Below are 72089 nucleotides of genomic sequence, written 5' to 3'. Positions count from 1 at the left end.
CCTCAAAATGGTCTTATGTAGGAAAATGTGAAGTTGTGTTTTTTACATTGAATAAAAGTAGAGACTCGGAGCTACAAAATGGTATATCATACACTACAGTTGAGGAACAGTGGGAAAGTAATTCTGCTTTGAAAGTTGATCAACTTCTAAACTCAATGGCCTTTGAATATTTTGGTACTACTACTACTGGAGAGCCCTTCTTTGTCTAGACCCATTCAGCATCATTCACACCTTCTTAATCTTTAGCCCCACCCATCTCTTTAATCGTTGATCCGAGCATACTGTACTAACAACAGCAGCCCAGCCCCCAAGCTAACTTGTTAGTTACTTCCAGACACAAATGAGAGAAGAGCTCACTGAACAGCTCACTGAAAATAACAGGCCGTTATTTTATCCAGAGCGTTAGTGACTGCAACTATGCTGTCAGATTCTCCGTTCGTAAATTCAGAGCGTTTTGCGTTCAAAGCGCACACTGGACACTCTCACAATGGCAGTCAAGCACCCAAGCTAACTGGCTAACATTGGCTAGCTTGCTCATGGATCAGTTATTTTGCATTCTGGCACACTCAGACGAGAGTTTTCTGAAATTGGAGTAGATGGCCAGACTGAAGTTACGAACGGACCCAAAATAGTTACTTGCATAGTGGAGTCTTTTGTTAAGACATGTAGATAGCTAGCTAGGTAAACAATGAACCATAATCCCAACTCATGACGTTACTACCCTGCATGAATCTGCAGGTAACTAACCAACCAGGTTCAATGTTAGCTAGCTAACATTAGGCTATAGCTAGCCAAGCAAATGGCTCTGAGATACGAATAATAACATCTTACACGTAATGTTAGCTAGCGAGCCATCTTGCTAATGGTAGCTAGCTAGCTAGGTAAACAATGAACCATAATCCCAACTCATGATGTTACTACCCTGCATGAATCTGCAGGTAGCTAATCAACAAGGTTCAATGTTAGCTAGCTAACATTAGGCTATAGCTAACCAAGCAAATGGCTCTGAACTATGAATAATAAGATCATACACATATTGTTAGCTAGCAATCCAGCCAGATAGTGTTAGCTAGCTAGCTAACAGTACACTTTAACTTGAAATGAAACCACTTTCTGTCAAAATTAGAAACGTGTAATATGTGAAAATGTAACTAGCTAGACTATCTTACCTGTATACATTATTTGTGGATAGACGTGTCTCCTGTCGGATGCCATGGTTGACCTTAGTTTGAAGATGTAATCCGGAGACAGGTGTTTTCTCCATCTCCTTAGCTATCATACTCGAAAACTCGGTCCTCCAGAAAGTGGAGAACAACACTTATTCAGTTTTACTACATGATACATAAAAAGAAAGCTGCATTAGACAGTATAACCTAGACATAATGAACAGCTCATACAGACAGAAACGTGCTATATGGCAGACCAATCCAAACTCATCGCTTGGCATTTCCAGCCCACTCATTATCTCAGCCAATCTAGGCTACCGGGAAGATTGTTCGCTTTTTCTGTGGCTAAACCAACTAGGCTCGTAATTTAACCATTTGATTTGTATTTACAAATGGCTTACAAGTTTGTTATTAAGGCACATTAAAGTTCAGATGTTTGTGAGGCATTTCTGCCCCCCAAAAAACGTATTTTGAGTACAAAAGTCTCTCCTGTGACGTAGTGAACTGCGACATACGTCTAGTTTCCTCAAACAGGTCACATTTGTGGAATTTCTTTCCTTCTTAATGGACTTGGTCTTTCACCAAAAAGGGCTGTCTTCTGTATACCACCCCTACCTTGTCACAACACAACTGATTGTCTCAAACTCATTAAGAAGGAAAGAAATTCCACATATCCATTTATAACAAGGCACACCTGTTAATTGAAATGCATTTCAGGTGACTACCTCATGAAGCTGGTTGAGAGAATGCCAGGAGTGTGCAAAGCTGTCATCAAGGCAAAGGTTGGCTACTTTGAAGAATCTCAAATCTCAAATATTTTGATTTGTGAAATACTTTTTTGGTTACTTCATAGTTTTGCCGTCTTCACTATTATTCTACAATGTAGAAAATAGTAAAAATAAAGAAAAACCCTTGAATGAGTAGGTGTGTCCAAACTTTTGACTGGTAATGTATATAGAGTTCCTTTCATAAATTATTCAGACCCCTTGACTTTTTTCACATTTTATTACGTTCCCGCCTTCTACAATTGATTAAATTCAATTTCTTTCCTCAAAATACACACACACACAATACCCTATCATGACAAATCGAAACAGAGTTTTAGACATTTTAGCAAATATTTTAAAATGTATTCATACCTTTTGCAATGAGACTCGAAATTGAGCTCAGGGCCATCCTGTTTCCATTGATTATCCTTGAGATGTTTCTACAAGTTGATTGGAGTCCATCTGTGGTAAATTCAGTTCATTGGACATGATTTGGAAAGGCACACACCTGTCTATATAAGGTTCCACAGTTGATAGTGGATGTCAGATCAAAAACCAAACCATGAAGTCGAATGAATTGTCCGTATAGCTCTGAGACATGATTGTGTCAAGGCACAGATCTGGGGAAGGGTAACAAAACATTTCTGCAGCATTGAAGGTCCCCAAAAACAAAGTGGCCTCCATTATCCATAAATGGAAGATGTCAGGAACAACCAAGACTCTTCCTAGAGCTGGAGGGTCTGGGAGCAGTCCCTCCAGCAGGGACTGGGAGACTAGTCAGGATCAAGGGAAAGGTGAACGGAGCAAAGTACAGAGAGATCCTTGATGAAAACCTGTTCCAAAGCTATCAGGACCTCAGACTGGGGCGAACGTACACCTTCCAATTGGAAAATGACCGTAAGCACACAGCCCCGACAACGCAGGAGTGGCTTCGGGGCAAGTCTCTGAATGTGCTTGATTGGCCCAGCCCAATCGAACATCTCAGGAGAGACCTGAAAATAACTGTGCAGCGATGCTCCCCATCCAACCTGTGAAATGTCAGAATAATAGTAGAGAGAATGATTTACTTCAGCTTTTATTTCTTTCATCACATTCCCAGTGGGTCAGAAGTTCACATACAGTCAATTAGTATTTGGTAGCATTGCCTTTAAATTGTTTAACTTGGGTCAAACGTTTCGGGTAGCTTTCCACAAGCTTCCCACAATAAGTTGGGTGAATTTTGGCCCATTCCTCCTGACACAGCTTGTGTAACTGAGTCAGGTATGTAGGATCCTTGTTCAAACACGCTTTTTCAGTTCTGCCCACACATTTTCTACAGGCTTGAGGTCAGGGCTTTGTGATGGCCACTCCAATACCTTGACTTTGTTGTCCTTAAGCCATTTTGCCACAACTTTGGAAGTATGCTTGGGGTCATTGTCCATTTGGAAGACCCATTTACGACCAAGCTTTAACTTCCTGACTGATGTCTTGAGATGTTGCTTCAATATATCCACATCATTTTCCTTCCTCATGACGCAATTTATTTTGTGAAGTGCACCAGTCCCTCCTGCAGCAAAGCACCCCCACAACATGATGCTGCCACTCTCGTTCTTCACGGTTGGGATGGTGTTCCTCGGCTTGCAAGCCTCCCCCTTTTTCCTCCAAACATAACGGTGGTCATTATGGCTAATCAGTTCTTTTTTTTGTTTCTTCAGACCAGAGGACATTTCTCCAAAAAGTACGATCTCACCTTCTCCCTCAACCGTATTCTGGCTTTTTTTATGGTGGTTGTGGAGCAGTGGCTCTTCCTTGCTGAGCGGCCTTTCAGGTTATATCGATATAGGACTCGTTTTACTGTGGATATAGATACTTTTGTACCTGTTTCCTCCAGCATCTTCACATGGTCCTTTGCTGTTGTTCTGGGATTGATTTGCACTTTTCGCACCAAAGTACGTTCATCTCTAGGAGACAGAACGCGTCTCCTTCCTGAGCGGTATGACGCCTGCGTGTCCCATGGTGTTTATACTTGCATACTATTGTTTGTACAGATGAACGTGGTACCTTCAGGCAATTGCTCCCAAGGATGAACCAGACTTGTGGAGGTCTACCATTTTTTTCTGAGGTGTTGGCTGATTTCTTTGGATTTTCCCATGATGTTAAGCAAAGAGGCACTGAGTTTGAAGGTAGGCCTTGAAATACATCCACAGGTACACCTCCAATTAACTCAAATGATTTCAATTAGCCTATCAGAAGCTTATAAATCCATGATATCATTTTCTAGAATTTTCCAAGCTGTTTATAGGCACAATCAACTTAGTGTATGTAACTTCTGACCCACTGGAATTGTGATACAGTGAATGATAAGTGAAATAATCTGTCTGTAAGCAATTGTTGGAAAAATTACTTGTGTCATGCACAAAGTAGATGTCTTAACCGACTTGCCAAAACTATAGTTTGTTAACAACTAAAGCCTTGCACAAAGTAAATCACCTCACACACTGGAAATCTACAATGGATTCACAAAAGTCTACTGAGAATGCATAAATGTGTGGAAAATCACAGGACATTGTCACAAAGGCCAAACTCAATACAGTTGTCACTGACTTGTTGGATATTCGTTTCCAAATTTACAACTAAAGCCTTGCACAAAGTAAATCACCTCACACACTGGAAATCTACAATGGATTCACAAAAGTCTGCTGAGAATGCGTAAATGTCCAAACGGTAAATGAACACAAACTCAGACTTTTCAAGAGTGAGTTGAGAATTCTACCATGAACAGAGATTGCTGTTAGCCTGGCAATCGAACACAGATTTCTTCCTCAGGGGTTTGCATACTTGTCAAAATGGCTTGTTCAAAAATTCCTGCATTGGCTGGGAATCGAACCCAGGCCTCCCACATGGCAGGTGAGAATTCTACCACTGAACAACCAATGCCTTGCAATGCTGAACTAACAAGAAATTTGTGGAGTGGTTGAAAAACGAGTTGTTATGTCACCAACCTAAGTGTATGTAACCTTCCGACTTCAACTGTACATAGGACATTAGCCTCTAAGGTGCAGGGTTGAGTAACCGGGTGGTAGCTGGCTAGAGATATTGACTAAGTTCAGGGCAGGGTTCTGGGTGGAATCTGGCTTGTGATGGCTATTAACAGTCTGATGGCCTTGAGATAGGTGTTTTTCATTTTCATTGGCCCAGATTTGATGCGCCTGCACTGACCTCGCCTTCTGGATGATAGTGGGGGGAACAGGCCATGGCTCGGGTGGTTGATGTCCTTGATGTTCTTTTTGGCCTTCCCGTGACTTCGGGTGCTGTACGTGTCCTGGAGGGCAGGCATTGTGCCCCCGGTGTAACGCGTTGGGCAGAACGCAACACCCTCTGGAGAGCCCTGCAGTTGTGGGTGGTGCAGTTGCCGTACCAGATGGTGATACAGCCTGACAGTTTGCTCACAATCGTACATCTGTAAAAGTTTGTGAGGGTCTTAGGGGCCAAGCCAAACATTTTTAAGCCTCCTGAGGTTGAAGAGGCGCTGTTTTTCTTTCTTCACCACACTGTCTTTATGGCTCGACCCTTTCAGATTGTCAGTGATGTGCACGCCAAGGAACTTGAAGCTTTTCACCTTCTCCACTGTGGCCACATCAATGTGAATGTGGGTGTGCTCCCTTTGCTTTCTCCTGAAGTCCATGATCAGATCCTTCATTTTGTTGACATTGAGGGAGAGGTTATCTTCCTGGCACCACTCCACCAGGGCTCTCACCTTCTCCCTCATCATTGTTGGTAATCAGGCCTATTGTTGTGTATCGTTTGCAAAGTTGACGATTGAAATGTGTGGCCACGTAGTCATGGGTAAACAGGGAGTACAGGAGGGTGCTGAGCACGCACCCTTGTGGGGCACCTGTGTGTAGAATCAGTGTAGTGGAGGTATTGTTTCCTACCTGGGGGCGGCGCATCAGGAATTCCAGTGGCCAGTTGCACAGGGCTGGGTTCAGACCCAGGACCCCAGAGCTTAATGATGAGCTTGGAGGGTACTATGGTGTTGAAGGCTGATCTGTAGTCAATGAACAGCATTCTTACATAGGTATTCCTCTTGGGATAGGGCAGTGTGCAGTGTGATGGCGATTGCATTGTCTGTTGATCTATTGTGGCGGTATGCAAATTGAGGTGGGTCTAGGGTGTCAGGTAAGGTGGAGGTGATATGATCCTTAACTGGCCTCACAAAGCACTTCATGGTGACAGAAGTGAGTGCTATGGGGCGATAGTCATTTAGTTTAGTTACCTTTTCTGTATTGGGTACAGGAACAATGGTGGACGTCTTGAAGCAAGTGGGGACATCAGACTGGGATAGGGAGATTGAATATGTCCATAAACTCTCCAGTCAGCTGATCTGCACATGCTCTGAGGATGCGGCTAGGGATGTTGTCTGGGCTGGCAGCCTTGCGAGGGTTAACACTCTTAAATGCCTTACTCACATGGGCCACGGAGAATGAGAGCCCACAGTCCTCGGGAGCGGCCCGCGTCGGTGTCACTGTGTTATCCTCAAAGTGTGCGAAGAAGGTGTTTAGCTTGTCCAGGAGTAAGACGTCCATGTCCGAGATGTGGCTGGTTTTCTCTTTGTAATCAGTAATTGTCTGGAGTCCCTGCCACATTTGTCTCGTGTCTGAGCTGTTGAATTGTGACTCCACTTTGTCTCTGTACTGACATTTTACCTGTTTATTTGCCTTAGAGGGCATAACTGCACTGTTTGTATTCAACCATATTCTGAGTCACCTTGCCGTGTTTAAATGCAGTGGTTCGCACTTTCAGTTTTGCAGGAATGCTGCCATCTATCCATGTCTTTTGGGTTTGGGTAAGTTTTAATAGTCGTGGTGGGAGCAACATCTCCTATACACTTCCTGATGAACTCAGTCACCGTGTCAGTGTATACGTCAATGTTATTCTCAGAGGCAACCCGGAACATATCCCAGACAGAGTGTTTAAAACAATCTTGACGCATGGATTCCGATTGGTCAGACCAGCGTTGAATGGACCTTAGCACAGGTACTTTCTGTTTGAGTTTCTGCCAATAGGAAGGGAGGAGCAGAATGAAGATGTGATCGGATTTTCCAAAGGGACGGACTTTTAAAACGGAAGTGCGTGTAACAATGGTTTAGAGTTTTTAAAGTGCGAGTACTACAGGCAAAGTGTTGAGAAAATGTTGGTAGCCTTTCTCACATTTGCTTTGTTAAAGTCTCCAGCTACAATAAATGCGGCCTCAGGATATGTGGTTTCTAGTTTGCACAAAGTCCAGTGTAGTTCTTTGAGGGCCGTCGTGAGGGGGAATATACACGGCTGTGACTATAACCGAAGAGAATTCTCTTGGTAGGTAATACGGTCGGCATTTGATTGTGACATATTCTAGGTCGGGTGAACGAAAGGACTTGAGTTCCTGTACATTATCACAATCGCACCATGAGTAGTTAATCATGAAACATACACCACCGCCTTTCTTCTTCCCGAAGAGTTCTTTATTCTTGTCTTCGCAATGTACTGAGAACCCAGCTGGCTGTATGGATGGGGACAGTATATCCGGAGAGAGCCATGATTCCGTAAAACAGAGTATGCCACAGTCGCTGATGTCTCTCTGGAAGAAGATCCTCACCCTGAGCTTGTCTACTTTTTTGTCCAGGGACTGAACATTAGCAAGTAATGTACTCAGAAGTGGTAGATGGTGTGCACACCTGAGTTCAACTAGAAGTCCACTCCGAATACCTCTTCTCCGCCAATGGCGTCTTGGGGCAGCGTCTGGGGTCAGTTCAATTGCCTTGGGGGGTACGAACAAAGGATCCAATTTGGGAAAGTCATATTCCTGGTCAGAATGCTGGTGAGTTACCGCCGCTCTGATATCCAAAAGTTTTTTCTGGCTGTATGTAATATCACAGAAAACTTTCTGGTCTAATAATGTAAGAAATAACAAAAATGTATATATATATATATATATATATATATATATATATATATATATATATATATATATATATATACATATATACTGCAAAGATGTTTGGTAGCTAGAGGCAGAGCAATCATGTCTGTCGGTGCCATCTTACTACATTGCAGCATGCGTTTTCAGTGTAAACATGACATTTTATGTTGGTAGTGAAATTCATCCTCCACTGTGGCTTTTTTTTAAAATAATGTGTGCTATATGGACAGCTGGGCTATAGAATTGCAGTAACTAGCGTCGACCTAGCTAATAATACTGCCGATATCTAGCTAATATAGGAAAGCAAAGCAAATCTAGCTCCGTCTGTTTGATAACCTGATTTGGATCTAATGTGAGCGTAAAGACATCATTCAACATCACTTATTTAGCTATACTCTTTCTTACATCTAGCTACAGTTGGGCTGTGGACCTTACCTCTCTTTCCACTAGCTTGCTACCGCATTTCACGCTCACTCCCTGTGTTGAACAGAGTTGCTTGTTGCTGGGTTGACTGCCGGTCTGTGTTTCCAATACTGTATCCTGAAAAGTTGAATATGGAGCATACTGCATCTGGTTTCAGGTTATGGGTCTTCACCTCAATTAGCATCCCAGAGGCATTTCACTTTTTTTATTCACAATCTGAATCTTTGAAGTGGGCACTGCAAACTATGAATTTGTGAGTAACAGGTGGGCTTTGGCGCTTCATAGCCACAAGCAATTGTTGCAACACTGATTGTTGCTTGAGTGGTAGGGCATGGTAGTGGACACCTTCTGTTCTGTAAAATTCATTATTACAGCCTGGGGCTATAGAGTAAGAACACCTTTACGCCTCTTTTGAGATGGTTCTGTTGAAGCTATTTTGAGATAGCTGCCATCTAGAGAAGCTATCAGTGCCACACACTGCCATTGCTAGCTGTCAGTGAGAAGTGACCGTTCAGATGACATCACCGACAGTCAGTGAGAAAGTTTACAGAGGTTTTATTTACATATGAACGTTTTTGCAATTTTAGGGGTTGGGACATGCTTGGTGATCATATGAGGTTATTAAAAGGACCCTTGATAAATAATTTATGTTCCACTAATTAAGTACAAAATGCATTAGCTAGATAGACTTTATAAACTCAGGCCTTCACTACCTGGCTGCATCTTCTTTGTGTTTGTTCAACGTAGGCTAAAGCCAGTGTTGTTGGAGGGACATTACTATGGAAGACAAGTTTGATGACAAGCTGGTATAGATAATATTAGCCTAAATGTTTCACCTGAATATTTCACCAGCCATGGTATTTTTCAACCCTGTATTCCACAAAACAAGTTAGCTAAATAATAAGTTCATGTTAATTCATTCAGTGAGGGAGAGAGATAAGAGACACAGCAGTTTGAAGAGGAAGAGAGCCCCTTTGTGGTTTTTTTTATGTTTGTATTTTTCATTTGGGTCTCCATGACAATTAACTTTATTGTGTACCCAAATAAGTAAGAGTGATAAAGAACTGAAACATGTTTTTGTTTTTCCTCAGGGTAAGATGCTGACGGAAATTGGCAGGCTCATGGATCTGGTGGCCAGATGTTGGCAAACTGAATTTAAATTATAATTATTTTTGCCATCTTTCATGCCATCCAGTGTTGTATATAGTAAAATCAAACAGATTTTTCTTTAATGTTTGACTTAAGGATTTGTTGTTGACAGATCATAATCACACTGAAATGTGTTAAATTATTTTGTCTCAAATTCAAATATATGTATCTATTATTCTACAGTATAATTATTTGTTCTAGCAATGATTATATAAATGAATAAAAACAATACCAGCAGTTGCTGTTTTAAAAGTAATACAATAGTGACACGTTTGAAACACTCAAGCTCAGTGTTGGGGTTTATCTCTCATGCATCTAAATGGAATTAGAAAAAAACATGATGGAATCTCTGATTGCTGTTTTCTACTGTTTTTACTTTTTAGCTGAAGTCAACTTTAAAAAGCTCATAACTCGGGTTCTGATAAAATATTTCAGTTATTTAAAAATAGTGTAGTTTTCAAGGAATATAAAAAAAAATCTAAAAGTCCAAATCTGAAGACGTGAAGGGTTTCCCTAGGCCTCCACACACATTAGAGTTAACTGCACCTCAGATTGCAGCCCAAATAAATACTTCACAGAGTTCAAGTAACAGACACATCTCAACATCAACTATTCAGAAGAGACCGCATGAATTATTTTTTTTCCCACCTTTATTTAACCAGGTAGGCTAGTTGAGAACAAGTTGTCATTTGCAACTGCGACCTGGCCAAGATAAAGAATAGCAATTCGACACATACAACAACACAGAGTTACACATGGAATAAACAAAAGATACAGTCAATAATACAGTAGAACAAAAGAAAACAAAAAGTATATATACAGTGAGTGCAAATGAGGTAAGTTAAGGCAATAAATAGGCCATGGTGGCGAAGTAATTACAGTATAGCAATTAAACACTGGAATGGTAGATTTGCAGAAGATGAATGTGCAAGTAGAGATACTAGGGTGCAAAGGAGCAAGATAAATAAATAAATACAGTATGGGGATGAGGTAGGTAGATAGATGGGCTGTTTACAGATGGGCTATGTACAGGTGCAGTGATCTGTGAGCTGCTCTGACAGCTGGTGCTTAAAGCTAGTGAGGGAGATATGAGTCTCCAGCTTCAGAGATTTTTGAGGTTTGTTCCAGTTACGAGTAGGTGCTGCTATGGTGACCAGTGAGCTTAGATAAGGCGGGGCTTTACCTAGCAGACTTGTAGATAACCTGTAGCCAGTGGGTTTGGCGACGAGTATGAAGCGAGGCCCAACCAACGAGAGCGTACAGGTCACAATGGTGGGTAGTGTATGGGGCTTTGGTGACAAAACGGATGGCACTGTGATAGACTGCATCCAGTTTGTTGAGTAAAGTGTTGGAGGCTATTTTATAGATGACATCACTGAAGTTGAGGATCGGTAGGATGGTCAGTTTAACGAGGGTATGTTTGGCAGCATGAGTGAAGGATGCTTTGTTGCGATATAGGAAGCCGATTCTAGATTTAATTTTGGATTGGAGATGCTTAATGTGAGTCTGGAAGGAGAGTTTACAGTCTAACCAGACACCCAGGTATTTGTAGTTGTCCACGTATTCTAAGTCAGAGCCGTCCAGAGTATTGGTGCTGGACGGGCGAGCAGGTGCGGGCAGTGATCGACTCAATAGCATGTATTTAGTTTTACCCGCGTTTAAGAGCAGTTGGAGGCCACGGAAGGAGAGTTGTATGGCATTGAAGCTCGTCTGAAGGTTAGTTAACACAGTGTCCGAAGAGGGGCCAGAAGTATACAGAATGGTGTTGTCTGCGTAGAGGTGGATCAGAGAATCACCAGCAGCAAGAGCAACATCATTGATGTATACAGAGAAGAGAGTCGGCCCGAGAATTGAACCCTGTGGCACACCCATAGAGACTGCCAGAGGTCCGGACAACAGGCCCTCCGATTTGACACACTGAACAATATCAGAGAAGTAGGCATTCACTACTGTAAGTCGCTCTGGATAAGAGCATCTGCTAAATGACTAAAATGTAAATGTAAAATGTAGTTGGTAAACCAGGTGAGGCAATCATTTGAGAAACCAAGGCTGTCGAGTCTGCCAATAAGAATGTGGTGATTGACAGAGTCGAAAGCCTTGGCCAGGTCGATGAATACGGCTGCACATTACTGTGAATACGGCTGCACAGTAATGTCTCTTATCGATGGCGGTTATGATGACTTTTAGGACCTTGAGCGTGGCTGTGGTGCACCCATGACCAGCTCTGAAACCAGATTGCATAGCGGAGAAGGTACGGTGGGATTTGAAATGGTCAGTAATCTGTTTGTTAAGTTGGCTTTCAAAGACCTTAGAAAGACAGGGTAGGATAGATATAGGTCTGTAGCAGTTTGGGTCTAGAGTGTCACCCCCTTTGAAGAGGGGGATGACCGCGGCAGCTTTCCAATCTTTGGGAATCTCAGACGATACGAAAGACAGTTTGAACAGGCTAGTAATAGGGGTTGCAACAATTTCGGCAGATAATTTTAGAAAGAGAGGGTCCAGATTGTCTAGCCAGGCTGATTTGAATGGGTCCATATTTTGCAGCTCTTTCAAAACATCAGCTATCTGGATTTGGGTGAAGGAGAAATGGTGGGGGCTTTGGCGGGTTGCTGTGGAGGGTGCCGGGCAGTTGACCGGGCTAGGGGTAGCCACGTGGAAAGCATGGCCAGCCGTAGAGAAATGCTTATTGAAATTCTCAATTATAATGGATTTATCTGTGGTAACAGTGTTTCCTAGCCTCAGAGCAGTGGGCAACTGGGAGGAGGCGCTCTTATTCTCCATGGACTTTACAGTGTCCCAGAACTTTTTTCAGTTAGTACTACAGGATGCAAATTTCTGTTTGAAAAAGCTAGCCTTAGCTTTTCTGACTACCTGTGTATATTTGTTCCTAACTTCCCTGAAAGTTGCATATCACGGGGCTATTTGATGCTAATGCAGAATGCCACAGGATGTTTTTGTGCTGGTCAAGGGCAGACAGGTCTGGAGTGAAGCAAGGACTATATCTATTCCTAGTTCAACATTTGTGGGGCATGCTTATTTAAGATGGTGAGGAAGGCACTTTTAAAGAATAGCCAGGCATCATCTACTGACGGGATGAGGTCAATGTCATTCCAGGATACCCCGGCCAGGTCGATTAGAAAGGCCTGCTCGCAGAAGTATTTTAGGGAGCGTTTTACAGTGATGAGGGGTGGTCTTTTGGTCGCAGACCCATTACGGACGCAGGCAATGAGGCAGTGATTACTGAGATCTTGATTAAAAACAGCAGAGGTGTATTTGGAGGGCGAGTTAGTAAGGATGATATCTATGAGGGTGCCCGTGTTTACGGATTTGGGGTTGTACCTGGTAGGTTCATTGATAATTTGTGTGAGATTGAGGGCATCAAGCTTAGATTGTAGGATGGCCGAGGTGTTAAGCATGTCCCAGTTTAGGTCACCTAGTAGCACGAGCTCAGAAGATAGATGGGGGCAATCAATTCACATATGGTATTGAGGGCACAGCTGGGGGCAGAGGGAGGTCTATAGCAAGCGGCAACAGTGAGAGACTTGTTTCTAGAAAGGTGAATTTTTAGAAGTAGAAGCTTGAATTGTTTGGGTACAGACTTGGATAGTAATACAGAACTCTGCAGGCTATCTTTGCAGTAGATTGCAACACCGCCCCCTTTGGCAGTTCTATCTTGGCGGAAAATGTTATAGTTAGCGATGGAGATTTCAGGGTTTTTGGTGGTTTTCCTAAGCCAGGATTCAGACACGGCTAAGACATCTGGGTTGGCAGAGTGTGCTAAAGCAGTGAGTAAAACAAACTTAGGGTGTAGGCTTCTAATGTTAACATGCATGAAACCAAGGCTTTTACGGTTACAGAAGTCAACAAATGAGAGCACCTGGGGAGTGGGAGTGGAGCTAGGCACTGCAGGACCTGGATTAACCTCCACATCACCAGAGGAACAGAGGAGAAGTAGGATAAGGGTACGGCTAAAGGCTATACGAACTGGCCATCTAGCACGTTCGGAACAGAGAGTAAAAGGAGCAGGTTTCTGGGCACGATAGCATAGATTCAAGGCATAGTGTACAGACAAAGGTAAGGTAGGATGTGAGTACATTAGAGGTAAACCTAGGCATTGAGTAATGATGTATTGCCGTGGGTTTTGTAATTAAACTGCTATTACCTATTTCTGCTCTCCTGCGTCTGACTTCACTGCCACCAGTTCCGCAACCCTTACAGCTGTGATATATTGGCCATATACCACAAACCCCATGGTGCCTTTTATTAAAATAAACTGGTTACCAACATGATTAGAGCAGTAAAAAATAATGTTTTGTTATACCTGTAGTATATGGTCTGATATGTCATGGCTGTCAGCCAAATCAGCATTCAGGTCTTGAACAACCCAGTTTATAATTAGTGATAAGCAGCAATGGGCAGTCACTACCATCATGGGACTTAATAGTTTTATTCTGTGTTACAGTATTCAACCCACATAATTCAAAGTGCATTTGTTTGTTTTTTTAATTATGGAAACCAAAAAACATGATTATTCTTTAATAATTGAACCGAACCCGAAGTGACCTCAAAAAGCACTAATCACTAGGCACTACTTCAGCATCAACATGAAACCTCTCCGTTTCTTCTGAAAAGGGAAACACAAGTTTAAATGAAACCAACTGATCATAGTTATGATGCTTCAGCATTAACATGAAACGCCTTTGTTTTGAAACAAGTTTAAATGAAACCGACTGATCATAGTTATGATGCTCGATACAATATTAAAATAATGCTGACACAAAACAAACACACGTGGTCATCAAGGTTTTGTACTTTATTGATTTGAAATATTTTTCATGTATTTGAAGCTCATTTCAAATGATTTCAACCATTTTAATGTCTTTGAAAAGCATTTCATGACTTTAATAATTTATTCATTCAAGCTGTTATCGAGATTCCTAATCACAGAGCGCATTGTCTCAATAGTCAAAATTATGACACTTTTGATATGTTTATTTTGTTCTATAAAAAGATAGATCAACATTCCATTGAAATAAATATACTTTATACAGTTTCTTAAATAATTATTCTTTGAGTTTCCAACATTTAAAAAATACAATCCAGCTTTGGTCACTGGAATACATGGTTGAGACTACCTCTTTTTCTCCTTTTGATTCTCCTACCATGGTAGCAAACAATAATTCCTAAGTCTGTTTTACAAATTGTTGTGAAAAGTGAGAGGAGTATGTATACAATTTGTTTGTCTTTGGAATGCTGTCGACTAGGTTAACATACACTACCGTTGAAAAGTTTGGGGTCATTTAGAAATGTCCTTGTTGTTGAAAGAAAAGCACATTTTTGTCCATTAAAATAACATCATATTGATCAGAAATACAGTGTAGACATTGTTAATGTTGTAAATTACTATTGTAGCTGGAAACAGCTGATTTTGTATGGAATATCGACATATAGGTGTACAGAGGCCCATTATCAGCAACCATCACTCCTGTGTTCCAATGGCACGTTGTGTTAGCTAATCCAAGTTTATCCTTTTAAAAGGCTAACCTTTCTCCTTACCCATAGTATAGATCCCCACAGTGGAGGTCTAATAATACCCATAAAACCTAGAGATCAAACAGGGAAATGGTTCCAATCATTTTTCCACCATTTATTTTTCCCCATAGGGGATTTTAGAAACACTTAAAATAAGGGCTGTGTTTCGTCTAGGCTTACCCTGGCGTGACGAACTATGTAAATCTCTCTTGGACAAAGTAACTTAATATGTTCGACTCTATTTACTCTCAGATAAGGAAAATGCTAATTAGCATTAAAGTAGCCCTCTTACAAAACTACAAATTCCTGCACGTCATCTCTAGCTGACACCTTTGCTAACAGGTATTGTGACAATTTAAAACTTGCACAAGACAGTTCACAAAATGTTCAATTTAAAGAAATGTTGCCAATTTATTCATTACATTTAACATTATAGTTAATCCAGAGATTCTTACCTTTGCCTCGATTCGGCAGTCTCGTCCAGATCATCATGGCAATTGTAGTTCTTTATGATAGCCACATTAGCAGCTAATTAGCATTTCATTTTGGGGGGGGAAATACAGGCGAATATATTGATAAAAGTCATAGTTGTCCTAGAGAGATTTACATGGTTATCAAAATGCCATACCAGGGTAAGCCTACAAGAAACACAGCCTTATTTTAAGTGTCACTAAAATCTCCTACGGGAAAAATGAATGGTGGAAAAACTATTGGAACCATTTCCTTGTTTGACCACTAGGTTTTATGGGTATTATGACTTATACTGTGGTGCCCTATACCCATAAAGTAGTTAAACCACATAGTTGCCTCTGGTTGCTATCATTAAGCTATCCCAGTCACTTAACTCAATACAGGTGTGGGTGACACTATAGGTCATCTACAGTAGCTGTTGTTGAGCATTGGTTAAGAAAGTGTTATATAGTCCATATTTAGTGTAACCTTGGTTATAAAAATGTATGTTGCAAATGGAACATAAAACAGACTTACCACTCTTAACATTGTAACCCCTTCCGTTCAACATGGCTAAATCAAATGGCAGTAGTGTGCAATAAAAAAGGAAGACATCTTGTTTTTAGCCTGACGTGAGCAGTCACATGTCAAAGAAAACGTATAATAATCATAAAAAGGAATGGCAAACTCATGTTAGTAACAGAGAAAGTATTAACAATACCAGGCTATATTATAACATAACAACAAAATCTTGGGGGAATTCTTGGGTGAAGCACAGAGCTTTTGCAAGTGTGTTAATGAATCACGGTCGCTGGAAGTTAAATATTTCAGAGGTTATCAACACTTCATGACCCCCAAAGCATAAGTGGCTTAATGTCTTCTACATTTTTGGGGGGAAATCATAGTTTGAGAGGATAAAGTAAAAAAATATAATAGACCCATTTTTGCAGAAAGTGGACAATGCTGTAAACCCTCTACAAACCAACATAGACCCAACTAAATAAGTGAGTAGCCTCTGTAGTTCATTCCATTGAGTCTAGTCTAGTGGTTATCGTCCAATTAGAATGCATGACTAGGCATGGCCAGAGAACATTTTTACAACTGCCTGGGCTGATCCTGAACCTGCCAGGGCCTACACCCTCAGAGTAAGCCACTGCTATTAAAGATATTGTCTGGAAAACCAACATTCATCCAACCTGTTCAACAGTGGGGAACTGTGGTGAAATACACATTTCTACATCTACCCAACCTGCACAGTAGTGGCAACTGGTTCATTCCCTCTCACCCCTCCATTTTAAAGTAATTCAATGAGATCAGTTCGGAAGCTCTGGGTCTTTTTATGAAGCGTGTTATAACATGTATGAAGCGTGTTATAACATGTATGAGGCGTGTTATAACATGTCGTGTGCTACCATGAGCTGTCGCCTGAAAACTCTTGACATCTCTTTTTGACCAACCTAACTTTAATGAACAGATATAGCACTTTACTGGTTAACTAACCAAGGTCCTGGATTAAATCAACACAAATTAACGACCTGCACACAGCAATTGACTTTAAGGCATAGATCACGTTCGCTGTAAATGCAGCAGATGTCGACTCAAGCAGTTTAAATCCCCTTTAAAATGTCAATCCCAGTGCACAGGACATATATCTGTGTTCAATCCATTCGGATTCAATCCGATCACACTTTGTCAGCTATACACCTTTTATAGTCATTGTTCCAGCATTCGCAGAGACTGCATTCACGGTAAACTCTGCATATGTCGGCTCAATCATAATTTACCTTTAAATGTCAAGCGGGCTATAACGTTGATCTACAGCTGATCGGATTGAATTCCGGCCTAACTCCTGTTTCACCTTCTCTCCCCTGAGTAATGGAAGAAGACTGCCTTCCTCAGAACATACCAACCCAGCCACTTCCAATAACAACCTGTTACAAACATCTCCAAACAAATAGGCATAGAAGGTAGTATCAATTTGATGGAATCAATTTGCCCTGCTACAATCATATGACAACTTGTGTATTATTGCCAAACACAACAGAAATCGTTGCAATGTATACACCCTTCAAACATATACAGTTGTATGGAAAGCTATAATTTTAAAATTGCTGCTACAGTTGTGGGGAAAATTATTCAAGGCAGGGAAACATGGTTTTTGAATCAATTAAGAGGGGTAAGATCACTTTACAAATATGAAGATTCAAATTAACCCATTTCGATAGAATGATAAAAAATGATAAACAATAACCAACAAATGCTTAAGTACAGCTTAATTAAAGCAGACAGAATGAGTGCAGAATGTGGGGCAGTAGTAGCAGAGATTTAATCTAACAAAACAGTTCAGTGTGTATTTTGCAAACATACATGTTTTAATATTCACATTTTTTATTATTTCAAAACAAAATAGAGCTCTTTCATTATATATATTTTTTTAAATATGAATTGCATATAACATTTTCTTCTAATTTATTTAAAAAAAAAAGTTGTATCTCTAGCACCCTTGTCTTCAACTAAAGTCATGCTGGTAAACAAAGTTTAAAAAAATGCATTTTCGATCTTCATTTGTTTAAATCGCAGTGTCCACCCACTCTGGCCATCCCCACATCTTTTCTCACTCATAAGTCCATTATTCTCTTTCCTGTTGGAACACAGCTGCTAATGTCCACCCACCACACACTTTCCAAAAAAGTCATTTTCGTATATTATTCCTTTACTTTTCCCTCTTTATTTCTTGCAAAACCAGTTCCGATATAGATCTTTACAATATTAACAGACATTTGCAACAGATTTCCCAAATAGCATTTTTTTGCCTCATTTTCTCCAAATGGAGAAGGATGTTCCTTCTCCATCTGAAGCCATGGATAGTTTATCAAAATATAGATTTGTTCTCTTTGTACACATCCCCACCTTTGTGCTTTCCTTGGTCCATTTGTCCTCGGTTTTCCTTTATTAAATGGTCTCATTTGGAGGGCCATCCCTATCTTGTTAGAAGCTTGACCCCTGATGCAATCATTGCAATCATGGCAGCAAGGGAAACAAGAGAGATGGTGGCAGTATAAGCATTAGGGGTCATCATTTCCTCATTGGCAGTATATATGCATCTGGAATAATAGTAATAAGTGCATGTGTAACCGATGTGAAATGGCTAGCTAGTTAGCGGTGGTGTGCGCTAATAGTGTTTCAATCGGTGACGTAACTTGCTCTGAGACCTTGAAGTGGTTGTTCCCCTTGCTCTGCAAGGGCCGTGGCTTTTGTGGAGCGATGGGTAATGATGCTTCGAGGGTGGCTGTTGGCGATGTGTGCAGAGAGTCCCTGGTTCGAGCCCAGGTAGGGGCGAGGAGAGGAACGGAAGCAAGACTGTTACACATGTTTGGTTTCTTGCAAAAACCACAGCAGAGAACTTATTCCACCACCGGACACATTTTGATGGGACTTCAAGGTGTCCTTATTGTGAAGGCGTCCTCTGTGCTGTAGTTAAGTTAGAACCGTATTCCTGCTGTTGGCAGGTCTCTCCATGGGACTTGAACTCAGTCAGTCTGTGCTCTACTCGTGATTGACTTGAGCTGTAGTTAGTCCATTTCTAGTGACCAATAGCAGTGTCTGTCATACATGTATGTGCATTAAGGGTTTTTGTTCAAGAAGAATGTAATCGTAATAAATAAGTCAATTCAATCAGTTCTTAAAAATACTCAGCAATTACCTCTGTTATATACATTAATGGCATTTCTTACTTGTACTTTTGTACGAAAGCAAGGCGATAGCCAAGGTACCAAAGGCAGTTCAAAGCTTTGCTCTAGATATATGGAATGTTCATCCCATAACAGTATGGGCTGCTGTTACTTTATAGGCTGGTCATACAGCAAGTGAATGCACAGGACCTCCAGTATGCCACATGGATTTTAAAGTAAGTACGTGAGAGACAGTCTTGTTTCTAAAAAAATTCTAGGGGGAAATACACTACATGACCAAAAGTATGTGGAACATCTCATTCCAAAATCATGGAATTGCTCCCCCCCCCCGTCGCTGCTATAACAGCCTCCACTCTTCTGGGAAGGCTTTCCACTAGATGTTGGAACATTGCTGTGAGGACATGCTTCCGTTCAGCCACAAGAGCATTAGTGAGGTCGGGCACTGATGTTGGGCGATTAGGCCTGACTCACAGTCGGCTTTCCAATTCATCCCAAAAGTGTTAGATGGGGTTGAGGTCAGGGCTCTGTGCAGGCCAGTCAAGTTCTTCCACAACGATCTCGACAAACACTTTCTGTATGGACCTTGCTTTGTGCACAGGGGCATTGTCTTGGTGAAACAGGAAAGGACCTTCCCCAAACTGTTGCCACAAGTTGGAAGCACAGAATCGTCTAGAATGTCATCGTATGCTGTAGCGTTAAGGTTTCCCCTTCACTGGAACTAAGAGGCCTAGCCCAAACCATGAAAAACAGCCCCAGGCCATTATTCCTCCTTCACCAAAATTTACAGTTGGAACTATGCTTTGGGACAGGTAGAATTTCCTGGTATCCGCCAAACCCAGTCTGTCGGACTGCCAGATGGTGAAGCATGATTCTTCACTCTAGAAAATGTGTTTCCACTGCTCCAGAGTCCAATGGCGGCAAGCTTTACACCACTCCAGCTGCGAATGGTGATCTTAGGCTTGTGTGCGGCCACTCGGCCAAGGAAACCCAATTCATGAAGCTCTCGATGAACAGTTCTTGTGCAGACATTGCTTCCAGATGGGCGGCAGGTAGCCTAGTGGTTAGAGCGTTGGGCCAGTAACTGAAAGGTTGCTGGATTGAATCCCCGAGCTGACAAGATAAAAATCTGTTGTTCTACCCCTGAGCAAGGCAGTTAACCCGCTGTTCCCCGGGTGCTGTGGATGTTGATTATGGCAGCCCCCCACACCTCTCTGATTCAGAGTGGTTGGGTTAAATGCAGAAGACATTTCAGTTGAATGCATTCAGTTGTACAACTGACTAGGTATCCCCTTTCCCAGATGCAGTTTGGACTTGTGTGGCCTACCACCGAGCTGTTGTTGCTCCTAGACGTTTCCACTCCACAATAACAGCACTTATAGTGGACCGGGGCAGCTCTAGCAGGGCAAACATTTGACAAACTGCCAAAGTATATGGAGATTGCATGGCTGTGTGCTTTATTTTATACACCTGTCAGCAACAGGTGTGGCTGAAATAGCCGAATCCACTAATTGGAAGGGGTGTCCACATACTTTTGTATATATAGTGGATGTAGTACTAATAGGTTCTCGGTTGATGCTACATCCATTTGGTATGGTCATCGACATACAGTATGTACTGTATCATAGTGTAATAAGTACATATGTTGGTGTCCTGGGATCATTGTTCCATATCGAATGGAAATGAATGGAACTTCCACAAGTCATGAACTCATGAGGTGGGAGAACAGACATAACATGTCCAAATTCAGTTCTCTGTTAATTTAACCTTTAACTGGTTTAGTTGTTGTTACACGTTTCCCAAATAAACTTTTGAGGTGTGTTATATGTGAAAATGTGTTCGTATATAAATTGTATTTTAATATTTAAGGACTCTTGGAAGATTAGTCCAAATGGGGACTAAAAGAGATCCAAATAAAATCAAAATCAAAACCTGTCTTTGTCTCTCATGTACAATAGTTTCTTGTAAAGGTAAGTGACACAAGAGGAAAAAGGCATGTCAAGTTTTGATTCAGTGTGTATTTTCACATCACTCTGTTCAAACTGTTGATGGATAAGGTCATGACAATATTTTCCCTGCCAACAAATGCTACAGTGTTAGCAGAGATGCTACATAGTCAGTTAGACCTGGTCCCTCGTGTATAGGTGAGTGATAATTCATGGATTCTCTAAGTTACTCAGAAGATCAGCACTGCAGTCGGTTATTTGTTACTGTATGAGATGGTTGAGCGTCACAATATAACGTCTTCTGGAATGTTGCAGTAGGAGTCCTTTTCTCTGCAATGCTCAGTCAGTTATTGTGATCTGTCGGACAGTCTTCAAAAGGGTGGTCGGTGTTGCCAAGAGGCTGCTTTGGTAACAGCATAAAGATCCAACCTAATGTTCATCTTGATTACCCTCCGGTATTGCTCGTCACACCAAAGATCCGCCTTTTAACTGTCCATCTGTGTCACACGTCTTGGTAAAGTGGCTCCCTCCGATAATTTCTGATTAACTGACTCAGTATTCAGTCTCAGTCTTCTTCAGAGAAAAGGCCAATGCTAGAAACTTAACACTGAAAAGACAAGAATAAACAGAATGTTAATGTTGTACACTAAGATCAAATAAGATTACAATTAAGAAAAGTAATGCATTTGGGCAGTAGTAGTATTAGAAATTAGCATGCTATCAATGCTACAGTTTGTATTTCTGAATATAAAAGGTTAAATAAGGCATTCAACTGTTGCATCATCAACATAGTATTACAGTGCCTTGTAAAAGTATTCAGAGTCCTTAGATTTCTCCACAAATGGGATTAAAACGGATTTAATAAAATAAAATGTCAATTTACACAAAATACTGTCAAAAATGGAAGAATAAAGCCATTTATTTTAAAGGAACATTTAAAAAAAAATTCTAATTCATATTAATATCCAGCACCATCCCAAGACCAACACGTGAAAATGGTGCGGTTCTATATTTTGTAGTAAAAAAATATCTTCATCTAAGTGTTTCCAATGACATCAACCAATTAGTAGGCAATGCCTACTCATAATTGGTTAAAATCACATGATGCACTCTTATGACATCACTGGAAACCCTCATCTTCCTCACTACAAAACATAGAAACGCTTCATTTTCACATATGTTGAGGTGGCGCTGGAGATGAATATGAAGTAGAAACATTTGGAAATTTCCCCTTTAAGATGAATAAAAAAAATGTATAACTACAATATTTGTTGAAGTATTCAGCGGCTTCAATTAGGCAAGCTTAACCCTTGTGGTGTTCGTGGAACCCATTTTTTTTATTACATTTTTTTATTTAACTAGGCAAGTCAGTTAAGAACAAATCATTTTTTACAATGACGGCCTACACTGGACGACGTTGGGCCAATTGTGCACTGCCCTATGGGACTTCCCAATCACGGCCGGATGTGACAGGCTGGATTTACAATCTTTACTAAAATAAAAAATTATACAATTAATAATTCTTTCAACCTGAGACTCATTGGCCTTGGTTCATTTTCAGTTAAGAACATGTACAAGAACACATTTTCATTGAGTGCACCTGCCTACACATCTATATTACATATGTGGTGTTTGGGTCCGAGGGTAATAAATAAGGGACCCGAGGGTAATAAATGTGTGTGTGTGTGTGTAGGTGAAAACAAGTACAAATTCAACAGAAAAAGGTTTGCTGTGTGCCTTAACTCGGTCTTCCTTCTCCCTGGGCCTGCTGTTTCAACATAGCACCAAGAACCTGTCTGTCTCCCTCTTTTCTCACACTCTACCCATTGTAGTGTGTGAAACTACACAATGTCTTGCGGGAACCTGCACAATGTATTATAAACAATTTTGTATTTTCCGACACTCTATCCCAGCCAGGTGCAAATTGGGGGAGGGACACAACAAATAAATAGCTTTGCATGTGTGGCTCTTTACCACAATCAGTATGGCAAAAATAATCTCTGCTCAGAGGGCCTTAGAAATAATTTTGCAGAGAGAGAAGCTAGTGTGGAAGGAGCGTGTATCTTCCACTTCGGAAGATGAAACATTATCAGAATCATGTCTATCAATTCGGAGTCTGACAGTGAGTTGGAAGAAGAGGATGTCATTGAAACTGAATAAAACATTAAAACCTTCAGACCAGTTGAAAAAAAAAGCACCCAACATGGCCTAATAATGCAAAAGCCCTGACCAATTATGTTATGTTCAGGTGTTTCAGACAACCATTTGGTCATAGGCATAGCAGTTCTCTTTTAGACCAAGACACAGCAGCAAATACACAAAGCTCAGGTTTCATTGATCAAACATTGGACCAAATGTTGTCAGGGAAGTAGCTAAAGGAGCCTTTTTAACATTGTTTCATAAGTCATACATGTGCCCATTTTCTGAGTAGTGCGAGAGTGATAAGAGCAGTCTAATTGACACAGAATCTGCAGTTTTAAACAGGCCATTTCTCAAGACTTCCTTTAGATTCCTGACAACTTCACATGGCCAACATTCCAACAGATTTCCCCCATATTCAACCTCACTTCCTCTTTCCTGGTAACCACATCCTGCAACAGAGGATGTATTTACAGTGTAAAAAGAAACATTTTGGTAAACCAGTGTTCTACTAATGCATGCTGTCTTGCCTGTGGCTCAGTTGGTAGAGCATGGTGTTGCAGCGCCTGCATGGTATGTGCAATGCCAGGGTTGTGGGTTCAATTCCCATGGGGGCCAGTACAAAAAAAAAAATAATATGCATGAAATTAATGTATTCACTACTGTAAGTCGCTCTGGATAAGAGTGTCTGCTAAATTACTAAAATGTAAATGTATGTTAGAGCACAGAGTGCTGCTCCACTAACAGTACCTGAATTGAAACCAATCCAAATCTATGGTACTACAATGGGTGCTGGTAATATCAAAGTTTGTCACGTGTGCTGAATACAACAGGTGTAGACCTTACAGTGAAATGCTTACTTACACCAATAGTGTGAAAAAAGGTATTAGGTAAACAATAGTTAAGTAAAGAAATAAAAAGACAGGCTATATACAGTAGCAAGGCTACATAGACACCAGTTAGTCAGGCTGATTGAGGTAGTATGTAGATATGGTTAAAGTGACTATGCATATATGATGAACAGAGAGTAGCAGTAGTGTAAAAGAGGGGTTGGCAGGTGGTGGGACACAATGCAGATTGGCTAACCAGTCTATGTGCGGCAGCACAGGTTGGTCTGCGCAATTGAGGTAGTATGTACATGTAAAGTCAAAGTGACTATGCATATGATAAACAGAGAGCAGCAGCAGTGTAAAAAAAAGGGGGTTGGGGGGGCACACAATGCAAATAGTCCAGGTAGCCATTTGATTACCTGTTCAGGAGTCTTATGGCTTGGGGGTAAAAACTGTTGAGAAGCTTTTTCATGTTCCAGTCTGTGATAGCAAAACAGTCCTGTAGTTTAGCATCTGCTTCATCTGACCACTTTTCTATAGACCGAGCCACTGGTGCTTCCTGCTTTAATTTTTGCTTGTAAGCAGGAATCAGGAGGATAGAGTTGTGGTTGGATTTACCAAATGGGGGGGGGGGGGCAAGGGAGAGCTTTGTACGCGTCTCTGTGTGTGGAGTACAGGTGATCTAGAATTTTTTTCTCTCTGGTTGCACATTTAACATGTTGATAGAAATTTGGTAGAACTGATTTAAATTTCCCTGCATTAAAGTCTCCGGCCACTAGGAGCGCCGCCTCTGGGTGTGTGGTTTCCTGTTTGCTTATTTCCTTATACAGCTGACTGAGTGCGGTCTTAGTGCCAGCATCTGTCTGTGGTGGTAAATAAACAGCCACGAAAAGTATAACTGAAAACTCTAGGCAAGTAGTGTGGTCTGCAATTTATCACAATTTACTCCCCTTCAGGCGAGCAAAATCTAGAGACTTCCTTAGATTTCGTGCACCAGCTGTTAACAAATATGCACAGACTGCCCCCCCTCGTCTTACTGGAGTGTGCTGTTCTATCCTGCCGGTGCAGCATATATCCCGCTAGCTGAATATCCATGTCGTCATTCAGCCACGATTCCGTGAAACATAGGATATTACAGTTTTGATGTCCCGTTGGTAGGATATTTGTGATCGTACCTCGTCTAATTTATTGTCAAATGATTGTACGTTGGCAAGTAGTTTTGACGGTAATGGCAGCTTTCCCACTCGCCTTCTCCAGGTCCTAACGAGGCATCCGGCTCTTTGCCCTCTGTACCTGCGTCGCTTCCCCTTGCAAATAACGGGGATGTCGGCCCTGTTGGGTGTTTGGAGAATGTCCTGTGCGTCCTCCTTGTTGTAGAAAAACATCTTTGTCTAATCCGAGGTGAGTGATCGCTGTCCTGATATCCAGAAGCTCTTTTTTTGCCGTAAGATACAGTTGCAGAAACATTATGTACCAAATAAGTTACAAATAACGCGAAAAAAAAAACACATAGCACAATTGGTTGGGTGCCCGTAAAATTCGGCCTGCGGGTTGTTTTACTTGGCACCCTAAGTTGAGCATTAAGACTGTAAAACCACCAGCACATCAGCTCTGTGATTTTCATTTTGGGAATCTGTTCAATTATTCCCACAGAGAGAGATACGTGATCATATACAAATGTAAGCAAGGTTTGAAATGAGATTTTAATCAAAATATTAAATCCGTTTGGGCTTCTTGCGGTCAATTTGCAGTCTACAAGTTATTTTTTATGTTCCCGGCCCCCTGACCATCCGCTCAAGAAAACAAATCTATTCACAGCGGAATCTAGTTGAGGAGCCCTGAAATAAGTGTTCCTACATTTCTATAGGCTACGCAAATTGCGAGACAGTTTTGTGGCCTCTAATCATTTTTTTTTTTTTTAAGTAGGATCCCATCAGCTTTCTATAGACTAGTCCTACTATATTTATTTCTCAACTTTCCTAATACTGGCTGGCATGAAAATTAACCACAGGAAAAGTGTTCTCCATTCGCTATTCAAGTGCATACGATGTATTTTTTTCACCTGCCCCTGTTCCGACAGGTGCATAATAATGGCCCATTCTAAATAAAAACTAATTTCACACATATTGAGTGTATGTAAAGACAAAACTTGATTCTGAATAGTCTGATGGGTGACAATATTATCACTTGTGAATGATGCCCAGTGTGTGCAGTCTAAGGCAAGAAAAAGCACATTGTCGCATGCATCATGTAGCCTAGCACATAGACCTATATGTTTTGATAAGGTTTGTATCACAACTTAAGTGGCCAAATAACTAAGCATAGCGTATAGGCCTAGGACCCCTGGAACAGGGTTGGAGAGCCCATAGCCTACAGAGCCTAGTTAAACGTGTTCTTAAAAGCCCAGTCGTTGCACAATTGCGTGTGAAAACAGAGTTTGGACAGCAACTATTTAAAAGAGGATCACAGCTTTCTCATGCGTGCAGCTATATTTATTGCTCAATTCTTAAAATGAAACATTAAATTCACTTTACAACCGGTGTAGCCTACCTGGCATATTAAAAAAAGTAACCACAGGAAGCACCTCCTACATTCACTATTGGAGTGCAGGCTACAGATGACATGTTTTTTAGTGTGGGCCATTCTAAATCAAAAATAATTCCACACATATTACTAGGCTATATGTAAAGACCAGATAAAATTGAGAATAGTCTCAAGTGCTTGTCAAATTGTGAATGAGCGACTGATGAAGTGTGTCCTGCCTGCGCAAGAAACAGAACAGAGCGCATGCCTTTCATGCAACTTTTTTCAAATCATCATCAGCATCATGCAACCTTAGAATGTAATAGAAATCAAAACATTTAGCATCACAACTAAAGATGCATAAATAATTAAGCATATAGGAGGACCTGTTTTAAATTATCACTTTAACTTGTAAACAAGATCTGCTTATAATACCCGTGGCATTATGTTATATTTAGAATACAATTGAACATAGATGAACAAAAGAGGATATTTTTCCCAAACTATTTCTGAGGGAGTGCGCACATTAACTTGTGTAGCCCCCAGTCATATGGTATAGCCAGATCATGGCCGAATATAAGGATACATCTTCTGAAATAGGCTACACTTTCTTTATATCATAATGTTTCTTGAGACATGCCACACACATCTTATTGGTTGAAACCGCATTCCAGTCGGTGTCTATTCCACAAGTTACCACCAGCTAAAGCTATGAAGTTGAAATGCCTAGTTACTCTGTACCAGCTCACTGTGCAATCCACAGTCTCATCAGCCCAGCCAGACAATTTATAAACTTGATCTCCACTGTAAAAAGCATCTAGATATGATCTATTTTGGCTGCATTGTTTGACATGACTAAGTTAACCGAAGTTGGCTATCTAGCAAGCAAGCAAGGGATAAGAACATTGCCAGCCAGTATGGCAATAGAACACTTAAAATGAACGACTGAGTCGCTTCCATAGAAACAGAACAAAAAGACTTAACGATTGGGTTGCATCTCTCGAAACAGAACGAAAGACCAGCCAGCTTTGGTAGCAACCCTAAACATTGAGACTCTCTCATGGAAGGATGAAATGGTATGAATAAATTCATAAAACGTTTTAATGAAACTACATCAATCATTATTTGAATATGTTGGTAACACGTTGTATAAAAGTGATATTGCTAGAGAAGCCTGTGTTGAGGATATTGACACGTTTTGCCGGCCCTCGACTTGGGCCTAAAAAACCCTATGCCAATATATCCTCTGGCTTCTCTGGCATTATCAGTTAAATAAAAAAGTCCCAAACCTCTGACAATAACAGGTAGTTTTCAGATTTCCCCTACCACCTCAGACAGTCCTAGCAAAACTCTTGCTTGAGTTAATTTATTTTTTAGAGGAAAGTCACCATTTTTATGGAAAACTATTATAGTAAGGTACTTCTAAGTTAGCCAGAAATGATTTGATATAAAAGGCTGCATTCGGCCTTAACAGAATTTGTAATTTGGCCTATTAAAACAAAAGCGGTTTCACGAGAGAATTAGGCAGGTCTGACGCAGAGAAATTGACTAATTAACCCATATTTTATTTTTGCTAAAAAGTAGTGTGTATTGCCAGTAGTTAGCTACATGGCAAAAACAAGTTACTGAAAACACTTCCAAGATTGTTATTTAGTTTAATTGACACCAAGTTACTACAAAATGTAGTTACATTACTGGTTTTATTACAGTACCAGTCAAAAGGAACACCACCTACTCATTCAAGGGTTTCTTTATTTTTACTATTTTCTACATTGTAGAACAGAAGATATCAAAACTGAAATAACACGTATGGAATCATGTAGTAAAAAAAAAGACTAAAAAAAGTGAGAAACAAATGAAAATATATTTTAAATATTTCGAGGTGGCCATCCTTTGCCTTGATGACAGCTTTGCACAGTCTTGGCATTCTCTCAACCAGCTTCATGAGGTAGTCACCTGGAATGCATTTCAATTAACAGGTGTGCCTTGTTAAAAGTTAATTTGTAGAATTTCTTTCCTTCTTAACCTGTTATGGCTAGGGGGCAGTATTGTCACGGCCGGATAAAAAACTTACCCGATTTAATCTGATTATTACTTCTGCCCAGAAACTAGAATATGCTTATAATTATTGGCTTTGGATAGAAAACACCCTAAAGTTTCTAAAACTGTTTGAATGGTGTCTGTGAGTATAACAGAACTCATATGGCAGGCAAAAACCTGAGAAGATTCCAAACAGGAAGTACCCTCTCTGACCATTCCTTGAGCTTCTTGGCTCTGTTTAAAGAAAATTTAGGATCTTTGCTGTAACGTGACCCTTCCTACGGCTCCCATAGGCTCTCAGAACCCGGGAAAAAGCTGAATGATGTAATTCCAGCCGCTGGCTGAAAAACATTAGCGCGTTTGGATGGTGGTCGATCAGAGGGCCATCAGACTGAGGCTCGTGCACGAGGGGATCCCATGCTTTTACTTTCTCTCCCTTTGAACGTAAACACGCTTTCCCGGTTGGAATATTATCGCTTTTTTACGAGAAAAATGGCATAAAAATTGATTTTAAACAGCGGTTGACATGCTTCGAAGTACGGTAATGGAATATTTAGAATTTTTTTGTCACGAAACGCATCGGGCGCGTAACCCTTATTTACCCTTTCGGATAGTGTCTTGAACGCACGAACAAAACGCCACTGTTTGGATATAACTATGGATTATTTGGGACCAAACCAACATTTGTTATTGAAGTAGAAGTCCTGGGAGTGCATTCTGACAAAGAACAGCAAAGGTAATAACATCGGATGGGGCCACAGTGTCTTCTGATCCCTCCTGTCTCAGCCTCCAGTATTTATGCTGCAGTAGTTTATGTGCCGGGGGGCTAGGGTCAGTCTGTTTCATCTGGAGTATTCTCTTGTCTTATCCGGTGTCCTGTGTGAATTTAAATTTGCTCTCTCTAATTCTCTATTTCTTTCTTTCTCTCGGAGGACCTGAGCCCTAGGACCATGCCTCGGGACTACCTGGCATGATGACTCCTTGCTGTCCCCAGTCCACCTGGCCATGCTGCTGCTCCAGTTCCCACTGTTCTGCCTGCGGCTACGGAACCCTGACCTGTTCACCGGACGTGCTTGTTGCACCCTCGACAACTACAATGATTATTATTATTTGACCATGATGGTCATTTATGAACATTTTAACATCTTGACCATGTTCTGTTATAATATCCACCCGGCACAGCCAGAAGAGGACTGGCCACCCCTCATAGCCTGGTTCCTCTCTAGGTTTCTTCCTAGGTTTTTGGCCTTTCTAGGGAGTTTTTCCTAGGGAGTTTTTCCTAGCCACCGTGCCTCTTTCACATGCATTGCTTGCTGTTTGGGGTTTTAGGCTGGGTTTCTGTACAGCACTTTGAGATTTCAGCTGATATACGAAGGGCTATATAAATAAATTTGATTTGATTTGATAACATTTTTCTTATAGTAAATCTGACTTTGGTGAGTGCTAAACTTGGTGGGTGTCTAAATAGCTAGCCGTGATGGCTGGGCTATCTACTGAGAATATTGCTAAATGTGCTTTCACCGAAAAGCTATTTTAAAATCGGACATAGCGAGTGCATAGAGGAGTTCTGTATCTATAATTCTTAAAATAATTGTTATGTTTTTTGTGAACGTTTATCGTGAGTAATTTAGTAAATTCACCGGAAGTTTGCGGGGGGTATGCTAGTTGTGAACGTCACATGCTAATGTAAAAAGCTGTTTTTTGATATAAATATGAACTTGATTTAACAAAACATGCATGTATTGTATAACATAATGTCCTAGGGGTGTCATCTGATGAAGATCATCAAAGGTTAGTGCTGCATTTAGCTGTCTTCTGGGTTTTTGTGACATTATATGCTAGCTTGAAAAATGGGTGTCTGATTATTTCTGGCTGGGTACTCTGCTGACATAATCTAATGTTTTGCTTTCGTTGTAAAGCTTTGAAATCGGACAGTGTGGTTAGATAAAGGAGAGTCTTGTCTTTAAAATGGTGTAAAATAGTCATATGTTTGAAAAATTGAAGTTTTTGTATTTTTGAGGAATTTGTAATTCGCGCCACGCCCATCATTGGCTATTGGAGCAGGTGTTTCGCTAGCCGAACGTCTAGATGTAAGAGGTTAATGCATTTGAGACAATCAGTTGTGTTGTGACAAGGTAGGGGAGTACACAGAAGTTAGCCCTATTTGGTGAAAGACCAAGTCCATATTATGGTAAGAAAAGCTCAAATAAGCAAAGATAAGACATTACATCATTACTTTAAGACATGAAGGTCAGTCAATCTGGAAAATTTTAAAAACTTTGAAAGTTTCTTCAAGTGCAGTAGCAAAAACCATCAAGCACTATGATGAAACTAGCTCTCATGAGGACCGCCACAGGAAAGGAAGACCCAGAGTTACCTCTGCTGCAGAGGATAAGTTCATTAGAGTTACCAGCCTCAGAAATTACAGCCCAAACAAATGCTTCAGAGTTCAAGTAACACACAAACATGCATCAACTGTTCAGAGGAGAATGTATAAAGCAGGCCTTCATGGTTGAATTGCTGCAACCAAACCCCTACTAAAGGACACCAATAAGAAGAAGAGACTTGCTTGGGCCAAGAAACACGAGCAATGGACATTAGACTGGTGGAAATCTGTCCTTTGGTCTGATGAGTACAAATGTGAGATTTTTGGTTCCAACCGCCATGTCTTTGAGAGACGCAGTGTGGGTGAACGGATGATCTCCGTATGTGTGGTTCCCACCTTCAAGCATGGAGGAGGTGGTGTGATGGTGCTTTACTGGTAATTTGTTTTTACCAGTGTGCACTACTTTTTACTAACGATGACAAATATACTGTAGGTTCCTGCATCAGTCATTGACAGTCTGTTTGCTACTGTGGAAGTATAGAGACCTATTATAGAGAGGTACACCAATAGCACGTACAGTGCATTCAGAGATGGCGCCGGAGGAGATGGCCTCCGTTTTGCGGTCTCCTAACCAATTGTGCTATTGTGTTTTTTTTGTTGCGATATTTGTAAATTATTTTGTACATAATGTTTCTGCAACCGTATCTTACGGCAGAAAAGAGCTTCTGGAAATCAGGACAGCGATCACTCACCTCGGATTAGACAAAGATTTTTTCAACAACAACAAGCAGGACTCACACGATATTCTCCAAACACCCCACAGGGCAGACATCCCAATTATTCGCAAAAGGAAGCGACGCAGAGGACGAAGAGCCAGATGCCTCGTCTGGACCCGCAGAAGGCGAGTAGGAAAGCTGCCGTTACCATCAATATTACTCGCCAACGTGCAATCATTGGACAATAAACTAAATGAGGTACGATCACGAATATCCTACCAATGGGACATCAAAAACTGTAATATCCTATGTTTCATGGAATCGTGGCTGAAAGACGACATGGATATTCAGCCAGCGGGATACATGCTGCACCGGCAGGATAGAACAGCACACTCCAGTAAGACGAGGGGGGCAGTCTGTGCATATTTGTAAACAACAGCTGGTGCACGAAATCTAAGGAAGTCTCTAGATTTTGCTCACTTGAAGTAGAGTATATTGTTATAAATTGCAGGCCACACTACTTGCCTAAAGAGTTCTCAGCTATACTTTTCGTGGCTGTTTATTTACCACCACAAACAGATGCTGACACTAAGACCGCACTCAGTCAGCTGTATAAGGAAATAAGCAAACAGGAAACCACTCACCCAGAGGCGGCGCTCCTAGTGGCCAGAGACTTTAATGCAGGGAAACTTAAATCAGTTCTACCAAATCTCTATCAACATGTTAAATGTGCAACCAGAGGGAAAAAAAATCTAGATCACCTGTACACACAGAGACGCGTACAAAGCTCTCCCTCCATTTGGTAAATCCGACCACAACTCTATCCTCCTGATTCCTGCTTACAACCAAAAACTAAAGCAGGAAGCACCAGTGACTCGGTCTATAAAAAAATTGTCAGATGAAGCAGATGCTAAACTACAGGACTGTTTTGCTATCAGACTGGAAAATGTTCCGGGATTCTTCCGATGACATTGAGGAATACACCACATCAGTCACTGGCTTTATCAATAAGTGCATTGAGGACGTCGTCCCCACAGTAACTGTACGTACATACCCCAACCAGAAGCCATGGATTACAGGCAACATTCGCACTGAGCTAAAGGGTAGCTCAGGTGCGGGACTCTAACCCGGAAGCTTACAAGAAATCCCGCTATGCCCTGCGACGAACCATCAAACAGGCAAAGCGTCAATAGAGGGCTAAGATTGAGTCATTTTACACACGCTCCGACGCTCGTCAGATGTGGCAGGGCTTGCAAACTATTACAGACTACAAAGGGAAGCACAGCCGCGAGCTGCCCAGTGACACGATCCTACCAGACGAGCTAAATCACTCCTATGCTCGCTTCGAGGCAAGCAACACTGAGGCATGCATGAGAGCATCAGCTGTTCCGGACGACTGTGTGATCACGCTCTCCGTAGCCGATGTGAGTAAGACCTTTAAACAGGTCAACATACACAAGGCTGAGGGGTCAGACGGATTGCCAGGACGTGTGCTCCGGGCATGTGCTGAGCAACTGGCAGGTGTCTTCACTGACATTTTCAACATGTCCCTGATTGAGTCTGTAATAACAACATGCTTCAAGCAGACCACCATAGTCCCTGTGCCCAAGAACACAAAGTCAACCTGCCTAAATGACTACATACCCATAGCACTCACGTCCGTAGCCATGAAGTGCTTTGAAAGGCTGGTAATGGCTCACATCAACACTGTGACGTAGAAGTCCGTCATTGGCCGCGGGCAGCATTTGGTACTTTAAAGCACGCACACATTCATCACTCCTCCCTGCTCCATTATCAGATAAGTTAACAATGTGGGTCGACACACAAGTTAGCTTCTCTATCTTAGTACATACATTTCACACTTACTTCAGTAACCGGTTATGGTATAAAGAAATAAACAGACAAGTGTTCATATTTAATATAAGCAATATTTATTATACTTAGATGTTATGGATGAGCGCGTTGTTTGTTCTGTTCCTCTTTCTCTCCATCTCTGTAGCTTCTGGGTATGCTGGATAAGGACCCGAGCTAAGGGAATTGGGCTTACTTTGTAGTGCCTGTCCGGAATGGCTCATTAATGTAAATGGGCATATTGGAAGACACTGTCAGTAGTGACGTAATTTTGTAAATGTTATATTGTGATGTTGTTTCATAAATGTGTTGCAATGTATATATTTTGGTATGTTTAGATGAATGGAAACTGTAGGTTGAATAGGTAATTGCTTAATTAATGAATTAATGAATTAATTGTTCTGAGGGGAGGGGCTACCCCTACAAAAGGAGCCTCTCTTTCAGTTCATCGAGAGGCATTTTGGATTGAGCTGTAGGTGGGGCAGCATTGTTTTTAGCTGACCCATAAGGTTTGATGGCAGTACTGTTGTTTTTGTTCCGGAATCACTATGTAAATAAACACCTTTGCACAGAAGAACTTTTGCGGCTCCGCCATCTTTTTATTTTTTATAGAGGTTAGGTTTTCCAGTTTAGCCTTCTGGCCTACTCTACGTGACAAACACCATTATCCCAGAAACCCTAGACGCACTCCAATTTGCATACAGATCCACAGATGATGCAATCTCTATTGCACCACACTGCCCTTTCCCACCTGGACAAAAGGAACACCTATGTGAGAATGCTATTCATTGACTACAGCTCAGCGTTCAACACCATAGTACCCTCAAAGCTCATCACGAAGCTAAGGAACCTGGGACTAAACACCTACCTCTGCAACTGGATCCTGGACTTCCTGACGGGCCTCCCCAGGTGGTGAGGGTAGGTAGCAACACATCTGCCACGCTGATCCTCAACACTGCTACTCTCTGTTCATCATACATGCATAGTCACTTTAACCATACCTACATGTACATACCACCTCAATAAGCCTGACTAACCGGTGTCTATATATAGCCTTGCTACTCTTATTTTCAAATGTCTTTTTACTGTTCTATTTCTTTACTTACCTACACACACACACAACCTGTTTTTCGCACTATTGATTAGAGCCTGTAAGTAAGCATTTAACTGTAAAGTCTACACCTGTTGTATTCGGCGCACGTGACAAATAAACTTTGATTTGATTTGAAAGTGTTCAGACCCATTTCTTTTTAGACTTATTCTAAAATGAATTATTTTCCCTCACCAATCTAGACACAATACCCCATGACAGAGTTATGTTTTTTTTTTTTTTTTTTTACAAATGGCTAAAATAAAAACAACTTAAATACCTTATTTACAGTATTCAGACGCTTTGCTATGAGATTCAAAATTGAGCTCCGGTGCATCCGGTTTCCATTGATCATCCTTGAGCTGTTTCTACAATTTGATTGGAGTCCACCTGTGGTAAATTCAATTGATTGGACATGATCTGGAAAGGCACACCTGTCTATATAAGGTGCCACAGTTGACAGTGCATGTCAGAGCGTCATTCCCAAGAAGACTTGAGCAGTAATCCCTGCCCAAGGTACTTCAGTAAGTAAATGGTCTCAATACTTATGCAAATTAAATTCTAAAAATAAAAAAGTTTTTGCTTTGCCATTTTGTGGTATTGTGTGTAGTTTGATGAGAAAAGAAAAATTATTTAATACATTTTAGAATAAGGCTGTAACATAACAAAATGTTGAAAAAGTCAAGGGGTCTAAATACTTTCCGAATGCACTGTATACTTGGGATTGTCTCCTACTGCTAGGCGGAAAACATCTAGCATGCAGTACATACTTCCTTGATGTCTATAGTATTCTCTCTGGTATGCAATCTGGTTTCCTCTCAGGTTATGGATGTGTCACTGCAACCTTAAAGGTCCTCAATGATGTCACCTATGCCCTTGATTCTAAGCATTGTTGTGCTGCTATTTTTATTGACATGGCCAATGCTTTTGATACGGTAGACCATTCCATTCTTGTGGGTCGGCTAAGCAGTATTGGTGTCTGAGGGGTCTTTGGCCTGGTTTGCTAACTACCCCTATCAAAGAGTGCAGTGTATAAAGTCAGAACATCTGTCTCAGCCACTGCCTGTCACCAAGGGGGTACCTTAAGACTCGATCCTAAGCCCCACGCTCTTCTCAATGTACATCAACAACATTGCTCAGGCAGTAGGAAGCTCTCTCATCTATTTATATGCAGATGATACAGTCATATACTCAGCTGGCCCCTCCCTGGATTTTGTGTTAAATGCTCTACAATAAAGCTTTCTTAGTGTCCAACAAGCTTTCTCTACCCTTAACCTTGTTCTGAACACCTCCAAAACAAAGGTAATGTAGTTTGGTAAGAAGAAAGCCCCTCTCCCGCACAGGTGTGATTACTACCTCTGAGGGTTTAGAGCTTGAGGTAGTCACCTCATACAAGTACTTAGGAATATGGCTAGACAGTGCACTGTCCTTCTCCCAGCACATATCAAAGCTGCAGGCTAAAGTTAAATCTAGACTTGGTTTCGTCTATCATAATCGCTCCTCTTTCACCCCAGCTGCCAAACTAACCCTGATTCAGATGACCATCCTACCCATGCTAGATTACAGAGACATAATTTATAGATCAGCAGGTAAGGGTGCTCTCGAGTGGCTAGATGTTCTTTACCATTTTGGCCATCAGATTTGCCACCAATGCTCCTTATAGGACACATCACTGCACTCTATACTCCTCTGTAAACTGGTCATCTCTGTATACCCGTCACAAGACCCACTGATTGATGCGTATTTATAAAACTCTCTTAGGCCTCACGCCCCCCTATCTGAGATATCTACTGCAGCCCTCATCCTCCACATACAACACCAGTTCTGTCAGTCACATTCTGTTAAAGGTCCCCAAAGCACACACATCCCTGGGTCGCTTGTCTTTTCAGTTCACTGCAGCTAGCGACTGGAACGAGCTGCAACAAACACTCGAACTGGACAGTTTTATCTCAGTCTCTTCATTCAAAGACTCAATCATGGACACTCTTACTGACAGTTATGGCTGCTTTGCGTGATGTATTGTTGTCTCTACCTTCTTGCCCTTTGTGCTGTTGTCTGTGCCCAATAATGTTAGTACAGTGTTTTGTGCTGCTACCAAGTTGTGTTGCTATCTTAGGTCTCTATGTAGTGTTGTGTTGTCTCCGTTGTCGTGATGTGTGTTTTGTCCTATATTTATATGTTGTTTTTTAATCCCAGCCCACGTCCCCGCAGGAGGTCTTTTGCCAGGCCGTCACTGTAAATAAGAATTTGTTCTTAACGGACCTGCCTAGTTAAATAAAATAAAAAAATAAACACGGGAAAGACAAGGAGAGAAACTTGTCATGATCCTAAAATAAACTGATAAAACATTTTTTTACATGGAAACACTATTATTGTAACGCTAGGGCGTAGTGGGTGCAGAGTCAGGAGCAGGAGGCAGACAATGCAGGGTAGTGTTATTTATTTAACACACAACGGCAAAACACAAGCCGCCCCAACAGCGAACTAGAGCACACACCAAAACCAACGTGCCCAAACATATGGGACAAAAACAGGTCGGCGCAACATACGCACTCGCACTTCAAAAATATAAATGAGCGTGCATACACAAGCAATACAGTACCAAACAATCCCGCACACAGAGCAGGCGGGCCTCCTGGCTAAAATAGCCCAGCTAATCAGCCCAAACCAAAAACAGGTGCACACAATCAACAAAAAGGGGGAAAAGGAAATCAGTGGCAGCTAGTAGGCCGGCGACGACGACCGCCGAGTGCCACCCGAACAGGAGGGGGAGCTACCTATGGTAGGAGTCGTGACAATTATGCCATGTCTTTTCAGACATAAGTTACAATATCTTTTAGCAAACCCCATTAAGCAGATATTTTTGAAAGACTTCAAAGGATAATTTGAAGTCTTTCAAAGATATCTGCTTAATGGGGTTTGCTAAAAGATGATCTGAACCTAGGAATATATATTTTAAATGATAACTGAACTTCCACTGTAGCTTTCTTTACACTGAATCTAAGATTTTGGTAACACTTGTAGTGTTAAAAATGTAACTAGTTTGAATAACACAAGAAACATTTCCTTGTCAGTTTGACCCTAGTTAGAAGTTGGGTTAACTGGCATGGAAAGACATCTAATGTCAGGTGATGGTGATTTAAATGGACCGACACTCTCAGAAGAAACGGTACGGTTAGGCTACAGTATTGTTGCTAGGGGTACTAAACTAACACCCTCCAGTGGTCACCAACCGGTCGATCGCGGTCGACTTGTCGTAATCCATGCATTTCAGCAGAAACTCAAGCGCAATATGCCACCGCTGGCCAATCAGATGGCTCAGATGACCGAGTCTGCAGTAACGTAGCAGGCATCAAAGAAAGCTACGGCAAAATTGATACTGTGAGATTTCAGAACCGTGACTATCAACGAATACAGCAAATAGCTGCTGTTTGTATGACTGAGTTCATGTTTTAGTTCTTACTCAGCACTGTCAACGCTTTCATAACCCATAAAATGCGCGATTTTCCTATTTCCACTCAGCGCTACAACAAGCAGTGCAGCAGTAATGAATGAGTAGTACTCGAGGACCCAGAGGGACGTCAAAGTTCTGTGGTCCTTGAATCACCCTACAGATATCAATATTTTAAGCAATTTTGAGAGCTGAAGGATGGCATATAGAATTGGCACAAATATCGTAACGGGGAAAAACTAACTCCTAAAATGTTCTAGGTGTTATAGCCTTCTCTCAAACCAAACCCTTGTACCGTGATAAGAAGATAAATTCAGTAAACATTGAATAGCATCCGAACACCCTCTACGGCTTCCTGCTTAAAATGGACTCCTTTTGGTTTTAAATGTAGGTTTTATACAAATAAAAAACAATACAACACCAAAGCAGTCAGGGGCTTCCAAGAGAGGAGTTCAACAACTCAAGGCTTGCTTAACTTAGATCAGTGTATCCCAACCCTGGTCCTCCAGTACCCACCAACAGTACACATTTGTATTGTAACCCTGGACAAGCACACATGATTCAACTTGTCAACTAATCATCAAGCCCTCAATGAGATGTGTTTTTCCAGGGCTACAACAAAAATGTGTACTGTTGGGGGTACTGGAGGAACATGGTTGGGAAACACTGCCTTAGATAGCAAGTTGTCTGTCAATCGGACTGCCATAGTCCCGAGTCGCACAGCGGTCTAAGGCACTGCATCTCAGTGCAAGAGGTGTCACTACAGTCCCTGATTTGAATCCAGGCTGTATCACATCCGGCCGTGATTGGGACTCCCATAGGGCGGCGCACAATTGGCCCAGCGTCGTTCGTGTTTGGCCATGGTAGGCCATCATTGTAAATAAGAATTTGTTCTTATCTGACTTGCCTAGTTAAATAAAATAAATACAAATATTGTCTGTCTGGCAGTGTGATGTCAGAGTCAATCAGTGTTTCAGTCACTAGGTGCAGCTTACTGTATTGCTTTTGAACTACTCAGGTCACTACACTACAGACATATGATAATATGACTGAAAATGTTGTTCTAGTCCTGTGACCTCGGAGGCTTTGCTGACCCCACTGACCTTTGACCGTTGAAAGATGGCCACTGTACACCATCGTATTCAAAAGCATCCATTATGCATGCATAGCTAGAATATGTACATGTCATACCATGATAGAAATATTTGAGACTGAACATTTCGGCCAATGCAAAGGGAGATTTCTCCAAAGAGCGATGTGTCTTTTGTTGTCTCTCAGGGTGAATGTCAGCTGGGTAGAGAGGGCACCAGTGACACAAAGAAATAACATAGTAAAAGCCACAGAAAAAGCCACAGGCAACACAAACACAAACACTCAGATGGCAGTAAAACATTTGATTTGATTCGGAGTAGGACAGAGACAGTGTAAAGTGTAAGAATGAATAAGCCAACATACAAATGCATGAAATGATACAACCTGAAGAGAGAGACAACAACACAGAGCACATTAGACAACATGTGACCCGATGTTCCTGATACCCTTGTCACGTCCTGTCCAGCAGAGGGAGGTATTGTATTAGTTTTGGTCAGGACGTGGCAGGTTTTTTGTGGGTTATATGTTGTGTTGGTGATTAGGATTCCCGATTGAAGGCAGGTGTGTTCAGTTGCCTTTGATTGGGAGTCCTATATAGGTGTGTGTTTCTTTGGGGTTGTGGGTAGTTGTCCTTGCACTGCGTTTGTATAGCCTGTAAACCTGTTGCTGTCGTCTTTATTGTTTTGTCCAGTGGATACTTTACTCCTTTTTAAAAAAATTAAAATATGAGTATCCAAATACCTGCTGCGCATTGGTCTTCTCTCCAGTACAATTTTATTTTGTGACAACCCTTTAAGTGTTATAGGGCTACTTCAATGCAGCTGCCCCACGTGGCACACATTGCCACACACATATATTTATACGCGCACACACACACAAACATGTACACACACTGACCACAGTCGCTCAAATACACTGCCTGGTTCACACGCACTCGCTGTATCTTACACTATCCATTAAATATGGAGAACACAATGTAGATCTTTGTTTCATAACATGACTTTTGTTACTCTTTGTACATGTATGGACAAATGGTTGGTGTATGTACAGTATATGACCAGTTAATATAAGAATGTCATCGAGTTTATACTTCATATGATGTAATTGTGGCGCATCAGGCAAAGGTTTAGTTAACAACAAGAAAGTTTAGGTTATTATGAATAATAGATTATTCTGATTGGATGATACTCTGAGCAATAGAATGCAATTGGCTTTGATATTCGAATGACAGTTTTACCCAACCTTAGCTCAATAGCTTGGTGATGTTGCTTCCCTACCTATCTATTGATTCCGCTATTCAAACTCACTTACATTCACACAGAATGCAATTCATGGGTGATATTTAAACTCTACCAAACATACTGTACCAACACAACACAGTGAACACAGTGGGTAATAATTGTGATTTGCGGTCATCTAGTGTATCTGTGAGTGTGTTCTGTGTCCAAGTGTGTCTGTGGGTGGTATGTTTGAGTGGCAACTGCCAACATTCAATGTCATGGAGCTGAGAGAACATTAAATGTTTGGCTGACGGATTAGATAAAAAAACGAGAAAAAAACAGGGTCCCTTTTTGGTTACCTGTGATTTTAAGGTGTTACCTCTTGACCTATAGTTTTGGAGGTGGAGTTTGCATTGAGGTCCTGCTGTAGCAGAGACCCTTCCAGCTTATACCATTCTTCAGCCAAAGGGGAGTCTGGGCTGGCTGACAGGGCTGGTGCCTGTAGTTTAGTGTCAACAGGGATGTGGAGAGTTTGGGAGGAGTGTAAAGGGGAAGTGTTTGATGCAGGTTTGGTGGTGGTGGTTGTAGGTGGTAAAAAAAGTTTGTTGCAGCGATAAAGAAATGGAATGCGGTATTGGACTTCAGAATCAGCACAAGAGTATACATGGGGTAAACAGGTGTAAATAAGGTGTGTTTTGGAGAGGAAAGGAAAGGAAGGGGGAAAAGAATGGGGGCCAAAGAGAGAGGGTGGGGGAGGAGCATGAAGTGGGAGTCAAAGCCAAACAAGAAGGCGGAGGGGAGACGAGAGGGAGAGGGAGAGAATGAAACAGAAGTGACGAAAGGTAAATTAATGCATGGTCAACTGTCTGAGTCCAAGAAAGAGAGAAACAATGAGAGTGAGAGATGGCGAGGAGACCGAAATAAATACAAGGACAAAATGGAGGATGACAATTTGAGGCAGTGAAAGAGGGACAGAAAATACAGACAGGAAGAGAGAAAAGGTGGTACCAAGTGTGATGGATGAAAACAAGGACAGTATGGAGGTGAATAAGTGGAAACATAGACCAGAGCAGAGCAGAAGAGTGTTGGTGTAGGTAGGCGTTTTTGTGTCCTGTCTGAACATAGAGTTTGGAACCTCCCTGTCACACAAACACAGTCATGTCTCTTCCCATGATGCTGTTGGCCGTTGCTTGTGTCTGCCTGTGTTCTCTCTAATTAACCACAAATCAGTTCCCATATATGCTGTATTTGATCATGTATACATAATTAGTGTGTATGTATTTGTGTCTTGTTGGCATCTTCTATATAGGGAGTGTCTGTATCAGTGCCTGTGCCTTATGGCATCTTATGTGTAGCTCTGTTGACTACGTGGTGTGTGTTTACAGTTCCGTCCGCTGCGGGACCGACATACCTTTCCGCACATTCCCATCTGTGGCACGGAATTCCCTGGTGTTGAGCAGGAAGCAAGCACGGTCCTGCTGGTAGCGTTCCCGTGTTATTCGGGCGCCCTCTCGCTCCGGACTCAGCACCTGGTCAATGGTGGGGCAGTCCTCGTTCGCCAGGACCGCAGTGGCCGCATCGCCGTTCTGCTTGGACTCTTTTAGAAAAGAAGGGGAGATGGGGAAAGAGGGGAGGGACGAGCAAGGGAGAAGGAGAGAGTAAAGGAGAAGGAAGGAATAGGAGAGTAGGAGGGAAGTGAGGTACCTGGATAGTAGAGGAAGAAGGTTGTGATGGGTGACTGAGGCCAAACTGGGCTGTCTTTCCATATCCACACTAGCATACCACTTAGGATGCATGCCCATTACATTGCTTCATTCTACATAGTATGTTAGTATGGGTATTGGAACATAACCCGAGGGGAGTAGTTGCTTACTTGATGATTCAATTGACCCAATCAGAGAGCTTGCTGTTGTGAGCTTAGGGGCTTTGATTGGCTGCTATATCTGAGGTTTTGGCATGGCACCTTGGCCCACTGATACAGAAATCATGAATCCCCAGTCTCCCATCACTGGAAAAAAGTGTGTAAGAAAATAGTCAAAGGAATAAGGAGGGGAGGTGTTATTACAAGCTACTGATCACAATTGAATACTGCAGATGAGATACATAATCAGAGACAGATTCAGTAAAATAGCCTCCAAATGGGCCAAATCTAAATCCCAAACTATGGTGTCCTACTAAACAAAAACACAATGCAATAGACTATTTTATTAGGACTTAAACATAAATGATCTTTTTCACTGTGTGTGATAAAGTAAATGGCATTAGTGAAGAGCAGTCGTTTCAAATGTAGGCTAAATGCACATGATGTTGCTGAGGGGAGAACGGCTCATAATAATGGCTGGAATGGAGCAAATGGAATGACATCAAACATGGAAACCCTGTTTTTGATGTATTTGATACCATTCCACCTTTTCCGCTCCAGCCATTACCACGAGCCCATCCTCCACAATTAAGGTGCCGCCAACCTCCTGTGGCTATATGTAGTCTAGAACTCAGGGCCGAGTACTATCTTAAGCTACTGTGTTTTCTAAAACACCAACATATACATTCTACTATGATATGTAATTGATAATTGCCAATGTGTGAAAGTTAATGTTTATCCTGGCTTAGCAAGACAGCTTGGTAAACTAAGCACTGGACGTAGTGATAGAAGTGGTGGTTCGGGGTGCGAGTTGATGCTGCAGGGTGGCTGGTGCTTATACGCTCAGACACAGCTGTCAAATCTTCCTGCTCATAAACTGACTGACAACCTACAACAAAACTCTTATAAAAGAGAGCGTGAAAGATAGCAAGAAAGTGGTGGGATACTATAGGTGCTGATGCAATAAAATACTACAACTGCAGACTCACTGATGATTTCTCAAGGGCTACAAAATACACATGTGCCATATTGTCGTGTGTGGATATTGGGTTCATAGGTCATACACAATCATGCCAAATGAAATAGGAAGTACTGCACATATTACGTACTAAATATTGCAATTCAGTTTTTCTAAAATATTTAGTCTAACATTTAAACCAAACCATTGAACCAAATGTATGTATATTAGGCTGTTGTGAAGAGATCCAAATTAGATTTTAAAGTACTGTGTTTGTTTTATGCAGACAGATGGAGGCCTGTCGGCAAATGTGGACTCACCAGTTGATCATAAATTACCTATGAGTTCTGATGGATTAGCTATCTCTCAAGGGCAGATTCAGAATCAGCCCCCCTCTCTCAAGGGCAGATTCAGAATCAACCCCCCCCCATCCCTATCAGGGAAAGAGGCACTCTAAATCCACACACCACAACCCAAGGATCTGCAGGACTGTAATATTCCTGAGACTACTGAGTGCCTGTAACTAGCTGTCCGATAACATTCTGATTCCTAAGTCTTATACAGCCCAGAGTCACCCACACACTGTGAAAATCCCTGTCCCACGTTTGATTGAATGGATATCTGTTGACACTAAACTGTACAATTTGACAACATCTTTGCCAAAAATATTATATTTTGCCGGGGTAATTTGAGTCCTACGCCCCTGTTGGAGGCTAGTGGTGGTGTGCCCAGATGCTCAGCGAAGCTCCATGTTGTGTTTACAAACTCATACCAATCTTACGAGTCAAGGTCGAAGCAAGTTTGTTAACTTGCAGTCTGTGTCTTAAAATAGGGGTCTGAGGATTAAAAATAGAAATGTCTCACCTCGGTTGATTTCTATGATCTCCTCTTGAGCGAGGGGGCAGTCGAGGCCTCCGGACCAGATCACCTCGCCAAGTACATTACCCAGGATCCTATGTGGCGAGGCAGTGGCCAGGGCGAGGGCGTCGGGCTTGCAGTAGTTGGGCGAGCCTGGCATGGTGGGCCGGGGGATGTGCTTGCCCTTTTTCTTGGGCAGCTTCTGCTTAGCCATGGCCAGTGAGTAGTACATGCCAAAGTTGTTGACGATGACGGGCACAGGCATGGCGATGGTCAACACCCCCGCCAGGGCGCACAGCGCCCCCACCAGCATCCCCGACCACGTCTCGGGGTACATGTCCCCATAGCCCAGAGTGGTCATGGTGACCACAGCCCACCAGAAGCCAATGGGGATGTTCTTGAAGTTTGTGTGTTTGGCAGCTGTAGGGTCGTTGGGGTCTGCGCCGATGCGCTCGGCATAGTAGATCATGGTGGCGAAGATGAGCACTCCGAGAGCAAGGAAGATGATGAGCAGGAGGAACTCATTGGTGCTAGCGCGGAGCGTATGGCCCAGGACGCGAAGCCCCACGAAGTGGCGGGTCAGCTTGAAGATACGCAGGATGCGGACGAAGCGGACTACACGCAGGAACCCCAATACGTCCTTGGCGGCTTTGGAGGACAGGCCGCTCAGCCCCACCTCCAGGTAGAAGGGCATGATGGCAATGAAATCGATGATGTTGAGGGTGCTCCTGAAGAACTCGACCTTGTCCGGGCAGAAGACCACGCGTGCCATCACCTCAATGGTGAACCAGATGACACACATGCCCTCCACGTACGTAAGCCAGCTGTCGGTCACCACCTCGTAGACGATCAACTCGCGCGTCACGTTTCCCTCCGTCACGTTCTCCGTCTTGTTGTAGATGGTGTTGAAGGCCTCATGCGTCTCCATGCAGAAGGTGGAGATGGAGATGAGGATGAACAAAAGGGAGAGGAATGCGCAGTACTGGAGGAGAGGAACAGAAAACAACAGAGAGTGGAGGGAGAGAGCAGGGGAAAGGCAAAAAGACATAAGGCAAAGAGAAAGTTGAAGATAGAGGGAGAGTAAAGGAGAAAAGAAAGAGGAAGGAGAGAAGGTTTACAGTCATATACAAACAACAGAGCTAGAAAAACAGATGGTGTATTGGTCAACAGTTTGTCAGCCCCTACAGGACACTGCAGGGCATTACTCGATCAGATGAGATGAGGCCAGATTATTAAACCGGACTAGACTCCTAAATGGGATAATGTTGACCTTGAGGGTGACTGCAGGGTCAAACTGGGCCGAGCACTGAGGGATACTCAATCTGACAATTATAAAAAATGCTGCAACGGTCATCGGCATGACAGCACAAGGAAAAGCGGTGGAAAAAATAGAAAACCGGGAGCCACACATAATAAACCTGCAGAATGGAGGAAAGCGGGAGGAGACCTGGCTGGAATGAGAATACAGACTACTACTGTTTAATTGGCGCAGCATGGACACAGAGAAAAGGGGAGTAAAAGAAAGATGGAGAGGACACAAAAGAAAGTGACGGGAAAACAGAAAATATAGTCGTAAAAGGATTAAACTGATGAATTATAAATATCCATGTATCTCAGAGTGCACTGAATGGGTTTCAAAATCAGGATGGGGCACGTGCTCACCCCTTCATACTGAATGTTCAACATAAAGGGCCTGAAACATGTGTCATTGAGTCTGTTTGTGGCCCAGCATGATTAATTCTGGTCCCAATTTATGTTCCAATAACTAGCCAGATTATTTGAAAATATGTAATGTTGAAATAACAATTCACACAAAGTATTATACACAAAGTAAAAGGACTGACAGCCCTATTGTACATTATGTATTGACCATCATTTGGACCCTCACATCTACTATATTAATCATACAGTGGAAATCCCTAAAGCCCAAAGTGCTTGAGATAGCACTCTATTTTAACACTTCATTTCAAGGTAACAGTAATGGGGAGCCAATACTCCCCATTCAGTCATGTTATTAACCCCCTACTTTTAAAGAGTTCTGCGAATGCAAAAAGGTCTAAAACACCCTACAATCACCCTCCAATTAGCCATATAGGTACTCCTTATACACCTTATACTACCACTACTGCTATTATGGTGCTACTGTATAAAGCATTGTATGATTGGTAACTGAGTAAATATCAATACTTCCTGTGAGATCCTCTTCATAATACCTTATAAGTACATTTATTATACCTTTGAGCAATGCATAATGCATTACAATGCACGACATGGGTGCTAAAATCTGGTACTTATTTATTAACCATTGATAAAATCAGACAGTACAACATGAGTACAATAAGTCAGACATCCAACAAGACCTCAACCTTAATGAACCCTCTCGAAGGGTTCATTTGAGATAACCAAACAGGCAGACTTCATTTCAAACTGTATTATAGGTTGCCCTATATGTACTAAAACTAAACGACAACATCCAGTCTATAACAATAGTAATTTAACCATATATGGTTACAGTGGTCCTGTGTGGCTCAGTTGGTAAAACTGTGTTGTTAGCAATGCCAGGGTCATTTGTTCAATTCCCACAGGGATCACAGACACCAACTAAAAATGTATGCACTCCACTAATGTTACTCGCGTTGGATAAAAGCATCTGGTAAATGGCACATATTATCATTAGATAATTAAAACATACAGTGCCTTCAGCTATGCAATCTGGTTTCCGAGCTGGTCATGGGTGCACCTCAGCCACGCTCAAGGTACTAAACGATATCATAACCGCCATCGATAAAAGACAATACTGTGCAGCCGTATTCATCGACCTGGCCAAGGCTTTCGACTCTGTCAATCACCACATTCTTATCGGCAGACTCGACAGCCTTGGTTTCTCAAATTACTGTCTCGCCTGGTTCACCAACTACTTATCAGACAGAGTTCAGTGTGTCAAATCGGAGGGCCTGTTGTCCGGACCTCTGGCAGTCTCTATGGGGGTGCCACAGGGTTCAATTCTCAGGCCGACTCTCTTCTCTGTATACATCAATGATGTCTCTCTTGCTGCTGGTGATTCTCTGATCCACCTCTACGCAGACGACACCATTCTGTATACTTCTGGCCCTTCTTTAGACACTGTGTTAACTAACCTCCAGACGAGCTTCAATGCCATACAATTCTCCTTCCGTGGCCTCCAACTGCTCTTAAACGCAAGTAAAACTAAATGCATGCTCGTCAACCGATCGCTGCCTGCACCTGCCCGTCCGTCCAGCATCACTACTTTGGACGGTTCTGACTTAGAATATGTGGACAATTACAAATACCTAGGTGTCTGGTTAGACTGTAAACTCTCCTTCCAGACTCACATTAAGCATCTACAATCCAAAATTAAATCTAGAATCAGCTTCCTATTTCGCAACAAAGCATCCTTCACTCATGCTGCCAAACATACCCTCGTATAACTGACTCTCCTACCGATCCTTGACTTTGGCGATGTCATTTACAAAATAGCCTCCAACACTCTACTCAGCAAATTGGATGCAGTCTATCACAGTGCCATCTGTTTTGTCACCAAAGCCCCATATACTACCCACCACTATGACCTGTACGCTCTCATTGGCTAGCCCTCGCTTCATATTCGTCGCCAAACACACTGGCTCCAGGTCATCTATAAGTCTTTACTAGGTAAAGCCCGCCTTATCTCAGCTCACTGGTCACCATAGCAGCGCCCACCTGTCGCACTCTCCAGCAGCTATATTTCACTGGTCACCCCCAAAGCCTAATCCTCCTTTGGCCGCCTTTCCTTCCAGTTCTCTGCTGCCAATGACTGGAATGAATTGCAAAAATCACTGAAGCTGGAGACTCAAAACCCCCTCACTAACTTTAAGCATCAGCTGTCAGAGCAGCTCACAGATCATTGCACCTGTACATAGCCCATCTGTAAATAGCCCATCCAACTATCTCATCCCCATATTGTTATTTTTTTCCCCTTTTCACTAAGTATCTTTACTTGCACATTGATCTTCTGCACATCTATCACTCCAGTGTTTAATTGCTAAATTGTCATTATTTCGCCACTACGGCCTAATTATTGCCTTACCTCCCTAATCTTACCTCATTTGCAAACACTGTATATAGATTTTTTCTATTGTGTTATTGACTGTACGTTTGTTTATTCCATGTGTAGCTCTGTGTTGTTGTTTGTGTCGCACTGCTTTGCTTTATCTTGGCCAGGTCACAGTTGTAAATGAGATCTTGTTCTCAACTGGCCTACCTGGTTAAATAAAGGTGAAATAAATTTTAAAAAAGAAAGTGTGTGATGCAATTCATCAACTAAAATACACAGTATCTGAGGTGATGTGTTGTGCAGATACTGTCTATCAACTTGGGGATGGAAGTTAAACATTAGCCGACCACCTAAATAAGCTGAAATCTCTGGACCATTTTGACGAAATGACAGTGAGTGTCATTGGTACTCTTCAGTTGCTGTTTGGACACTGCTTCCCTTTCTCTCTGCCTCTGTAGAATAGCACCATCTACAAACAGCATCATGTCAATATACTACAATGTCTTGCATCTGAGCCGAACTAAATCCTTTCCAAAACTTACTCTCTCTCTCCGGGCGAATTTCATGGACAGAGAGCAAAAAAACAAGCAAAGTTATAACAGCATTCCAGCGCTGAGATATGCAACCTGCCCAGACCGTTTCTCGTAAAAAGATGGTGACTCAGTTTGGAAAAGGGAGTTGCTTTATTTCCGCTTTGATGTTCATCCTTCGCAGCGCTCCCTTTTTTCTCACTCACTCATCGAGGCGATTTGTTTTGCTGGCATTTGCTGTCTTTGCAGTCTGTAAATTACCTGACTGTCTGTCTGACTGTACCGTGTGTAGAAGAGCTCATTACACTGGAGTGATAATATTTGTGCATGGCTACTAGCCTCATCTTTTCACATGCCATTCTTATAGTTACCCGACTTGCAGTTTACTTATAGATCCAGTATAGATACTTTGTGCATTATCATATAAATAATAAAACACAGATATGACAGGAATAAAAAATGTGGGATAAATTCATACTTGAGTAAACACCATATACTGTATGTCAAATGCCTGAGTGCCCTCACTGTATTGTGTATCTCCTATGTGTACATTCTCTGTTGTTCACATACACTCTTAAAAATAAAGTTGGAACCAAGTAAGTTTCTTAAGAGCTATGCCATAGGGCAATGCCGTTGGGGGTACGCCAAATAAAAATGTGATTCACAATTAAAACATATATATATATATATATATTTATTTTTGTACATTTTTTTTCTTCACATTTTCAAACAGTCCATTTATATTTTCCAACGGGGCTATACATTTGGGTGAGGTTTTTTTCTTGCCTGAGTAGCATCGTTTCACTGCCAAAAATAAAATGAAACCATCTAGTGTTCAGAGAAATTACAACACAATGTCAAAAAAGGGTAGTCTAGTCAAATAATTAACATCAAATTACATTAACCGTTACTCTCTTGTGGGAATTCCACTAACGGTTCGTATGGAGCCAAACGTAGCTGCTGCTCATGTTGATATCTGTACTCATGCGCAAAACCGTGACGGAGACATAGTGGAGTGGTAACGCGCGTGCAAGCAGTTGCTCCCGATGCCACTTGGGTGCACTGCAGCATCCACCGAGAGGCTCTTGCTGCCAAGGGAATGCCTGACAGCTTGAAAGACGTTTTGAACACTACAGTGAAAATAGTTAACTTTGTTAAAGCAAGGCCCCTGAACTCGCCTACATTTTCTGCACTATGCAATGATATGGGCAGCGACCATGTAACGCTTTTACAACATACAGAAGTGCGCTGGTTATCAAGGGGCAAAGTATTGACAAGTTTTTTTAAAATTGAGAGACGAGCTTAAAGTTATCTTTACAGACCATAATTTTCACTTGTCTGACTGCTTGCATGATGATGAGTTGCTCACATGACTGGCCTATCTGGGTGATGTGAGAAAAAACATGAATGATCTGAATCTAGGATTACAGGGACTCTCCGCAATTATGTTCAATGTGCAGGACAAAACTGAGGCTATGATTAAGAAGCTGGAGCTCTTCTCTGTCTGCATTAACAAGGACAACACACAGGTCTTTCCATCATTGTATGATTTTTTTGTGTGCAAATAACTCAAGCTTACAGACAATGTCAAATATGATATAGTGAAGCACCTGAGTGAGTTGGGTGCTCAATTACGCAGATACTTTCCCGAAACGGACGACTCAAACAACTGGATTCACTATCCCTTTCATGCCCTGCCTCCAGTCCACTTACCGATATCTGAACAAGAGAGCCTCATCGAAATTGCAACAAGCGGTTCTGTGAAAATTGAATTTAATCAGAAGCCACTGCCAGATTTCTGGATTGGGCTGCGCTCAGAGTAACATGCCTTGGCAAATCGCGCTGCCATGACACTGATGCCCTTTGCAACCACGTACCTATGTGAGAGTGGATTCTCAGCCCTCACTAGCATGAAAACTAAATACAGGCACAGATTGTGTGTGAAAAATTATTTAACGCTGAGACTCTCCAATACAACCCAACATTACATCCTCTCAAGCACACCCTTCTCATTAACCTGTGGTGAGTTATTCACAATTTACGATGAACAAATGAGGTTTTATATGTAAGATGGTTAAATAAAGAGCAAAATTATTGATTATTATTTTTTATTATTTATTATTTGTCTTTGTCAATTCCAACGAGCCGGGTTGTGACAAAAACTTAAACTCTTTCTTATGTTTAATAAATGCATCATATATAGTGTGTGTGTGTGTGGCAGGCTTATGATGACAAATAACAAAAAACAACATTTGAGAGTGCGCTGACACTGGTGCTAGAGGTGGTATGCAGCTGGAGGTTTAATGTTTGAAGGGGTACGGGACTATAAAATGTTTGGGAACCTCTGCCATAGGGGAACCATTTTAGGGCCTCTGAAGAACCATAAATGTGATTGATCTTTGAAGAAGTTTTAAGCCTTATTTGCATATTTCCCAGAGTGCCTTTAGACTGAATTTTAGAGTTACCAATCCCACCCATGACTGTTTGCTAGTGACGGAGAAATAGTTGATGCATTAATTCAGTTTCATACTTGTGGCCTTCACCAAGTGAGATCCTAAGTGAATATGTTGTCATTAAAATGCCATTCTTAACACAAAAATATTTCATAAGGATTATTTTTAGGGCCACTAATACAGTGGCCTGAAACTCCATATTACACCTGCAAGTCACATTATGCTGGTTTGCAAAGTGATGTGTAATTCCTATTGGAATCCAGCCAGAGTGGGGATATCTAACATTTGGCATTTTTATTCACCTGCAAATTGCATTCAGAATGACTGCCAGCGTTGGGAAGACTAAGATATGAAACTACCTTAAACATCTAAACTGGAACAAACATTTCAGTAATGAGTCCAATAAATTCAAGTAACAGATTAGAATAGTTTAGAAAAATTTGAGTAGCATAAGGTTAATGAATCAATCAATGTGCATGCAAAAACATAGATGATGAAGCAAACAATTCTAAAAATCAACTGCAATAAAGCATGCTGGGAAATATGATAAAGATATGTGTGGTTTTGGTTCAACTCTGGTTGTTAATTTAGCTCTTTACATGTGCTATGTGCTATGAAAGGGCCACATTTGCAGGCTTCCATACATTTCAAGAACCTTTAAGAATTCTGAAGATCCGTAGATGCCACGTCAAGGACCCCACAGTTAACTCAAAGGTTTTTAATCTGGCAAGAGTTCTCCAAGGAACCTTAAGAGCTGAGGAAGAAGCATTTTAGAAATTGTATTTTATTCAGTGTATATAATAAACAGTTGAAGTCAGAAGTTTACATACACCTTAGCCAAATACATTTAAACTCAGTTTTTCACAATTCCTGACATTTAATCCTAGTAAAAATTCCCTGTTTTAGGTCAGTTAGGATCACCACTTTATTTTAAGAATGTGAAATGTCAGAATAATAGTAGAGAGAATGATTTATTTCAGCTTTTATTTCTTTCATCACATTCCCAGTGGCTCAGACGTTTACATACACTCAATTAGTATTTGGTAGCATTGCCTTTAAATTGTTTAACTTGAGTCAAATGTGTCGGGTAGCCTTCCACAAGCTTCCCACAATAAGTTGGGTGAATTTTGGCCCATTCCTCCTGACACAGCTTGTGTAACTGAGTCAGGTTTGTAGGCTTCCTTGCTCGCACACGCTTTCTCAGTTCTGCCAACAAATTGTCTTAGGATTGAGGTTAGGGCTTTGTGATGGCCCCTCCAATACCTTGACTTTGTTGTCCTTAAGCCATTTTGCCACAACTTTGGAAGTATGCTTGGGGTCATTAATCATTTGGAAGACTCATTTGCAACCAAGCTTTAACTTCCTGACTGATGTCTTGTATTGTTGCTTCAATATATCCACATAATTTTCCATCCTCATGAAGCCATCTATTTTGTGAAGTGCACCAGTCCCTCCTGCAGCAAAGCACCCCAAAAACATGATGCGGCCACCCCCGTGCTTCGCGGTTGAGATGGTGTTCTTCGGCTTGCAAGCTCACCCTTTTTCCTCCAAACATAACAATGGTCATTATGGCCAAACAGTTCTATTTTTGTTTCATCAGACCAGAGGATATTTCTCCAAAAAGTACAATCTTTGTCACCAGTTGCAAACCATAGTCTGGCTTTTTTATGGCGGTTTTGGAGCAGTGGCTTCTTCCTTGCTGAGCGGCCTTTCAGGTTATGTCGATATAGGACTCGTTTTACTGTGGATATAGATACTTTTGTACCTGTTTCCTCCAGCATCTTCACAAGGTCCTTTGCTGTTGTTCTGGGATTGATTTGCACTTTTCACACCAAAGTACGTTCATCTCTAGGAGACAGAACGTGTCTCCTCCCTGAGTGGTATGATGGCTGCGTGGTCCCATGGTGTTTATACTTCAGTTTTATTGTTTGTACAGATGAACATGATACCTTCAGGCATTTGGAAATTGCTCCCAAGGATGAACCAGACTTGTGGAGGTCTACAATTTTTTTTCTGAGGTTTTGGCTGATTTCTTTTGATTTTCCCATGATGACAAGCAAAGAGGCACAGAGTTTGAAGGAAGGCATTGAAATACATCCACAGGTACACATCCAATTGACTCAAATGATGTCAATTAGCCTATCAGAAGCTTCTAAAGTCATGACATCATTTCTGGAATTTTCCAAGCTGTTTAAAGGCACAGTCAACTTAGTGTATGTAAACTTCTGACCCACTGGAATTGTGATACAGTGAATTATAAGTGAAATAATCAGTCTGTAAACAATTGTTGGAGAAATAACTTGTGTCATGCACAAAGTTGATCTCCTAACCGACTTGCCAAAACTATAGTTTGTTAACAAGAAATGTGTGGAGTGGTTGAAAAACGCGTTTTAATAACTCCAACCTAAGTGTATGTAAACTTCCGACTTCAACTGTATATTTAGAACAACATACAGTATATAGATAGCAGTTCATGAAACATACCAAATTGGAGGGGATGGGCCATGTGTTTTCTTTATCGTTGGGTACATTTTTCGTTATCACTCTACCCAACACCTATTACGACAGCCCTCTCTCCTTCTCTTTCTGTTTTAGAAGAGAATTTGATTGATGTACTGTATAGTCAAGATTTGCTGAAAGGCAGTAGTCTCTCACAGTACAGAGTGACATAAAACATAAAGACATAAATACTCTTAAAGGATATGCCTGTATCGAGACTTTTGATTGGCCCAGCTGACCCACCATATTGGCAGACCATATGGATGGATAGACAATAGCATATTGTCTCTATGTCCAAATGAGGATCTGAAATGCAGGCTTCCTGGTGTTCTTGAACATCACAAAACCTGTGTAAGAGCAGTCTGGTATAAGTAACACTGAACACACCATTTAAATCACGACACGACCCAAGCAACAATTGTATTTTTGCTCTTTTTCCTATCAAATCTCTCTCTCTCTCTGATGCTCCCTGTCCTGGCCTCTATACCTTCTGTTCTTCCCCTCTCTTCTCATCCCCCATTTATCTCTATGTTCTTATCTTCCTTTTCTCTCCCTCTTCTCCTCTGCCATGTTTCTCTCCACTCTGTGTCTGACCTACTTTTTCAGATTGCTGCAGTGTTCTCCCCCTCTATAACACACACACACACACACACACACACACACACACACACACACACACACACACACACACACACAGAGAGAGCTTTTGTTCTCAATCATCTCCACCTGCCGTCCCCCATCCCATTGAACCAGGAGGAACCAGTGCGGGACCTGCACACAACGTTCCTGCATTGGCTGAGGACCATACACACAGCACAGCAGAGAGTTTCAGCTGTGGTTGTTCATTTGATGGCGTTGGTGGTAGTGATGACGGTGGAGGCAAGATTTTCTTCTCGTAGGACAATAAACGTTTTTCTGATTGGGAGATGATGATGGTGGTGGTAGTGATGGTGATGATAGTTAGTAATACTACTCAAAGTACTGCTAGTCATAGAATTTTAGGGGCACCATCATATTCATGTGTATGGAAAACATTAAACAGTAGATGGTTTGACCATCAAGGTATGCTAGCCTTACCTGAGAGGCATTTACCTTCTCTGTTTGTCTCTTTCAGTCTCTCTCTACTACTCTCTCTAACATGCACACAGTAGACTTGGGTACACATACCAACAAAAAAAGCCTGATACAGTAAAATGGGTAAAAAAAAATCTGATCATGTATGTAGGCTGTACAGGGGGGCAGACAAGAGGGAGTGAGTGGGGGGACCAGTTGATGTAACAACCACATGCAGGGAATGACAGGAGAACATAAGAGGGGGGTTAGGAGGATAAATGGAATAGAGGAAAACAAAGGACAAAAACATGACCAAAAGATAAATGGATGTGTTACCAGAGGACAAGACCGGACAATCTGAACATCCTCTCGTGCCTGTATTACTTAAGTCGGGCAGGACGTGTTAGTGGAAGGCTAGGCTAGGCATTTGTCCAGAGCTAGCATAGGTTATGCTAGGCATTTGTCCAGGGCTAGGTTAGGCTAGTTATTAGGCTAGTGGTAAAAAAACAACAACATGCAACACCAAGGAAGACAGGAAAAGATGGAGGTAGATTAAAAAATACCTATCTTTTACCAACAGCGGTTGACCAAATTCCTAAAATTGTTTGAAAGGTAATGGGGTCTATTACAATACATTACTACTATAGGATTTACGTATGCCTTTAATACATTTTGAATCATAAAAAAAGGTCAAACAATGGTTAGCATAGAATGCAACAACCTGTATATGTTTATAGTAATACCCTACTGTACATGTCATATACACTAAGGTGAGATTTAAACATTCTAAAAGCTATGCTTTTATCAGTCGTGTTTAGAAAAGTGGTGTAAAACTTACCCTGCCACAGTAGTAGCTGTATAAACTATAACACTCATACAGTATTAATAGTAAGCATTGTTTCCTCAATGATAAAAATGTAGATCTGTACACCAGATCAAAAGATAAAAGCATCACACCAGTCCGGATGTGATTACATGCAGTACAGTCGGAAGATGACAGACACCATAGCCAAATACATTTAAACTCAGTTTTTCACAATTCCTGACATTTAATCCTAGTAAAAATTCCTTGTCTTAGGACAATTAGGATCGCCACATTATTTTAAGAATGTGAAATGTCAGAATAATAGTAGAGAGAATGATTTATTTCAGCTTTTATTTCTTTCATCACATTCCCAGTGGGTCAGAAGTTTACATACACTCAATTAGTATTTGGTAGCATTGCCTTTAAATTGTTTAACTTGGGTCAAACGTTTCGAGTAGCCTTCCACAAGCTTCCCACAATAAGTTGGGTGAATTTTGGCCCATTCCTCCTGACACAGCTTGTGTAACTGAGTCAGGTTTGTAGGCCTCCTTGCTCGCACGCGCTTTCTCAGTTCTGCCCACAAATTTTCTACAGGATTAAGGTCAAGGCTTTGTGATGGCCACTCCAATACCTTGAGTTTGTTGTCCTTAAGCCATTTTGCCACAACTTTGGAAGTATGCTTGGGGTCATTGTTCATTTGGAAGACCCATTTGCGACCAAGCTTTAACTTCCTGACTGATGTCTTGAGATGTTGCTTCAATATATCCACATAATTTTCCTACCTCATGATGCCATCTATTTGTGAAGTGCACCAGTCCCTCCTGCAGCAAAGCACCCCCACAACATGATGCTGCCACCCCCATGCTTCACGGTTGGGATGGTGTTCTTCGGCTTGCAGGCCTCCCCCTTTTTCCTCCAAACATAACGGTGGTCATTATGGCCAAACAGTTCTATTTTTGTTTCATCAGACCAGAGTACATTTCTCCAAAAAGTACGATCTTTGTCCCCATGTGCAGTTGCAAACCGTATTCTGACGTTTTTATGGCGGTTTTGGAGCAGTGGCTTCTTCCTTGCTGAGCGACCTTTCAGCTTATGTCGATATAGGACTCATTTTACTGTGGATATAGATTACTTTTTTACCTGTTTCCTCCAAAATCTTCACAAGGTCCTTTGCTGTTGTTCTGGGATTTATTTGCACTTTTCACACCAAAGTATGTTAATCTCTAGGAGACAGAACAAATCTCCTTCCTGAGCGGTATGACGGCTGCGTGGTCCCATGGTGTTTATACTTGCGTACTATTGTTTGTACAGATGAACATGGTACCTTCAGGCATTTGGAAATCGCTCCCAAGGATGAACCAGACTTGTGGAGGTCTAGAATTTTTTTTCTGAGGTCTTGGCTGATTTCTTTTGATTTTCCCATGATGTCAAGTGAAGAGGCACTGAGTTTGAAGGTAGGCCTTGAAATACATCCACAGGTACACCTCTAATTGACTCAAATGATGACAATTAGCCTATCAGACACTTCTAAAGCCATGACATAATTTCTGGAATTTTCCAAGAGTTTTAAAGGCACAGTCAACTTAGTGTATGTTAACTTCTGACCCACTGGAATTGTGATACAATGAATGAAATAAGTGAAATGATATGTCTGTAAACAATTGTTGGAAAAATGACTTGTGTCATACACAAAGTAGATGTCCTAACCGACTTGCCAAAACTATAGTTTGTTAACAAGACATTTGTGGAGTGGTTGAAAAACAAGTTTTAATGACTCCAACCTAAGAGTATGTAAATTTTCGACTTCAACTGTATCCTGCCTAGTGGCGTGCTGGCCGCATAAGGGAAAACAATTGACTATTCAGCTTCAGATAAGAAATGACTGAGGATGTGTTTTGGTGTAACATACAGTATTATAGACCTACTATTCTACAGTATTTGCTATTATCTTCGGTTTTGTTATGTCAAATCCTAATGAATCATTGTGATCTTGTGAGACATTGATTCAGCTTTGATGTACCTTTACTAAACGAGCACCATTGTGAGACGTGACCATCTTCTATTTGTGATAATAATAATAATAAGCGATGAATAGGACAGAACTTGATGAGGATTATTTTAAGCGATTTGAGCACCCTTTGAATCGTGGTCCTGAAAGGACAACACCGTAACCAAGTGGTCACATATCGTTCTCGGTTAAACTGCGCAAGAGGGGGTCCGTGGAGTTTTATCAACGTCATGGCAGACGTGGTGAATTCGGATCCTAGATCGCGTTGGTGTGATGAGAAGGTTAATGCGCTGTACAGATGGTACAGATGGTTTCTGTAAGCTAAGCGGTAGGGCGAGTTCAAGTGCATCGTACATGAGCCCCGAAGTCCATAACAAACTGTTTTGAGGACAGCCGTTTTAGCAACTCCTTGGTAGAGCTTTCTGTCTGTGGCTGTTCTTGTAACATTGGATTTGGCCCACTCAAAGTGGTCACGCCTCTGACCGACGGGCCTCTGTACACACGCCTACAGTTATTCATCATTTGCACCCCGCCAGAGAGAAGACAAGGAAGAAACCACAATTTACATACCTATAGGCTGCTATGGCCTACATATTTATTTAGTTTGTCACTCTATCGTTTTCATGGAATTTTCGTAGCAATTCAATCATTTATTTTTAATTTATCAGAATACATTTTCCAGAAATATTTTGATCAGCTCTGTGTATTCTGCACCGCTCCCCCGCGCTACGGCATAACTATATCCTGGCTGAAACTGTCTCACGGGATAAAGCATCTGAGTGAGCTGTCTTACTATACTGCACGTAGCACATGTATCTGATGCTGTCTGGACAAATAGAGTATGCCGTACTCTTTTTGTCCAGACAGCATCAGTAACATGGGATACACATACTGAGACAAAGGGGGCTATTTCGCTCACTCGGACGCTTAATCTGAGATTGATGGATCTTTCTGTCGGCGCGCATCTTGGTCTAATATATTATCAATATTTAAATATTCTATTTTGACTGGCAAGGATGTATGGTAGGGCGGGCCAGGCCCCCTAAGGCCCGCCCTAACGCCGGCCCTGGGTGGGGCTGTGTTCACGCCCACCAATAGATCTTGGCTGGTATGATGAATACAGTCAACAACCCTCTGAATTATATAACACAGATTAACATGCTTTAACACACAGACCATCATCAGTAAAATATAGACAACCATGGAGATGGATATGGGTGTAATGATGAGATGCAGGCAGGTTAGGTTGCACACATGCACATATGAAACAAAGATGTATGGTGTTGTACAGAATAGTTTACCATACAATGTATATGTTTTAGTTACTGAAATATACTTATTACAGTATAACAACTGGATATCAAATCAAGGTGTATTTGTCACGTGCGGCGAATACAACAGGTGTAGACCTTACAGTGAAATGCTTATTTACAGGCTCTACCAACAGTGCAAAAAAAGTGTTAGGTGAACAATAGGTATGTAAATAAATAAAACAACAGTAAAAAGACAGGCTATATACAGTAGCGAGGCTATAAAAGTAGCAAGACTACATACAGACACCCGTTAGTCAGGCTGATTTGAGGTAGTTTGTACATGTGAGGCACATAGATATAATATAGATATAATAACAGTCAACTGCAAGACAAGGTTAAGGTTACTGTATGTCCATGTGTCAGAAATGCTAGGTGCATCAGTGTAGCTCTATCCACATATCCACTACCCTCTGAGTCTACCAGTGCATGGCCAACAAACACACACACGCGCACTCGCATACACATACAATGAGAGATATGTAGATCCATAAGTTCAAGCATGTCACCCATATCCCGGTTCAAGCAACCCTGGACTTAGGGGTGACGGTCGGGAATAGATCCCATTCGTGTAGTCTCTGCCATTAGCCATAGCACCCAATAGAGGCACTTCCTGTTACACTACATTAAAGCCAATGCGGCCACAGGAAAAGATCAGGTGACTCAATCCAGACTATGTATCTATCTAACCCTGACACGGAGCTCTTCCTGTGGAGAGACCAGATACTGGACCTGGACAGCTACAAAGTTTCTATAGCCAGGTTGGACTGTACTAGAGAGAGAGATGCAGTGTCTGTAGGATGGGGTGTGTGTGATGTGTGTGTGTGGTGCAGGGGTGGATGTGTGTGTGTGCGTATGTGCTACTTGGTTCTGTATGTTGGCATGTTTTGTTGAGCATGCATGTAATGATGTGTATTTGCATACTTACAGTACCAGTCAAAAGTTTGGACACACCTACTCATTCCAGGATTTTTCTTTATTTTTACTATTTTCTACATTGTCGAACAATAGTGAAGACAGCAAAACTATGAAATAACACATAAGGAATCATGTAGTAACCAAAAAAGTTTTAAACAAATCAAAATATATTTTATATTTGAGATTCTTCAAAATAGCCACCCTTTGCCTTGATGACAGCTTTGCACACTTTTGGCATTCTCTCAACCACCCTCATGAGGTAATCACCTGGAATGCATTTTAATGAACTGATGTGCCTTGTTAAAAGTTAATTTGTGGTATCTCTTTCTTTCTTAATGCGTTTGAGCCAATCAGTTGTGTTGTGACAAGGTAGGGGTGCTATACAGAAGATAGCCCTATTTGGTAAAAGACCAAGTCCATATTATGGCAAGAACAGTTCAAATAAGCAAAGAGAAATGACAGTCCATCATTACTTTAAGACATGAAGGTCAGTCAATCCGGAACATTTCAAGAACTTTGAAAGTTTCTTCAAGTGCAGTAGCATTAACCATCAAACGCTATGATGAATCTGGCTCTCATGAGGCTCACCACAGGACAGGAAGACCCAGAGTTACCTCTGCTACAGAGGATAAGTTAATTAGTTACCAGCCTCAGAAATTGACAATTAACTGGAACTCAGATTGCAGCCCAAATAAATGACACATCTCAACATCAACGGTTCAGAGGAGACAGAGGAGAACGAGTGAATCACGCCTTCATGGTCAAATTGCTGCAAAGAAACAACTACTAAAGGACACTTACAACAAGAAGAGACTTGCTTGGGCCAAGAAACATGAGCAATGGTGGAAATCTGTCCTTTGGTCTGATAAGTCCAAATTTTAGATGTTTGTTCCAACCGCTGTGTCTTTGTGAGACGCAGAGTAGGTGAGCGGATTATCTTCTCGTGTGGTTCCCACCGTGAAGCATGGAGGAGGAGGTGTGATGATGTGGGGGTGCTTTGCTGGTGACACTGTCAGCGATTTATTTAGAATTCAAGGCACATTTAACCAGCATGGCTACCACAGCATTCTGCAGTGATACGCCGTCCCATCTGGTTTGTGCTTAGTAGGACTATCATTTGTTTTCAACAACCCAATGACCCAGGCTGTGTAAGGGCTATTTGACCAAGAAGGAGAGTGATGGAGTGCTGCATCTGATGGCCCTGCCTCCACAATCACCCAACCTCAACCTAATGTCACGCCCTGATCTGTTTCACCTGTACTTGTGCTTGTCTCCACCCCCTCCAGGTGTCGCCCATCTTCCCGACTTATCCCCTGGGTATTTATACCTGTGTTTTCTGTCTGTCTGTCTGTGCCAGTTCGTCTTGTTTGTTCAAGCCCACCAGTGTTTTGTGTCTCTTCTCCTGCTTTTTCCAGTCTCTCTTTTCTCACCCTCCTGGTTTTGACCCCTGCCTGTACTGACTCCGAGCCCGCCTGCCTGACCGCTCTGCCTGCCTCTGACCCTGAGCCTTTTTGCCGTCCTGTACCTTGGCCCCACTACTCTGCATTATCAACCCCTGCCTGCCTTGACCTGTTGTTTGCCTGCCCCTGTTACAATAAACATTGTTACTTCTACACAGTCTGCACCTGGGTCTTACCTGAAACTTGATACCCAATTGAGATGGTTTGGGATGAGTTGGACCGCAGAGTGAAGGAAAAGCAGGCATCAAGTGCTCAGCATATGTGGGAACTCCTTCAAGACTGTTGGAAAAGCATTCCAGGTGAAGCTGGTTGAGAGAATGCCAAGAGTGTGCAAAGCTGTCGTCAAGGCAAAGGGTTGCTACTTTGAAGAATCTCAAATATGAAATATATTTTCATTTGTTTAACACTTTCAAACAAATCAATGTTATTTTATAGTTATGATGTCTTCACTATTGAACCCTTGAATGAGTAGGTGTGTCCAAACTTTTGACTGATACTGCATGTACAGTACAGATACTTTGATCTCTAATGTTTTTGCTGCAGGTGTCTTTGTGTCTGTTGTGTGCCTGTGTTTGTATGAGCTACCTGGTTGCATACATTCATACAGAGTGTGTATGTGCCTAAAGAGTAGTGTTTTGCATTGCCATAAACCAGGAAACGTACTGTACTCAAAATAAATAGCAGTGTATGTTACCATATGCATGAATGTAACATCTCTATACACAAAGCAAACCATATGGCCAGCTAATTAGGCATAGCATGCATGTTAATTCCTAAGGGCATGTGTGGATAAAGAACCATAGCCTATTCAATTCAATTATTCAATCCATAATATTTATCAAAACCCTGTATCATGGGGAAAATAGGAAATCATTCATCTTGTTACCCTTACAGTATATTATACTATATGTGACTTCTGCACTTTCAAGTATAATCATTTATCAAACAGTGAAAGCCTGTGTACATTCCAATCATCGGCTCTCATTACTATTAACTTGAAATCCAACTGATTCGAATCGAAGGCAGCTTCTAGGAAATAGATCTGAAAAGAGTGCATAAAGGGGATTTATCATAGCCTAAGCTAACTACAAATGAGAATCCCCAAGGACAAATGAAGAAAAAACGAAAAGGGGACTTGTTTTATGCAGTGGCGGTTCTAGACCATTTCAACTGGGGGGGCCAAGCTGGGGCCAGTTGTACTGTTAGAGGGGCCAGTTACATTAGACGTTATTGTTGTCTTCACTTTTCTTCACTGCATTGCAGGCATTAGCAGGCAAAAGACCATGTTCATAATCATCATCGTTGCCACTGTCTAATAACGGATGTTAAAAAAGAACGATAGCAAAAATTAGTTATGTAAAAGGGGGTTCAAAATTGTTGTCACAGGCCCCCCCCTAGTGGTTTTATGTTCAAGCTCCGACGTATAAAGGCTAGGATTAAATGAGCGCTCAATAAATAACATGAAATAAAGCGTACCTAGGCGCATCATTAAAATAGGCTAATGAAGAATGTTGGCTAGGTTAGGTAGGCTACGGGAGTGAAACTGAGAAAATATCTCCCTTGAATGCAGGTATGGAACCTCTTGTAGCAGGCTAAATTATGTAGCTAATATTAATATGAAATCATGAATTTCAAAAATATGTGATTAATATCGATGGCAACTATTTGATTTGGCAGCACCCTCATAACGAAATAGTATCAACACGTAGGCTAGCCTATAGTCTACAATCTGAAAGTAAGATAGCAGCCATATCATTTTTCCTATGCTATCACAATGAATTATTCAGTATCCGTGAGTCTATATCGTGCTACTTAACACAAGCAAACTGTCAAGGAAGTCATGGCCTACCTGCTCGATTATGATAGCTTGAATGAAAATATAGCATTCATTATTCATAACAACTAGGCATATAGGTTGATCATGGAAAGCTAATGTTATAAACGTTCAACAACCTATTGTAACTCAGATGTTAGTGGTCACAGTTGAAATGACAAATATGACATTTAAAGCAATCAATTAAGAAAAAAGAGTCACTCACCCGGGCATATTTTGAGGAATAGGGGTCTTCAAAAAGGGCCCACATTCTGGGCCGCCAGATTTCCCACCAAGTCTTTTTCCTTCCGTCCTCATGCAGCCACAGTCTTTTCATGTCCCCTTCATGTCCTGGTAGCGCTGGGTCGTCCTCTGCCAACTCCGGTTCGGGATTCTCAAAGCTGTCCAGCGCCTCCTCTGCGTCCCTGTGCTGGCGGTAATTCATCCAGCAACACGCCTCCACGTCCGTCTCATCGATGCCCCAGAATGCCAGCTCCTCTTCGAACAGCGGACCGCACACATCGTTCGGACAGTGCAACTTCCCCGTGCGGTAATAGTTGAGGATGAATGAAAAGACGGATGGGTGGCGATCGAAGAAGAACTCGTCGTTTCTGTGGTCGTAATCGAAGTTGCCAAAGGCGTCTGGCTCGGTAAGCCAAGATAAGCGGGTACCGGGCAACGTTTTTAGTGTGCTTCGATAGGTTTCATGCCGCACCCCCCCGCAGTTTATCACGATTTTCTCGCTTTCCGAAGGACAAGTCATGTCTGCAGTGTAACATGCTTTGTTGGACGATTTGTTCCCACTCTTGCACCCTTTGAAAGAGGAGACACAGACCGAACTGAGCATAGAGGAACAGAGGGAGCGAGAGGAGGAGAGAAAACGGGGGAGTAGGAGGGAGGAGGAGTCTGCGGGGAGAGAAAGGAATGTAATTTTATCTATGGATAAAATATGAACATTCAAATTCCAATGAAGTTATAGTAATAGTCTACACTACAGCTATGCTATGATTCCAAATGTAAGGTGCATAGAGTGTAGTAAATGACATTGCAGCAGGTGCATAAACGATATGATTTCAGTAGATAAAACAGGTTGGTTGTAAAGTTCGTTTAACAAGGCGGTTCAGAAAAGCAATATTCACCAGAAGACTGTAGAGGTGTAGGCCTAGTTCATATTCATTTACTAACATACAGTAATAAATTAGTGGAATGTGGGGAATGTCACGTTTGATTTAACAAGGATGATAATGTTTTAGTTAAAAATGAATAATGTGAATGTAATGAATGTGCTATAAGCAAAATATCTTCCATTTAATATTTCAGCACCAGGGTGTCATTCTCATTTGACTAGTTACATGTTGTGCCTCCTGCTGCCATCACTGTAAGATGATGTGTACATGATACCAAAATGATTCAAATTTCTCCCAATTCATTGAAATAGTATCTCTAATTAGGCCACTATAAGACATTTACATTTTAGTCATTTAGCAGACACTCTTATCCAGAGCGACTTACAGTAGAGTGCATACATTTTTATTACATTTTTACATACTGGCCCCCCCGTGGGAATCGAACCCACAACCCTGGCGTTGCAAGCGCCATGCTCTACCAACTGAGCTACAGTTGGCCAACAGAGCCAACCCCCGCCCCCTCCGCCCCCTCCGCTGCTATCTGCTTGCCTTGGTACCCAGTAGGAGAGAGAGCGGGGGAGTGTGTGTGTCACTGGGGAGAGGGACAGCATCTGAGAAATGAGAATGAGAGAGAGAGCAGGGGAGTGTGTGTGTCACTGGGGAGAGGGACAGCATCTGAGAAATGAGAATGAGAGAGAGAGTGAAAGCAAGAGAGAAAGGGAAAAAGGAATAGCATAACAAATTGGGGATACAACTCGCTCCTTCACATCTCCTTTCGCTCGTCCCTAATGCTTTTCTGATGTAAGGTGGCATTCGATGTGTGTGTATTCGTGTGTCTGCATGTGTGTGTGTTTATTGCTTCCCAGGAGTGCAGTGCCCGTACTAATGTTAGATCACCTCAATCAGTCTGCTTCAGGCACCATGCTTCCCTCTATCCCTGTATCCCTCTACTCCAGTTACATTCAACTAAAGCACGGTTATGTCATGCTGTTCGATAGCTTCTTCTGTATTGTATGTGTGCGTGTGTGTGGGGGGGGGGGAGAAAGAGAGAGAGGAGGGGAGTAAGAGAGATCATAAATCAGCTTGTTGGTAATCAGAAAGGACAGAAATAATCTAGATCGGGGAAAACAAGTGATGCTCAACAAAGACCTGGGGACAGGACAGAGAGTGAAAGGAAAAGACAGAGAGAGACAGTGAGAGAGAGAAAACAGAATCCTCCTCTACGAGGAGGGGAGGAGAGAGTGAATCCAGCATGTTTACGACCTCACCACTATAGACATTCCAATGAACATAGCAACACAGGCTGTGCACCGATAATGGTGGGGGGAAGAGAGAGAATGAGAGGCAGTCAGAGACATTGAGATGGAGGGAGAGACAGAGAGAGGATGAGAGGAGAGAGAGAGATTGAGGCAGGGGGAGAGGGAGAGAGAGGATGAAAGCCAGGCAGAGGGAGAGAGAGTGTGCTATAAAAGTTAATGAATTCCACTGCAGTAAAAAGCTAGAGTTATGTGCTTTCTCTCCTTCTCCTCGTTAGATCAGCACATCTCCATCTCTTATTTTTTCCTCCTTTTTTACTGCATTTTACTTGTGTTCTCTTTTTTCCTCACTCTTATTTTCATATCCTTTTTCCAATTTTTACTAATTTCCCCAATTTTTTTATTTATTTCGCAAAGTAAGCTTTTCTCACTTTGCTCTTTACTTTTTATCCCCTGTTCATTTTTTTGACTTTTTCTCACCCATTTACATTTAGCTTAATGCATTTTTTTTCTCTTCAACAACATTGTCAATTTCTTGACTTTACCTTTATGTTTACTTTCTCAAATTAACACACAGGCTTTTCAGTCACACAGATCTGAGAACATTACTTAGAAGGATTAGAGACCGACTGCTATTCACAATGACGGCCTACCCCGGCCAACGCTGGGCCAATTGTGCGCCGCCCTATGGGACTCCCAATCACGGCCAGTTGTGATACAGCCTGGAATCGAACCAGGGTCTGTAGTGATGCCTCTAGCACAGAAAACTGTATTGAGATGAAATGTTTAATTGAAGGGAAGATTTGCAGAATGTCGGCCAAAATCCATCTCGTTCCATCATCTCCCACTGCCCGCCAGTGGACTTCCTCTCACTACCATATTTGGTAGTGAGTGGAAACGCCAACCGGATGCTTCACATTTATACATCCAGTGAAATATCTCTCATTGTTCTATCTGTGCTTGTACTGTTGAGAGATCAGATTTCAGCACCATGGACAGCAGCACTGCTTATGCATGGGATGGGATAGTGTCTCTACTGCACCCAAACTCCTAGGGTGCAAAATAGAGAATCTTAAACTATCCGCATGGAATAGATAGATCAATTAATGTATTGTTGAGGGATCACATTTCAGATCCATGGACAGCAGACACTGCTGTTTTTTTTCAATACACGGGACAGGATAGAGGTTTTAGTCGAGTCTAGTGCACCCAAACTTCAAAATGGGAAACAAAGAATCTTGAACTACAGTGTATGTGAGTAGTCCAATGTATTGTTCAGGGATCACATTTCAGCACCATGGAAAGCAGACACTGCTGTTTTCCTATGCATGGGGCGGGATAGGGGCTCCAGTCAACTCTAGTGCACTCAAAGTCAAAGGGGGAAACAAACATTTTTAAACTATCTGCATAGATCGACCAATGATTTGTTGAGAGAGAGGATTTCAGTACCATGGACAGTGGCGCTGCTGACGTTTGCATGGTACGGGATAGAGGCTCTACTGCACCCAAACCCCAAGAGGAAGTATGAATCTTGAACTATATGCGTAGATCAATGTACAGTAGTGTTGAGGATCATATTTCAGTACCATGGACAGCGGCACTGTTTATGCAATAGGACGAGATAGGGGTTCTAGTTCTTGCACCCAAAGAATCTTGAACTATCTTCATAGACCAATGCTTTTCTTTCAATCCCTATTTCTCAAAATGAGGAACTTTTATTAGTTATCTTACTTTATGGGGCCCACTTTGTTATTTAACGTCCCAGTACTCGACTACTTTATGTAGTTTTGGTTTATCTGGTCACTATTTGGTCATAATTAATAGCCTACGTGAACAGTAACAACTCTTCAACATTAAGACTGCAGATAAATGCTAAACACTATCTAGCCAAGATGGTTCTCCACAATACAACCACGTGGTGAGAACATTTTGATTTTATCATTGTAATTAAAGACATCTAACCATTATAGATACTTAATGACAGAATAGAAAGCAGAGAAGACCTATAGACCTTTACTATCAAATCAATATACCTTTCCTATGGAAGTGATTAACTACCTTCAAACATTATAAGTTAGTTGTTACTTGAGATAGCTTAAAGCTCATTTTCATAGGAAAATGTACAGTGCCTTCAGAAAGTATTCACTTAGTATTTACTTATTGCACATTTTGTTGTGTTACAGCATGAATTTAACACTGATTAAATTGATTACCCATCTACACACAATACCCGTATCTACCCACAGTACCCCATAATGACAAAGTGAAAATGTTTTGAGCAAATGTATTGAAAATGAAATACAGAAATAGCTAATTTACATAAGTATTCACACCCTTGATGTTGGTGGAGAATGACAGGGTGTTGTCCAGGGTCACGCCAAGGTTCTTAGCACTCTGGGAGGAGAACACAATGGAGTTGTCAACCGTGATGGTGAGATCAAGGAACGGGCAGTCCTTCCCCGGGAGGAAGAGCAGCTCCATCTTGCCGAGGTTCAGCTTGAGGTGGTGATCCGTCATCCACACTGATATGTCTGCCAGACATGCAGAGATGCGATTCGCCACCTGGTTGTCAGAAGGGGGAAAGGAGAAGATTAATTGTGTGTCGTCTGCATAGCAATGATAGGAGAGACCATGTGAGGATATGACAGAGCCAAGTGACTTGGTGTATAGCGAGAATAGGAGAGGGCCTAGAACAGAGCCCTGGGGGACACCAGTGGTGAGAGCACGTGGTGCGGAGACAGATTCTCGCCACACCACCTGGTAGGAGCGACCTGTCAGGTAGGACGCAATCCAAGCGTGGGCCGCACCGGAGATGCCCAACTCGGAGAGGGTGGAGAGGAGGATCTGATGGTTCACAGTATCAAAGGCAGCAGATAGGTCTAGAAGGATGAGAGCAGAGGAGAGAGAGTTAGCTTTAGCAGTGCGGAGAGCCTCCCTGACACAGAGAAGAGCAGTCTCAGTTGAATGACCAGTCTTGAAACCTGACTGATTTGGATCAAGAAGGTAATTCTGAGAGAGATAGCAGGAGAGCTGGCCAAGGACGAGAGTTTTGGAGAGAAAAGAAAGAAGGGATACTGGTCTGTAGTTGTTGACATCGGAGGGATCGAGTGTAGGTTTTTTCAGAAGGGGTGCAACTCTCGCTCTCTTGAAGACGGAAGGGACGTAGCCAGCGGTCAAGGATGAGTTAATGAGCGAGGTGAGGTAAGGGAGAAGGTCTCCGGAAATGGTCTGGAGAAGAGAGGAGGGGATAGGGTCAAGCGGGCAGGTTGTTGGGCGGCCGGCCGTCACAAGACGCGATATTTCATCTGGAGAGAGAGGGGAGAAAGAGGTCAAAGCACAGGGTAGGGCAGTGTGAGCAGGACCAGCGGTGTCGTTTGACTTAGCAAACGAGGATCGGATGTCGTCGACCTTTTCAAAATGGTTGACGAAGTCATCCGCAGAGAGGGAGGAGGGGGGAGAGGGGGAGGAGGATTCAGGAGGGAGGAGAAGGTGGCAATGAGCTTCCTAGGGTTAGAGGCAGATGCTTGGAATTTAGAGTGGTAGAAAGTGGCTTTAGCAGCAGAGACAGAAGAGGAAAATGTAGAGAGGAGGGAGTGAAAGGATGCCAGGTCCGCAGGGAGGCGAGTTTTCCTCCATTTCCGCTCGGCTGCCCGGAGCCCTGTTCTGTGAGCTCGCAATGAGTCGTCGAGCCACGGAGCAGGAGGGGAGGACCGAGCCGGCCAGGAGGATAGGGGACATAGAGAGTCAAAGGATGCAGAAAGGGAGGAGAGGAGGGTTGAGGAGGCAGAATCAGGAGATAGGTTGGAGAAGATTTGAGCAGAGGGAAGAGATGATAGGATGGAAGAGGAGAGAGTAGCGGGAGAGAGAGAGTGAAGGTTGCGACGGCGCAATACCATTCGAGTAGAGGCAGAGTGAGAAGTGTTGGATGAGAGCAAGAGGGAAAAGGATACAAGGTAGTGGTCGGAGACTTGGAGGGGAGTTGCAATGAGATTAGTGGAAGAACAGCATCTACTAAAGATGAGGTCAAGCGTATTGCCTGCCTTGTGAGTAGGGGGGGAAGGTGAGAGGGTGAGGTCAAAAGAGGAGAGGAGTGGAAAGAAGGAGGCAGAGAGGAATGAGTCAAAGGTAGACGTGGGGAGGTTAAAGTCACCCAGAACTGTGAGAGGTGAGCAATCCTCAGGAAAGGAACTTATCAAGGCGTCAAGCTCATTGATGAACTCTCCAAGGGAACCTGGAGGGCGATAAATGATAAGGATGTTAAGCTTGAAAGGGCTGGTAACTATGACAGCATGGAATTCTAAGGAGGCGATAGACAGATGGGTCAGGGGAGAAAGAGAGAATGTCCACTTGGGAGAGATGAGGATTCCAGTGCCACCACCCCGCTGGCCAGATGCTCTGGGGGTATGTGAGAACACGTGGGCAGACGAGGAGAGAGCAGTAGGAGTAGCAGTGTTATCTGTGGTAATCCATGTTTCCATCAGCGCCAAGAAGTCGAGGGACTGGAGGGCAGCATAGGCTGAGATGAACTCTGCCTTGTTGGCCGCAGACTGGCAGTTCCAGAGGCTGCCGGAGACCTGGAACTCCACGTGGGTCGTGCGCGCTGGGACCACCAGGTTAGAGTGGCAGCGGCCACGCGATGTGAAGCGTTTGTATGGCCTGTGCAGAGGGGAGAGAACAGGGATAGACAGACACATAGTTGACAGGCTACAGAAGAGGCTACGCTAATGCAAAGGAGATTGGAATGACAAGTGGACTACACGTCTCGAATGTTCAGAAAGTTAAGCTTACGTTGCAAAAATCGAATTGACTAAAATGATTAAAATGATACAGTACTGCTGGCTGGTGAAGTAGGCTAGCTAGCAGTGGCTGCGTTGTTGATTTTGTTTGAAAGTGTAGCTGGCTAGGTAACCTCGATAATTTCAGTACTACACCTTATCATGATACAAAGGCAACTATGTACCTAGCTAACATAACAGTAATCAAGACGTTCCTTTGTAATGTATTTAGTTTCTACAATGCTGCTCGTCGGTAATAGTTGGCTAGGTTTGGAAATGGCGTCGCGGGGGACGAAAATAGCTGGCTAGCTAACCTCGATAATTACTCTAAACTACACAATTATCAAACTATGACAAAGACAACTTATTGACTAAAATGACTAAAATGATACAGTACTGCTGGCTGGTGAAGTAGGCTAGCTAGCAGTGGCCTCGATAGTTTCAGTGCTACACCTTATCATGATACAAAGGCAACTATGTAGCTAGCTAACACTAGCTAACCTGGCTAGCTAACCTCGATAATTACTCTAAACTACACAATTATCATAGATACAAAGACAGCAAAGACAGCTATGTAGCTAGCTAACACTACACTAATCAAATCGTTCCGTTGTAATGTATTAGTTTCTATAGTGCTGCTAGTCGGTAGAAGTTGGCTAGCTAGCAGTGTTGACTAAGTAGGAGAACGTTGGCGCGGCGGATGAAAATAGCTGGCTAGCTAACCTCGATAATTACTCTAAACTACACAATTATCTTTGATACAAAGACAGCTAAGTAGCTAGCAAAAAAATTGTTCAGATCAAACAAATCAAACCGTTGTAATGTAATGAGATGTAATATTACCTGCGGAGCGAAGTGCAGCACGACTACTCGCTCCAAACCTGGAACTGTTTTAAAGTCACCATTGGAAACATGGTAAAATCCCTGAGTGGTTTCCTTCCTCTCCGGCAACTGTGTTAGGAAGGATGCCTGTATCTTTGTAGTGACTGGGTGTATTGATACACCATCCAAAGTGTAATTAATAACTTCACCATGCTCAAAGGGATCTTGAATATCTGCTTTTGTTATTTTTACCCATCTACCAATAGGTGCCCTTCTTTGCAAGGTATTGGAAAACCTCCCTGGTCTTTGTGGTTGAGTTTGAAATTCACTGCTCGACTGAGGGACCTTGTAGTTAATTGTATGTGTGTGATACAGAGATGAGGTAGTCATTCAAAAATCATGTGAAACACTATTATTGCACACAGAATGAGTCCATGCAACTTATTATGTGACTTGTTAAGCAAATTGTTACTCCTGAACATATTTAGCATTGCCATAACAAAGGGGTTGTATACTTATTGACTCAAAACATTTCACATAATCATTTTTTATGAATTTGTAAACATGTCTAAAAATATAATTCCACTTGGACATGATGGGGTATTGTGTGTAGGCCAGTGACAATACATCTCAATTTAATCCATTTAGGCTGGAACACAACAAAATGTGGAAAAAGTCAAAAGGTGTGAATACTTGAGTCTTGAAAATGGTTGTCTAGCAATGATCAACAACCAATCTGACAGACCTTGAAGAATTTTGAAAAGAATAACGGGCAAATGTTGCACAATCCAGGTGTGGAAAGCTATTAGAGGGTTACCCGGAAATACTCACAGCTGTAATCGCTTCCAAAGGTCCTCCTACAAGTATTGACTCAGGGGTGTGAATACTTATGTAAATTAGATATTTCTGTATTTCATTTAATACATTTTCAAAAAATTGTGTGTGTTCGGCCATTTTTTTCCGGCCACCCGTCTCCTCATCACAAGGTTTCTCGCTGTTCTCTCTCTACATCTTTACCCTCCCTCGTTATTTATCTGCCTCTCTCCACCCTCTCTCTGTCTTCCTCTCCCTCTCCCTCACAATCCCCAGTACTGGTGAGACACCTCAGGAGAAATGGAGGCACTGCAGAAAGAGGAAAGTACTGCAGTCACCTCCCCTTTTAGTGTAGTGTCACAGTACAGTGTCCAC

General features: G+C 42.0%; 1 protein-coding gene and 1 non-coding gene across 4 annotated transcripts; both read right to left on the bottom strand.

Annotated features, from left to right (window-relative positions):
• Positions 1-4778: 4778 nt before the first annotated feature.
• trnag-gcc (transfer RNA glycine (anticodon GCC)) lies at positions 4779-4849 on the bottom strand. The gene has a single exon. It is a non-coding gene; the product is annotated as a tRNA-Gly (tRNA).
• Positions 4850-21117: 16268 nt separating this feature from the next.
• Positions 21118-63780, bottom strand: LOC115200960 (potassium voltage-gated channel subfamily C member 1). Of its 3 annotated transcripts, none has more exons than XM_029764115.1 (4): positions 63148-63780; positions 44025-45000; positions 41753-41938; positions 21118-21670 (listed from the first exon to the last, which is right to left on the bottom strand). In XM_029764115.1, exons 1-4 carry the CDS (start codon positions 63766-63768, stop codon positions 21657-21659), a joined length of 1797 nt encoding a protein of 598 aa, XP_029619975.1. In that variant the 5' UTR covers positions 63769-63780; the 3' UTR covers positions 21118-21656. The 3 variants fall into 3 exon arrangements, 2 of the variants coding, with proteins under 2 accessions (XP_029619975.1, XP_029619976.1); XR_003879638.1 differs by lacking the exon at positions 21118-21670 and adding an exon at positions 42215-42349 and having other exon boundaries at positions 41857-42045; XM_029764116.1 differs by lacking the exon at positions 21118-21670 and having other exon boundaries at positions 41857-42349.
• Between the last annotated feature and the right edge of the window lie 8309 nt (positions 63781-72089).

This window comes from Salmo trutta, chromosome 10 (genome assembly GCF_901001165.1).
Source record: "Salmo trutta chromosome 10, fSalTru1.1, whole genome shotgun sequence".
Classification (NCBI taxonomy): Eukaryota; Metazoa; Chordata; class Actinopteri; order Salmoniformes; family Salmonidae; genus Salmo; species Salmo trutta.
The sequence above is the reverse complement of the archived record's forward strand: the minus strand, read 5'-3'. Positions and strand labels throughout refer to the sequence as shown.

Bases quoted from the DNA above. Each gene is read 5' to 3' on its own strand.
- LOC115200960 (XM_029764115.1), bottom strand. From the start codon at position 63,768: ATGCTCAGTTCGGTCTGTGTCTCCTCTTTCAAAGGGTGCAAGAGTGGG. The intron at 45,001-63,147 runs GTGAGTGACTCT...CCTCTCCTCCAG, and splicing joins ATTCCTCAAAATATGCCCGG to TACTGCGCATTCCTCTCCCT. The intron at 41,939-44,024 runs GTGAGACATTTC...CTTTTCTAAAAG, and splicing joins GATCATAGAAATCAACCGAG to AGTCCAAGCAGAACGGCGAT.